We start from the raw sequence: 72,089 nt of genomic DNA on the forward strand, positions 1-72,089 counted from the left end.
TGACTTTTAAATCTCAACAATTGATTTAACAAATGCTACCGTAACAGCTTGCTTAAGTATAATTAACAGTCATGTATCTGAATAAATCAATAGCTGAAAATCAATGCAGAATACTTGTGAGGTTAAAACAAAGACAGATCCAAGAACAATAACATCATGGGCTAGATGACATACTTGATGGTGTACTGCTTAACAAAGTACCTATATAGATTACATAGTTAAGAGTGTACTGTCTATAACAAAGTACCTATGTTAACCTATGTTAATATTGCTGGTAATAGACAATAAGATGAATTCCACAGGTAGCTTAGTCTTAAATATTTGAAGATCTAACAATTTTAGAAGTGGAAAAAAACGCCCGTAATTTTTTTCAAATATTGTTGCAAAAGCTGGAAAAATTGAATACAAGCATATAACTATAAACAAACATAAATGTTTAGTTCTTGAATGCTTCAAGAACATGCTACATGGCCAAAAGAAAATGTTTAGAGCTTGAATACTAAAAGCACATACTACATAGCCAATGGACAATGCTGACAACATATAATAAATTCAGGATTTTTGTTGGTTTGGGTGGATAATTGATTTTTATTCACAAGGGAATGGAGAAATATATATTTTCAAGAGTGGCGCACCAATTTTTGAAACCTCAAACATGCTTTAAATAAATAGCAACGTTCAATTTCATTTCTTGCTTTGTCTCATTTCTACATTCAGATTTAGTATTTATTATAAAAATATTACATAATTTTATATGACCTAAAACACATTTTTTTACATAAAACACAATACTTATAAGATGTATTTAGTTAATTGATAATGTATGTATACATGTATTAGAAAACTTTAAAACCAGTAATTGTACTGGATTTCGTGGTTGGAAATAAAGAATTTATGTCCAAAGAATAATAGATCTGCTAACTTGTTTAACTTTTTTCAGCAGTGTTATCATTTGAAGTTTTTGTAGGGAGTATAACTATGCCAACACCAAGAACATGTACATGAAGAATTCATAAAAGCAAAAGTGAGTTATGTTACATAGTTAGACCAAATGTCCCACAGTTATGTCACATGCTGTGTTTTCCATAATAAACACCATGTTCAACAGATTTCTTTAAAAAAAGGTATTAAAAGATAATTACATGCCCACATTATCATTACTTTTTGGAAAACCATGACATTTCATTCCAACAAATAATGATAATGGTTTTAGAGTAAATACGTTTGTATACAAACAACAACAACAAAATTTATTCAGCAATACAGCTTACAATAAGCTTACAGCCTACAATAGTGAATATAAATATACTTCTGGTTCAGATGATTGTATTTAACTATTTATTTGATAAAAGAGGATGCAAACTATTAATTGTAATGAACTTGATTACAAGTCTGAAAAATAAAAATATTAGTGTTTATTAATTAATTGATTGAATGTAAAAACTTTATTGTGGATATGATTCTGACATATTAAAAAAGCTAATAGGTCTTAATCAACAATTTAAACAAAGTAAGAGCTCGTGTTATAAGGTACCCATAGAGCCATGCGTGAAACAAATAATATACATTCTTTCAAGTCTACACCCTTCCTTAAGATGACAGGAAGCACATGTTTATCACAGATCCATAAAGAATACATACAGTATACAGCTGTACATACTGATAACATATTTTGTCTGATAAATTTCATGTCACATCAAATTTGATTCAAGTGTAGACCAAGAAACTGTTGAATTTACCGTACATTTCTGTATCAAACACTGTGTATACCATAACAGTCTTCATGGTGCAATTTTTAATCAAATAACCTATATACATGTCCTTGCATAGAAACAGATATAGTATAAAAAAAAATCCAATAGCCTGACTATAAAAATATATATAACTTGAATAGTTCGTATGAAGACTACCATAATCAATGCCCGTGGGAGCCTTATATTTTCCTAATGGAAGATGTTCAATAAATTCAAAATACAGCCATAGGCATAATAATTAATACATACCACAACCAGGAAAAAAAATGATTCTGTAGCTGCACGTGCAAACATTTTAGCTAACTATTTATAAAGAGCATGTATTTTCATTGAATATTAAACTTAAACAAAAAATAAGCTATGATAATTTTTTTTAAATGAACAGGGGAAGCGTTCATTTGGGGATCCAGCAATGTTTTTGTGTGTCAATTTTGGGGCAAAAATTAGGCCGCATTCCCAAGCTCAATAGTATATATTTTTCCTTAATTGCTGCCAGAAATTCCTGATGGAAGGTTTAAAAACAACAATATTTATTAATCAGAATATAAGGTCCATCTCCCTATTCAGCTCAAGGAATTGCACTTAAGTGAATATAACATTTAAATCACTTTTGCCTTTTATTCTCCATTTTATAACAAACCACACCAAGTTTAGTCAAAACAACTCAATTTTCAAAACCAAAGGTTCCTGGCCAAATTCCCAAAATAGTAAAAAACACAAACAATATCAGGTAAAAAAGTATGCACATCCCTCAAAATATTTCTCCCAGAATACAAGAAAACCACCCTCCCTCTAATTGGTCTCCCACTCAAGCTTGGGGATTTGTGTATTACAGTTTCCGTGGTATATGTTGATGTGTCCCTCGCAGGTAAAATACTGATCAAACACGTCAGCGTAGCCATTATCTTTCCACCACGTGCAGAGCTGCCTGTTCCATGTGCATGGTAACACGTAGAACAACTCCATGTGCTCCACAGATATCAGTGTGTAGAAGTCTTGATCTCCCAGGTGACCTTTAAACATATATTTCTGTGACAGATTCTCTACAACCTGAGATGAAATGAGAGAGTTATAGAGCTGTGACGCTCTCATCTTGTCTAAATCAAGCAGAAGAACTCCGCTGTTAAAGCCTGTGGTTCCATTGGGTGGAGGTCCACCTACCATAGTGTCCTTGACCTTGTTTCTGTACATATGAAAGTTATGCCGATACACGGGCTGAGCATCGTTTGCTATGCCCATAATGTTGCTGCTTGAAAACTTATCAAAATGCGTGAACAATTCTGCAACATCAGCATTAAATTTCAGATCTGAATCCAGCAAGACCACTCGGTGCAGTTGTGGAAGGACTCTGTGTATAACTATGGAGAGGAAGAAGAGGGCGTCACTGTAGTATGCCCCAGGCTGATAGCTGAAGAACTTCTGCATGTCGGAAACTATTTCATGCACTTGTCTGGTGATTGAATCAATGTCTAGATGTTGAAGCTGCAAAACAAAAGCTGGACTAATAACCATTCAGAGATTTTTTTTACATGTGAGTCCTGCGTCCTGGACTCACAAAAACCTCTGGGGATGCAAAGTTTTGAATTATGTGAGTCCCAAAAATGAAATTTCTCAAAAAATGATATCGTTTAATATTTGAACTCATTCTTTCAATTCTGGGACTCATAGATTTGCAAGTAATCGAGTCCCAGGACTCAGATGAGAAAATTTGTAAAAATATCACTGAATATAGAATGGAAAACATTAAAGACCATGGAAAATTTGTAATTTCAGGGCTCTGACACTGTAGAAACTCGGAAAGGCTGAATTATGCTTGATTGGTCATTGTCGGCTCCGGTACTACTTTTGTTACGTATTATGTAACGCGTTCAATGACATCAGATTTAGTGTGGGAATAAAACTCGGGTAAAGTCTAATCTGGCCGGGTACATGTAAGTATATTTTCTGTACCCGGGTTATATTCAAATATACTTAAGAATGAGCAGGGTACATTTAAGTAGTTTCAAAGCCAACAATGACCAATCGAGCCTGAATCACAATTATGTTGATTGACATTAAATCAATTTATTATAAACATTGAATGAAACGAATAAAAAGGACAAAAATGAACCCAGCTAGTGTGTTTTTTGGATACTATTATTAATAATATCAAAACACAATATCAAGCCGCACATGGATTCAATCTTTCAATGGTCTGAAAATACTTTTTTAACAATTTAACAATCTATCTTCCATAATTATTTAAGGTCAGATCTTAATCATGGCTTACTGTTCAATGTCAAACAAACTTTGGTGGATTATTATGTTTAAGTCTTAAAGTATCTACCTGGTATTTGCTGGAATCTGCCGCCTCCAGAAGAATAGATCTGGCAATCTCCTTGCTTTTTTCATCTCCCAAAATATGAAGATTCACAGGTCGTCGCGCAAATCTGAACATTGATCGCACAGTTGTTTTAAATTTATCTTGAAGACCTGGGTTACTCTCAGCTTTGGTGAAAGTGATCATCACATCATGTCTCTTTTCAACGCCTGTGTCTTTCTCTGATTTAGTCTTAGATTCCGAAATTATTTTGTGATCATTTGTCTTAAAATTTTCATTTGGTTTCATAGATTCTTGCATATTTCTAAGGCCAGAAATTTTAGGAGAACTTGCATAGTTGTAGAAACAGTATACCCCAAATATAACTATTAGTAAACACAATACCTGGAGTATTTTTGAAGAATTTATCAGTTTAAAAGCCATCCTTAACAACCCCATTGTGAAAGTGAAAGCGGATATGCGAGCAACGCCTTTAATATGCGGATATTTGAATTATCCCATATCCATCCGGAGATCCTTAGTGGTATTTAGTATGACCGGAGATTATGTGGCATCAAACTTAATAAGCGGTGCATTTCGGTATTTAAAGTAAGTATGAAATTATGTTACTATGGCAGAAATATTTGTGTTTAAAACATAATGCTACCCTTAGCAGTATTTAAATGGCTGCGTTTTTTTTCCAAATTGCGAATGTGTTGATGAGAGAATATGGCTCCTCCGGTGAATAAACACCTGAATGTTTTTTTTTCAACAGCCAATCAGAAGTCGTTGTGATAGTAAACTGTAATGGCGGATAATTAAAACGGCTTGCTGTTGTAATTTCAAGTCAATGCATCCGCTAACAAGCCAAGAAAAAGGTATAGGAACATGCAATGTAAAATATATTTATGAAAGTCGAAACTTTTAATTAAACCATGAACGACTGACTTTTGGAAAGGTTTAGACGTTTTAAATGTCACATCGTTCAAGTTTGGACATGAAACTAGATTGTTTTGGCAGCTGTGTAAGTGGGTGGGGTGTGCATTAGTTGTTCTCCAGCGATTTTTTCCCTTCTTTATAAAGTACCCGAAAAAGGTTCTTTCCCCAAAAAGACTACAAAATTTCCAATTGCCGTCTGAAAAATATCCAAAGGGAAGCAGGGAATAATCCAGAATTTACTATTTTTGGGTCCATGAACTCGCAGATTTTAGACCAATGAGTCCCAGGCCAAAATTAATGAGTCTACCTTGAAAAAGAATGGGTCCCAAATTTTGAAAGATACCAAGTAGTGATGAAAAGATGTCTAAATCACACTATCTCAATAACTATACTTGCATTAAACTTTAAATAATCTCAAAAACTTGTTGAAACCAAAAAACCCAACAAATTCAGAGTTATCACTATCGTGTTTGCCTTCACATAGGCTATAACATTATCTGTTACATGAATGTAACCTGTTATAACATTTCAACTTGATTCAAATCGATGATAATGTTATTGTTAACATCCGAATTGCGAGCTTGATAATATTATTGTTTACGTCCCAATTGCGAGCTGTTGACCTACCATTATTAAAGTTTAGATTTGTTTGTTTTGGATTAAGCTTCAACACCTTATTTCGGAGGCATTTTTTCTGTATATTTATGACTAAGTTACACAAAGTTAAAATAGGTTTTCATTCGGGGACTCGAGAAAATATCATAACACATTCTATTTAAATGATCGATTCTAATTGGTTCGTACTATACATCAGCGGCTCGACTAGAGCCAATCAAAAGACTTGCTGGAGTCTTCAAGCCTCATTCGGTTAAACTCAGCGTTCATTGCTACACTTTTGACTTGTACACAAGATGGTTTGTGCTTATCGTGATTCGCGTATGCGTTAACGGATACAGTTCAGCAATGCGTCCGAGTGGACGCACATATTTCAAAACGATGCGTCTATTTCGATATTTGTGCGTCATAGTTGCGGGACTCATGTAGATTATTCCCTGGGGAAGGAAAATTTCGTGCCTTTTTTTCAAAAAAAATGAATTATCTGCAAGTTAACAAATAAAAGGAGCACTCACACTGAACATTTCAAGCCAAAATGAATGTAAATCAATATTTGAGTTGATATGTGCTATTGATACCAAGCAATTAAAAAAACACATAATTCCCACTTGGAAGATTTCACTGAGTTCACAGCGCGAATTTTCCAAATTTCAGGGTTTTTCGCACTATTTTGTCCCAATTGGTATGGTATTATGTACTTTTACCCAATTGGGGAAGAAAAATCACTGGTTCTCAAATGCTTTTAGCTTTTATGATTCATACATACCAGGGGTTTTTTCCTTCTTAGTGACCCGCCGAAAATCGGCCCTTTCCCCTCCGATTTTTTGTTCCCCTCAGCTGGTAAATTTTCCCCTAGATTTCATTTTCCCCTCCAAAAAAAAAAATATTTTATTTTTTTATTTTTTTATTTTTGTTAAACCTTTAAATATATAAGTTAACCTGATCCAGTGTAGAAAATAGACAAATATTGCATAATAAAATTTTCTGTTTCCTTGAATTTGTTTTAAAAACAGTAAAATATGCTGAATTGATTATTTAAGACTTTCCTTATTTTCCCCAAAAATCCGACGTTTTGTGTGTTTTTTTCCCCCAAAATCCTGCGTTTCGCGCGATAATTTTCCCCTCAAAAAAGGCCAGGCCCTTTCCCCAAAATCAGATAAAAACCCCTGCATACAGCTCAAAGTTGTTCCTTTCATTTCTTTTTTTCATGTTAAAAAATATATCTCGTGTATGTCTATAACATTGAGTTTAACTTATCTTGTGACACTTTGATCATCAGGTTTTACAAAAGGGATTAAGGCCATGAAACCTGGGTGAAGCATGCCAGAGGGCAATGGACCATAACTTTTGTGGAATTGGGTACTTAAATATGATCATGACAATCCAACACCATATTTACATTATAATGTACATGATCATGACAATCCAACACCATATTTACATTATAATGTACATGATCATGACAATCCAACACCATTTTTACATTATAATGTACATGATCATGACAATCCAACACCATTTTTACTTTATAATGTACATGATCATGACAATCCAACACCATATTTACATTATAATGTACATGATCATGACAATCCAACACCATTTTTACATTATAATGTACATGATCATGACAATCCAACACCATTTTTACATTATAATGTACATGATCATGACAATCCAACACCATTTTTACATTATAATGTACATGATCATGACAATCCAACACCATTTTTACATTATAATGTACATGGTCATGACAATCCAACACCATTTTTACATTATAATGTACATGATCATGACAATCCAACACCATTTTTACATTATAATGTACATGATCATGACAATCCAACACCATTTTTACATTATAATGTACATGATCATGACAATCCAACACCATTTTTACATTATAATGTACATGATCATGACAATCCAACACCATTTTTACATTATAATGTACATGATCATGACAATCCAACACCATTTTTATACGCCCGTATAAAATACGGGACGTATTATGTGAAACCCCTTGGCGGCGGGCGGCGGGCGGCGGGCGGCGGGCGGAAGGCATCACTTTGTCCGGACTCTAATTCAAATTGTATTCATCCGATCTTCACCAAACTTGGTCAGCAGTTGCATCTAGTTGATATCTAGGCCAAGTTCGAATATGGGTCATGCCGGGTCAAAAACTAGGTCATAGGGTCAATAAGTGCATTTTCAAAGGGGCCACTTTGTCCGGACTCTATTTCAAATTGTATTCATCCGATCTTCACCAAACTTGGTCAGCAGTTGCATCTAGTTGATATCTAGGCCAAGTTCGAATATGGGTCATGCCGGGTCAAAAACTAGGTCATAGGGTCAATAAGTGCATTTTCAAAGGGGCCACTTTGTCCGGACTCTATTTCAAATTGTATTCATCCGATCTTCACCAAACTTGGTCAGCAGTTGCATCTAGTTGATATATAGGCCAAGTTCGAATATGGGTCATGCCGGGTCAAAAACTAGGTCATAGGGTCAATTAGTGCATTTTCAACGGCGCCACTTTGTCCGGACTCTAATTCAAATTGTATTCATCCGATCTTCACCAAATTTGGTCAGAAGTTGTGTCTAGATGATATGTAGGTCAAGTTCAAATATGGGTCATGCCGGGTCAAAAACTAGGTCACGAGGTTACTTAGTGCATTTCAAGCATTTAGCATGGTGTCCCCTCTCTAATTGAAGTAGTTTTCATCTGATCTTCACCTAATTTGGTCAGAAGTTGTGTCTAGATGATATGTAGGTCAAGTTCGAACATGGGTCATGCCGGGTCAAAAACGAGGTCACATAGTGCATTTCAAGCATTAAGCATGTTGTCCGCTCTTTAATTGAAGTAGTTTTCATCTGATCTTCACCAAATTTAGTCAGATGTTACATCTAAGTGATATCTAGGTCAAGTTCAAATATGGGTCATGCCGGGTCAATAACTAGGTCTTAAGGACACTTTCAAGCATTGAGCATGGTGTCCAAAACCTTCGAACGGGCGTATCTTGTGACAGTTTGGCACTCTTGTTACATTATAATGTACATGATCATGACAATCCAAAACCATTTTTACATTATAATGTACATGATCATGACAATCCAACACCATTTTTACATTATAATGTACATGATCATGACAATCCAACACCATTTTTACATTATAATGTACATGATTATTACATGTTGTATAGCTTCCTGACTTTTCACTTGTCCACTTTTTTAGAGCCCTGTTAAAGTCAAACAAATCCGGTGTAATTAACTGTGATTTACCTTTTTTCAAGCTTCTTTTATCTAATTTGGTATTAGCAGTTTAATGTGCGACAAACACTTTAAATTTGGCTTCCTACATCACCGGGCGAAGTTCTGGCCCATGTTGCCCTCACGACTGATGTATTTTTTAAAAGTGAAATGTATCTTGTTCAAACCTTGATGTTTCCCTAGGTAACAAAGGACTAAGTGAAACATAAACATAATAAGAAAATTCCAAGACTTATCCTTATTTTAAAGCCTGAAAAAAAAGTTGTTTGGTTTACCCTCTTAACCGAGTCAAACAACTGTCTAGGATCTAAAAGAGAGCTTTCAAGTAAGCAAAAGACATAGACATAGAGCGGCATAAGAACCTACAAAAGTAGACAGGTACTTAATGTAGAAATGCTAACCATGGTATTGTCAGAGATATTCTATCCTACCGCAACTCAGCAAATCTTTTCTTATCTGTAAAGGAAAGAGTTGCATATGTGTCAAGTCTCACGGTTTTTGGCATGCAATGACGGTCTCATGCTGACTAAGTAATTTTTCACGCATTTCTTCACACACAAAAAAAATGAAAAAAGTTATGTTTGGATTTCATAAAATGTTGTATAATTACTAATTACCGAGACGGGCGGGCTGTTTAAGTGGTTTCTAATATAAATACCACATGTACTGGAATCTGTTTAACGGTGTTAATGTATCATTATCACCACGCCACCGGTGTCTATGTAAACAAAAAAATCAACTTCAAAATCTCAGCAAGTGGCTCACGGGCAAGAAAAAACTTCAAGCAAAAAAAGGTCTAATTTGAGAAAAAAAGTCTTAATTTTGCTCAGAAAATAGCCCCAAAACGCACCACAGACAATCTAGGATCAAACAAATTGTCCATGGGGACCCCCCTATATCTGGTTTCACTCTCAGCCACTTAAGACCCTTGACAGGTATGGGGTTGTGACAGCAGTAAGATCTAACCACTAAAATCTCTAGGCAGTTTTTTTTTCACTATTTTTGGAATGAGGCATTCTGCATTGGGAAAAATCGCGTTGTTACTAAAATTGCATCTTTTTTTTTTGTTTGGCTAATAGATCTAAATACTATAAAATTGAGAATGAAATTCTATTTTACATTAAACTTGCTTAGGTTCAAATTATAGAGCTGAATATGGAGATTTATTAGATGTTAAAATTAATTTAAAGCCAACTTTTATTTGTTAAACCTTCAATTTGTAATGTGAGGCAGTCATTTAGGAAAACTATATACTTTTGTAAGATAATTAGAATGGGGCCAAATTGTGGCCCAAATTTGACACACACAAAAACAATCCGCTGATATTATTGTCCTTCCAGGCTGTTAACATTCTACAATTGCTGTGACAACATCATCCCACGTCATGACGGCCACAGTGGACGACTCTCTCCGTGAGCAGAGCAAGCTGTTGCTACGGCGACTGAAGGACAAGCAGACTCAACTCCAGGACATCGTGAACCCGAGCGTGTCAGAGGAACCGACGGGGGCCAATGTGAAGTCACCTCCAAGTATTACCTACACCAGGCAGTCAGCTAAAAGGTGACACAAACAGTATATTTGAGCTTCGTTCTGGAAAAACTGGGCCTATTGCATTTAAGTGACGTCCCAGATTAGAATCTACAGCTGGCACAGTCCAGTATGGGACAAAACTCTCCGCTTGTATGGTGTTTTTGGTTTAAAGGATGTCTTGTCCGACGGGGGCCAGTGTGAAGTCTCCTCCAAGTATTACCTACACCAAGCAGTCAGCTAAAAGGTGGCAAAAACAGTATATTTTAGCTTCGTTCTGGACAAAACGGGGCCTATTGCATGTTGCATTAAAGTGACGTTCCAGATTAGAATCTGCAGCTGGCACAGTCCAGTATGGGACAAAACTCTCCACTTGTATGGTATTTTTGGATTAAAGGATGTCTTGTCTTTATGAAAATCCAGTTTAAAAGGAAAGTGTGGCCCACATGTGTCCTAAGTCTTCTCTGGGATACACTTTACGCACATTAATTAAGTGCTGTTTTCCCAGCAACCAGTTTTTCCTACCTTATGAAAATGTCTGGCTCCATTAAATCTTTTATTTCATGACAACATCTTGCACATTTTACATCATTAACCATCATTGTGGTTTATCCACAAACAAATTAATTATTTCATTAAATAAAACTGAATGCACAGTTTAGGACCCTGTTACTTCTGATTTGGTGTTTTAGGTGTATTTATTCTGTATCATCGAAGAGGTGAGTATTGGGACTTTGTTTTTTCTTTGGATGAGCCTTCGAAATATATTAAAATATCTCAAGCAATCATGTACAAGAACCTTGAATGTTTGTCTTATTATGCCCCCCTTTGAAGAAGAGGGGGTATATTGTTTTGCACATGTCGGTCCGTCCGTCGGTCCATCCACCAGATGGTTTCCGGATGATAACTCAAGAACGCTTAGGCATAGGATCATTTAACTTAATAGGTACATTGATCATGACTGGCAGATGACCCCAATTGATTTTCAGGTCACTTGGTCAAAGGTCAAGGTCACAGTGACTTGAAACAGTAAAATGGATTCCTGATGATAACTCAAAAATGCTTACACCTAGGATCATGAAACTTCATAGGAACATTGATCATGACTGGCAGATGACCCCTATTGATTTTCAGGACACTAGGTCAAAGGTCAAGGTCACAGTGACTTGAAACAGTAAAATGGTTTCAGGATGATAACTCAAGAATGCTTACCCCTAGGATCATGAAACTTCATAGGTACATTGATAATGACTGGCAGATGACCCCTATTGATTTTCAGGTCACTTGGTCAAAGGTCACAGTGAGAAATAGTAAAATGGTTTCGGGATGAGAACTCAAGAATGCTTACGCCTAGGATCATGAAACTTCATTGGTACATTGATCATAACTGGCAGATGACCCCTATTAATTTTAAGGTCACTAGGTCAGATGTCAAGATCACGGTGACAAAAAACGTATTCACAAAATGGCTGCCACTACAACTGACAGCCCAAATGGGGGGCATGCATGTTTTACAAACAGCCCTTGTTTATATTACGGTACCTTAACAATGCAATTAGTGTTATTATTTTTCAATTACTGTTTGTTACTTCACAAGGTGAACTAATAAAACAAAAGCCACATGATGTCTCATTGCAGGCCGCAGGTCAAGATCCCGGTTAGAAGGCTCGACTGTGATAGGACTAACCTCAAAGAGAAAGTTGACACATCGTTACAGAAGTCTGTGACAGAACGCTCAGCTGTGGAGGGAAAGGCCAGGTAAGGCTTACATATGGGTAGCTTTGAGAAAACTGCTCTTAATGCAGTCTGCACAGGCTAATCAGCTTTTCACTCAATCCAAAAAAAATCCCTTAGGTCTCACTCCTCAAGTGGAGACATGCAGGGTCCTTTCGGGGTGGGGTGGGGTTATAATGAAAACACAATGTTGATCAACTGTTAACAAAATATCTGCCCTAACTCGTTCACTTTACTGCAAAGCTTAACTTTACAAATGATTGTTTAATCCAGTTTTAAATTTCACAATGAGAGGTAATGTTGTTATGTTTTAATCTTAAATCATGAAATTCATATGCTGTTTTCACATCAGGTTGTGCAAACGTCAAACCCAATCAAAAGAAGACACGCACAAGAACTATCAAGACGACAATTGCACAGATCACAAAGAAAACTACATGGGAGCTCTGCCAGAGAAAAATGTCTGTTCTAAAATAATGGAAACACCATCGAACGAACCCCAGAGTCGAGACACAAACCCAGACCTGTCTGATCTCCGTAAAGACATTGAAGCAGAACATATGGATCAACTGAAAACCTTCGGAAAAATTTCTGATGATTCACTGTTTATAGAAAACAGGTCCAATGAAACTGGGTCAGGAGGGTCGGCTACACCTAACACGTTACGGAAGCGACGCATTATTGATCGGAACGTGCGGGTGAACGGGGTTCGAGACCTGAACGCGAGTGAGTTGATGAGAGAGGTGGAGGATGACTATACAAGGTTGAACTATAGTTACTCCAACGTGGATGATACTGACCTGAAGTTTCTGCAGGAGAGACTTGCACAGGCTGAACTTGCAGATACACAGGTAGTCTAGCGGAATTTTGTACGGGGAAGGGAAACAGGCTGAACTTGCAGATACACAGGTAGTCTAGCGGAATTTTGTACGGGGAAGGGAAACAGGCTGAACTTGCAGATACACAGGTAGTCTAGTGGAATTTTGTACGGGGAAGGGAAACAGGCTGAACTTGCAGATACACAGGTAGTCTAGCGGAATTTTCTATGGGGAAGGAATAGAAGAGAGCCTTTGCTGTTGAAAACCGTCTAAATGCATGTGCAAAGTGTTGTCCCAGATTACCCTGTGCAATCAGCAAAGGCTCATCAGGAATGACACTTTTCACTTGTGTTATATTTTTCATTCATTGTCTGCAACAATAACTTATGCACATGCATTAGACTTGGTTTTTTCAGAGCAAGGATCAAATAGTTGTTATTAAAAGGAACCAAAATGTGTTAAGCCATACTTGCCAGAAATTTTCAGGTCCGAATCGGGACATTCCATTAAAAATGTCGGGACATTTAACCAAAAGCTTGACACCTAAAACGATCAATCATGCCACCTTTACTGTACTCAGTAATCAGTATATTACTTACAAAACCTCATTTCTTGCAAAAAAATGATGATAAATGTGTTTTGGAATTTACCTGAAATAAACACACATGTGCACTATGCGAATGAATCCATGATGTGAAATTCCAGGGCATGCCTTTATGTCACATCCATTTAGGACAGAGGCATTTGTAATCATTCAACCCGATGTGCGCGCATCAAGCACTGTTTTTATTCAACCAATCATCAATTAACTCTAAATTTAGATTGATGCAATATGTGCAAATTATTTTCTGAAAATCAGTCAAAAACTAAAGTAAATATATGCAAAACATCAATGTGTATCGGTCAGAGCTCAATTTGTTTGATATACCAGATTGGTGTTTTGACAGAATATGTGGGGACAGTGGTCTAGTGATAGGATGCTGGTCTAGGGATCGGAAGGTTCCAGGTTTGAAACTCGCTCGAGGCACTGGATTTTCCGGAGTAAAGAATTAATCCCACACTTGCTCCTCTCCACCCAGGTGTATAAATGGGTACTTGTGAGGGAAATAAGTCAATGTGCCGTGGCTGCCTTCTGCGCCATATGTAAACGGACAAGCTAAATTCCAGTGATCGGGGGTTAATGTCGAAGTGGGCTGAAGATGCATACGTTATCAAAGCAGACTATAAACCGCACCTTTAACTTTTAACAGATTACCGCGTAATAATATCTTTGGACTTGATTTGGGCCATGAAATACAAAAGCAGTCTGCTTTTAATTCACAATGATGCATCTATCGCTAGCAATTAGCTACCCCTATCATAAACACACCATGGTGTGAAAGCCCGATAAAATCAATAATTTGCCAATAGATCGGTGATAAGGTGTCAAAAACAACACTGGATCACTCGACTTGTAGATATGGTTTGTTAATAGGGGGCAATAACGGGATTAGCAATGGTAGTTTAAGCCAGACAGAGCTTGATTATCGAATTTTATTGTGAACTTATAGAATGTAGGTCGTTTTTTACGAATGTAGGGACAAAGTGTGTCACATCTGGATACCCGGACAAACACCCCAAAAGCAGGACTGTCCTGCCAAGATTGGGATGTCTGGCATGTATGGTTAAGCACATTTTATGAAGTTTATCTTTACCAAAGAACCTTAAAGGGGCCTTTTCACAGATTTTGGCATTTTTTAACTTATTCATTAAATGCTTTATATTGATAAATGTAAACATTGGATCGTAAAAGCTCCAGTAAAAAATCAAGAATAAAATTAAAAAAGGTGGAGGATGACTATACAAGGTTGAACTATAGTTACTCCAACGTGGATGATACTGATCTGAAGTTTCTGCAGAAGAGACTTGCACAGGCTGAACTTGCAGATACACAGGTAGTCTAGTGGAATTTTGTATTGGGAAGGGAAAGAAGAGAGCCTTGCTCTGGGAAAATGGGGCTTAATGCATGCATGCAAAGTGTTGTCCCAGATTAGCCTGTGCATTCGGTACATGCTCATCATGGACGACGCTTTTCGCTTGTGTTATATTTTCATTTTTTGTCTGCAACAATAATTTCTGCACATGCATTAGGTGGTGTGCAGTACGCATCGTCAACTTATAGCTGGTTACCATCATAGCAGCCAGAAAACTTGATACCATTTTTAGCTTGACTATTATATATGAAATATATATAGTGGAGCTATCCTACTCACGTCGGCGTGAGCGTCTGCGTTAGCGTGCAAATGTAAAAGTTTTCGTACTACCCCATATATTTTCTTTGTCCCTTGACATATTGCTTTCATATTTTGCATATTTGTTTACCAACATGACCCCAACCTATAAACAATAGCAGACAACTCTATCAATTATTTTGTCATAATAATGGCCCCTTTTCCACTTAGAATATGCAGCAAATGTTAAAGTTTGCGTACTACCCCAACTATTTTCAATGTCCCTTGACATAATGCTTTGATATTTTGCATACTTGTTAACCATCATGACCCCAACCTATAAACAAGAGAAGACAACTGTATCAAGCATTATGACAGAATTATTGCCCCTTTTATACTTAGAATATGCATATAATTGATAAATCTATGTTAAAGTTTGCGTACTACCCCAAATATTTCCTATATCCTTTGACATATTGCTTTAATATTTTGCATACTTATTTACCAACATGACCCCAACCTATAAACAAGAGCACACCAATGTATCAAGCATTCTGACATAATTATGGCCCCTTTTACACTTAGATAATTGAACATTTTGCTTTAATTGCCACAACTTCTTTATTTATGATCACATTTTATTATTACTTTGACAAAACAAGACTTACCTGAATACCACAATTGATTCCACCCAAACAATAACCCACGCCCCTACCCAGAATCCCCCCCCAACCTCCCCCAGCCCCCAATTTTTTTTATTTTTTTTTAAACATCATCAAGTAAATAACCACACCCAACTGTTTGCTATTCTGATAGTATTCTTTGAAAAAAAATCGAATAAAATGCTAATTTTAGAAATTCAGCAGACGACATTTTAGCAGACAACAAATTTCCCAGCATGCAAAGGGTTAAAGGCTACTGTTGTACTGAATATCCAGGGGCAATGTGTGTCTATTTGTTTCCAGGACTGCAATGAAGTCCCTGTGCGGGATACAGACTCTGACCCGGAAACTCCCGGATATGCTCAGAACCTCGATGACCCGGCAAACTCCAGAAAGATCGCAAAATTCATTAGAGATACGAAGAAACCAAAGTCAATACTTCTCTCTAATAATACCAGCAGATTGAATAAGGTACCTTTATTGACTATTGTTTCGTTAGATAATTGATCATCCCCCTTCCCTAGTGTTTCTAAAATCACTCTGCTGCTTGTTAGCTCTCTGAAATAAAACAAGCAATTATTATCCTTATCTTTTAGGGTTTTTAGTATGACTCTGAAATAAATGCAGTTTAAAAGTGCTGATGAAACAACATTTTTTCTCAATGTTTAATTTTATACTGATTAATCTGACAAGATTACAATATCTGGAGAAAAAAATTGCTATGTTAGATAAAATGTGGGACAACAAATAGACAGGTCTGCAGGTACAAAACATGCACGTCAGAGAAAATTCCAACTTTACATGTCAAAATGAGGTTTTCCAGAGTCTTGTTTTAAGCCAAACACTGTAGCCTCACTCTGAGTAAACCTGGTTTGATACCTGTGTGTAAAGTGTCATCCCAGTATTAAAATGGGTAATCCACATAGTCTTAATCAGGAACAACATTTTCAGCTTTTATGGAATTTTCCATTTAAACAAAGTCTCTTCTAAGCATAAATCCAGGTCCAGCTGGAAGTGTGGTCAGCCTGGCGGATTGCACAGGCTCTGGGATGATAATTCATAAGATTGATCTGATTTAAGTCCATTTCACATGAGGCTCGGCTGAGACAACTATTTATGCACAAAGCCGTGTTTTTCCAAACTGATGCTCATGTTATCTATGATTTTTTCTGACAACCTGGACCTTGCTTCTTTTCCACAGTCCAGCACGGCCAATGCCAGCAGGGTGAGCTTCCGAAGTCCGTCACGCGATGCGTCCGGTAACCTCACATACGAGATGGACTCGTTCTCCAGACAGCAGCAGAGGATGCTGGGATACGATTGGATAGCGGCGCTCATTGAGAACGATCCCAACGCTGTGAACCAATCAGAAACGTTCTTCGATGAGTTAAGGGAGTTCCGTAAACTGAACATGCAGGAGTGCTCCAATCAGATGTACATGGAGTAAGTCAGTGAATGGGAGATTAAGTGTTTAACCCTTTCCCAATAAGAAGCAAAGTGAAAATGGCTATATGCAGTAAGCATAAAACCAGAACAGCCTGGGAGTAACTTGCAGTGTTTTCAAGTTTCATGCTGTTTTCTGCTTATGGGTATTTTAGGGTTAGAAATTAGGCCTTCAAAACTTGAATCTGTTAAGAAAGTTTTTTAATTTAATGTGATTTTCTCAGGGACTGTGCACAGGTCAAAATGGGCATCAGAGCAAGAAAGGGTTAAGTGATAAGTTGTTGAATATTATCACTGTAAGCTTTCGTTTAAAAGCTATCAGTGTCTTGATGCAGAATGGTATATAGTGAGTCTCAATGTGGGAAAACTGGGATGAATACATGTGTGTAAAGTGTTGTCCCCGATTAATCTGTGCAGTCTGCACAGGCTCATCAGGGATGACACTTTCTGCCCAAACTGGATTTTGTTAAGAAGAGATGTCCTACAAAATGAAGGACAGTAAAGTCTGTTTTTTTATCAAAATCATGTGAACAAATAAAATCAGTTAGCTGTGTGTAACCACAAGCACATTGCTAGTTCAAATCTAATCTAATCTTTAATTATAAACAATCAGTTCAGTTTGAGTTGTCTCCCTTTATCAGACTTGTTTTTCACATAGAAAACCGGTTTTGTGACAATTTTGTCCCTTGTTATTTGTTAAGATCTCAAATTCGCCCACTGACAAAAAAGGAAATTTAATGCCTGACAAACAATCCTGGTTTTACAGTAATACCTTGCAGGAATCTTTAATTAAATCAGTCATGCTCAGGGAAAATGGGACTTAATGCATGTGCGTGAAGTGTCGTCAAAGTTTAGCCTTTGCAGTCTGCACAGGCTAATCAGGAATGACACTTTCAGCTTAAACTGGATTTTTGCTAAGAAAGAATTTCCTTTAAACAAAAAAATCCATAACAGCAGAAAGTTTTGTTTCTGATTAGCCTGTATGGACTGCACAAGCTAATCTGGGTCATTATCCCAGACCGAGGCTCAATTTCCTGTTACATGTTACAAACCCTATGTCATGTATCATGTTCCAATTCAGTGGACCCCAGGAATTGTGGGAGCACCCTGAGAGGGAGCCAGAGCCTGTGCAGCGAGCTCTAGAGGAAACAAGTAGGTTACACATCACTTATTTATAGTTAAATGTTTCTTCATGTGCAGTGCGTTTCTTCGAAGAAGTTTGCATACAACAGTTGCAATTTGTCGCCCGTCTGGCAACGGTCAAGGCCACACTATGGACCAAAGTTTAAACATGTGCATTAATCATCTTGTTAAATGATTTAAGGCATAATGGACAATTATGACTGGGCTTTTGGTTACCCTGTCTAGGGGTCAAGTTTCTAGCTATATTTTAACACATTCTCTAGACGTTGAAGTTTATTTAATTCGTAACTGTAATACATGGCTATGTCTTTTTGTGGACCAAATATTGTTCAATAAAACTGCTTTTACCACTTTAACCAACCTATTTCTGTTGTACTTATTGTTCTTCACATAAACAAAAACACTTATGGTTATTGTTTGTGAAATCTCGTTCACTGTATTGTTGTTTATGATGTTGTGCAGGAAATAAAGATGGACCCATCCCAGGTAGTTTAGCATGGAATTAACAGTTTACAATCTTTGTACATTTTTGTTTAACCGTTTAAGCCATGCTCTGGGAATAAGGGGTTTAATGCATGTTCATAAGTGTCGTCCCAGACTGCACAGGCTTAAAAGGTATCACACTTTCTGCATAGGGAGGCTTTTTTTTTGTACAGAAAACGAAAAATTCTATAAAACTGGAAAGTGTCGTCCCTGATTAGCCAGTGAAGACTGGGATAAAACTTTACCCACATGCATTTACCAACAAGTCCCATTTTTCCCAGAGCGCATCTCATTTATATGTGCATTTTTAAGTTATTTGGTTACCATGGTTATCAATATTTTAGATTCTGTTTATAAAGTGGTTATTGTTAACTTATTCCTTTTCTTCAGATTTATGGGTAAAAGTTAAATGTCAAGGTCATGATTATGATGGGAGTCGCATTCTGGGTGGGCTTAATGCATGTGCGTTAAGTGTCATCCCAGATTAGCCTGTGCTATCTGCATTGGCTAATCAGGGACCCCACTTTCCGCCTAGCCTAGATTTGTATGCCCCCCTTCGAAGAAGAGGGGATATATTGTAGTTTATGAGAGAATTCTTTAAAACGAAAATTATATAAAAGCGGAAAAGTGTTGTTCCTGATAAGCCTGTGCAGAGTCTACAGGCTTATCTGGAAAGACACTGTATGCATATGAATTAAGCCAAGTATTCCTGGAACACAGACAGACTTATCTGGGAAGACACTGTACGCACATGAATTAAGCCAAGTATTCCTGGAACACAGACAGACTTATCTGGGAAGACACTGTATGCACATGAATTAAGCCAAGTATTCCTGGAACACAGACAGACTTATCTGGGAAGACACTGTATGCATATGAATTAAGCCAAGTATTCCTGGAACACAGACAGACTTATCTGGGAAGACACTGTACGCACATGAATTAAGCCAAGTATTCCTGGAACACAGACAGACTTATCTGGGAAGACACCGTACGCACATAAATTAAGCCAAGTATTCTTGGAACACGGCTCATGGGTAGGGTAGGGTTGGCAGTTGGTTGCTCAAGAAAAATGTTGTCGGATGTTACTTAGATTCAGTTATTAAAGGATCAGGCTATTATTATTACTATAACTAATTATGGTTTACTGTATTTCTTGAAGTGTGCTTTATTTTTTGTAACAAATCATTACCTATAGATTTAGTATTATTGCTGATTTTGATTATGCATGTATTAATATATGTAGAAATAATAATAAGCATGATTTATTGATGATAAATAATTTAATGCACAATTTAACAAAGTTTTTCATGGAATGTAAACTATTGTATAAGAAAATCTTTGTAATTGCCAGTCATTCTCACTTGTCTTATTTATAGATGTCTTATTAATTTGTTTAGTTAAACATTCACCATTCAAGGGGGAATAAGACAAATTAGATATTTTCCTTTAAAAAAACAGTTAAGTTTGGCAGTTTAACATATTTTATCTGTCTGATTGATAAATTTTCATTATAAACACCTAGCATGTTACATCAGTATTAAATATCTCCCATTTACCAGAATCCCCTATTGACTGGCATTTTTGCATGTTCCCTGTAGCTTCCGATTTAGAGGTTTTCACTATGTTTCTTTTGCAGAGGTGAAGCTTTAATGCATGTGCAGAAAGTTTTGTCCCAGATTAGCCTGTGCAGTTTGCACCGGCTAATCAGGGATGACACTTTCTGCCTAATATAAATATTCAAAAAGAAGAAACTTCCTTTAAACAAAAAATAACAGCGGAAAGTGTCGTCCCTGATTAGCCTGTGCAGTGCAGACTGTACAGGCTAATCTGGGACGGCCACCTTACGCACATGCATTAAGCCCTGTTTTCTCAGACTGTACAGGCTAATCTGGGACGGCCACTTTACCCACATGGATTAAGCCCTGTTTTCTCAGACTGTACTGACAGGCTAATCTGGGATGGCCACTTTACCCACATGCATTAAGCCCTGTTTTCTCAGACTGTACAGGCTAATCTGGGACGGCCACTTTACCCACATGGATTAAGCCCTGTTTTCTCAGACTGTACAGGCTAATCTGGGACGGCCACTTTACCCACATGGATTAAGCCCTGTTTTCTCAGACTGTACTGTACAGGCTAATCTGGGACGGCCACTTTACCCACATGGATTAAGCCCTGTTTTCTAAGACTGTACAGGCAAATCTGGGACGGCCACTTTACGCACATGCATTAAGTCCTGTTTTCTCAGACTGTACAGGCTAATCTGGGACGGCCACTTTACGCACATGCTTTAAGCCCTGTTTTCTAAGACTGTACAGGCTAATCTGGGATGGCCACTTTACGCACATGCTTTAAGCCCTGTTTTCTCAGACTGTACAGGCTAATCTGGGATGGCCACTTTACGCACATGGATTAAGCCCTGTTTTCTCAGACTGTACTGTACGGGCTAATCTGGGACGGCCACTTTACCCACATGGATTAAGCCCTGTTTTCTCAGACTGTACAGGCTAATCTGGGACAGCCACTTTACCCACATGGATTAAGCCCTGTTTTCTCAGACTGTACAGGCTAATCTGGGACGGCCACTTTACCCACTTGCATTAAGCCCTGTTTTCTCAGACTGTACAGGCTAATCTGGGACGGCAACTTTACCCACATGCATAAAGCCCTGTTTTCTCAGACTGTACAGGCTAATCTGGGACGCCACTTTACGGACATGCATTAAGTCCTCTTTTCTCAGACTGTACTGTACAGGCTAATCTGGGACGCCACTTTACGGACATGCATTAAGCCCTGTTTTCTCAGACTCTACAGGCTAATCTGGGACGGCCACTTTACCCACATGGATTAAGCCCTGTTTTCTCAGACTGTACAGTCTAATCTGGGATGGCCACTTTACGCACATGCATCAAGCCCTGTTTTCTCAGACTGTACAGGCTAATCTGGGACGGCCACTTTACACACATGCATTAAGCCCTGTTTTCTCAGACTGTACAGGCTTATCTGGGACGGCACTTTACGGACATGCATTAAGCCCTGTTTTCTCAGACTGTACAGGCTAATCTGGGACGGCCACTTTACGGACATGCATTAAGCCCTGTTTTCTCAGACTGTACAGGCTAATCTGGGACGGCCACTTTACGGACATGCATTAAGCCCTGTTTTCTCAGACTGTACTGTACAGGCTAATCTGGGACGCCACTTTACCCACATGGATTAAGACCTGTTTTCTCAGACTGTACAGGCTAATCTGGGATGCCACTTAACTAACATACATTAAGCCCTGTTTTCTCAGACTGTACTGTACAGGCTAATCTGGGATGGCCACTTTACCCACATGGATTAAGCCCTGTTTTCTCAGACTTTACAGGCTAATCTGGGACGGCCACTTTACCCACATGCATTAAGCCCTGTTTTCTCAGACTTTACAGGCTCATCTGGGACGGCCACTTTACACACATGCATTAAGCCCTGTTTTCTCAGACTGTACAGGCTAATCTGGGACGGCCACTTTACGGACATGCATAAAGCCCTGTTTGCTCAGACTGTACAGGCTCATCTGGGACGGCCACTTTACGCACATGCTTAAAGCCCTGTTTTCTCAGACTGTGCAGGCTAATCTGGGACGGCCACTTTACGGACATGCATTAAGTCCTGTTTTCTCAGACTGTACAGGCTAATCTGGAACGGCCACTTTACGGACATGCATTTAGCCCTGTTTTCTCAGACTGTACAGGCTAATCTGGGACGCCACTTTACGGACATGCATTAAGTCCTGTTTTCTCAGACTGTACAGACTCATCTGGGACGGCCACTTTACGCACATGCTATAAGCCCTGTTTTCTCAGACTGTACAGGCTAATCTGGGACGGCCACTTTACCCACATGCATTAAGCCCTGTTTTCTCAGACTGTACAGGCTAATCTGGGACGGCCACTTTACCCACATTGATTAAGCCCTGTTTTCTCAGACTGTACAGGCTAATCTGGGACGGCCACTTTACCCACATTGATTAAGCCCTGTTTTCTCAGACTGTACAGGCTAATCTGGGACGGCCACTTTACACACATGCATTAAGCCCTGTTTTCTTAGAGCAATACTCATTTGTTTTGCAGAGGTGAAGCCATACATTGTGAATGAGAGGCTGTTTGCTGAGCCAATACAGAGAAGTCTGTTTGCTGGCTACGACTATCAGGAGACTGAGCCGAGGAAGGACAACGAGAAACCTACATATGAGGAGCCACGATTTGTCAGGTACAAAATGTATTGGCACAAGCAAGTGCATTTTTTAATATGCTTAAACCACCTCATGTCATTTTGCCCGGTTGATTAAAAAAGGTACCATGTGCCTTCTAATTTCAATGTCGCATGGAACCTTTTGGTATCAAGATCAAGGGGGCATTTTAATGTTTACGCATTGTTGAATTATGTTGTGCTTGCTATTGAAATATGATGCCCTACTGTCCCATATTAAACAAAGAGGAAAAATGCAAAGCATTATAGGGTAAAGTCATCTAATGGTTTGGTTGGAAATCTAGTGATACTGTGATAAGGTAAAATATAATGTGGTTTGATAGCGAAGCTATTGGAATGGTTTGAAATCTACTGGCATGGTAGCAAATGTATTGGTGAAGTTTGAAATCTAGTGTTGCGTAGGTAAGGTAAACAAATCTAGTGGTATGGTAGTAAGGCTATTGGATAGGTTCAAAATCAAGTGGTATGGTAGCAAAGCTATTGGATAGGTTGGAATTCTAGTGGTATGGTAGCAAAGGTATTGGATAGGAAGGAAATCTAGTGGTATGGTAGAAAATCTAGTGGTTATCTTTTAAATCTTATGGTTAGGTTGGAAACCCAGTGATTGTGTTGGAATCTATTTTTTAAGAAAGGGTGTTAATTTTGGTTTGTTACAATTATGTTTGAACTATTGACTATATTTATTGCTTATACAGGGTGAGTATCCCCCGTTCCACTCTGGCAGCACCAAGTCGAGTGAAGCCTCACCGTAGAAACAGTTTTGATGCTGCCGACTCCATGGCTCTCTCAAAGGTACAGTGGCTCAATAAATATGAACAGCGCTATGGGAAATCAAGGCTTAATGCACATGTGTAAAGTGCCTGTGCAGTCTGTCTAGACTGGATTTTTGTTTAGAAGAGACTTCATTTAATGGAAACAATCTATAAAAGCAGAAAGTGTCCTCCCTGATTTGCCTGTGCAGACTGCAAAGGCTGTTCCTGGATGACACTTTGCGCACATGCATTCAGCCCATTATCTCAGAGTGAAACTCATATTTATTGAGCAACTCACTGGCAAGGGATTCAAGTTTTCTTGTGAGAACATTAACTTACACAAGTATTTTATTCATACCCACCTCATTCTATTTGTCCAATCATTATTTGCATTTTTTCTCTATTTAGTTTGAAAATAGCTAGAAATGGATTATTATGAGTTTTGACTTGACTGGTATGCCATTACCATGTTACAGCACTGTATGAAGGGGTGGAACAGCACACAGCCGTCCATGATGCCCGCCTCCCGGACCATTGGTCTCCGTGACGACACAACAGCACTAAAATCAGCTGTTAGAACGGTGAGAGAGTCTGTTCTGTCTGTAGTAAAAGAAAGTATTTTCTCTCTTTACATGAATGCATAGTGTATATTGTTTAAAACATGTATTGATGTAAAATCATTCAAAGTTAATACTGTAAAATATAACTGATATAGTGTGTATGGATCTTTTAATCAGACCTAGGTTGGGATGGCATGTTTAATTAAATTGAAGGTAAAGTAAATTAATTGTAGGATGTTGCAAACTTTGTTTTGTAATTTGGCTACTTTTAAATAATCAACAAAAGCTGAGTGTGATGGCAACCAACAAAGTCATCTTTGTGATATTGCATGGTGATCTTTGTGATATTGCAAGGTTGTTATTGTGGAATTAGGAAGTCATCTTTGAGATATTAAGGTTATCACTTTGATATTGCAAGGTCATCTTTGTGATATTGCATGGTGATCTTTGTGATATTGCAAGGTCGTTATGGTATTTTTATGCCCCCAAAGGATGGCATATAGTTGTTGAACTGTCCGTCAGTCCGTCCGTCTGAAAACTTTAAAATTACTCATAACTTTTGCAATATTGAAGATAGCAACTTTATATTTGGCATGCATGTGTATCTCATGGAGCTGCACTTTTTGAGTGGTGAAAGGTCAAATATAGCTTTAAAGCGGTGCAGAAGGGGGCATTGTGTTTCTGACAAACACATCTCTTGTTTGTTTTAAGAAAGTATTTTCTTATCAAAAATCAAGTTTAGAAAAGTTTTGTCCCATATTAGCTTGTGGGCATTGCACAGACTAGTGTAGTTGAACACTTTATGCATTAAGGCCAGTTTTCCCAGAATGAGACAAATGTGTTTCCCATCATTACAGACACTAGATGATGCCGAGACTCTAGCCGCCAACTTCCCGTACGAATGGAACGCCAAGGAGCAGTCAATCAGCCGCCCCCTTCCTCGCCCCACCTACCGACCTGAAGCCAAGTATGCAGACAGCACCTGGCCCAGCGCTCTGAAAGGGAACGTTAAGGGTAGCTACTCTGGCGCTTACAAAGGGGACATAAGTGCGTACAGAAGTGACACTACTGGGTTGAAGGGGAACATAAGCAGTAGCTACACGGGGGCATACCCAGGAGAAAGTAGTGGAAGTTACCTGCAGGCTTCAGATGGGTTGCAGAGAGCTACGGATGAACTCTTAAACTCTACCTACTCGCTAATGTACGAGATGAAGAGATTGAAACACGAGCGCAGTGACAACCCCATACTATTGTAGATTTACCTGCGTCTATTTGTACTATGCCCATATGTGATAGATATTTAAAATATGATTAATTTATTTTTATCCGATATTTTTGTTTCTTGGACAAGATGATACTTTTGAAGGCATAAGTTTTGTGATATTAAGGAGATGAAGTGTCATGCAAAAATGGGTCTTATGCTATATGCAGGCAGCGTCGGTCCATACCAGGCTGCCAATCGCTCAGTCTGGTCAGGGTCTTACCTGCCCCCTAAAGATAACGTGAAACCTTTTGTGACTTTCCAGCAGAAAGAAAAGCTCCTGAACAGACCGTGAGAATATATCATCATAAGACCCATATTTGCATTACGCTGATCAAGTTATGCTTACAGTAATTCTAATGGAATCTATTTGCAAATATTCTTATAGTAGAAAGATTAAGTAGTTAGTTAGCCATTATATTTCTTTTTGCATTTAGTCCACTCTTATTGTTCAATGGTAAACCAATTAGTATTATATGCCTTTCATTTTGTAAAGAGATTACCTGATAATTTACTTGTGTGCCAAGAAATCTAGGTAAAATTCCATTTTGTCCTGCTCCTGACATATCAGTGTGTAAGCTTCTCATATACGTGTATGCTGGTGTTGAGACATTTACGAAGGTTCCTTTGTCAACCCATTTATGCCAAGTGGACTCTCCCATCCTTCTTAATTGGATCAATTTATTTCCAAAATTAGGGATGTCTAGTATATTTATTTCTATATTTAGAATACTTCTTACAGAAATTTCTTTAAGCAAACAGCGCAGGCCCAGATGAGACGCCGCATGATCGCCGAATCATGCGGCGTCTCATCTGGGATCAATATATTTCCAAAATTAGGGATGTCTAGTATATTTATTTCTATATTTATAATACTTCTTACAGAAATTCCTTTAAGCAAACAGCGCAGGCCCAGACGAGACGCAGCATGATCGCCACATCATGCGGCGTCTCATCTGGGTCTATGCTGTTTGCCAATGCCTTTTTTCAGGACTCTAGGCATACATGAGTTAACATCAGTTGCACAAGACCTGTAAAAAGTGAATGAAGTGTGTTAAATAATAATTAATTGTTATGTTAAGTGTTTACTTTGAGTAACACTTTTTCTTATATTTTTATAACTTGCAAAATCAGACAAACAGTTATGTCTTAATACTAAGATCTCATGCTTTTATAAGAATTTATTTCTGGTCAAATTAAATGCTTCCATAATTCTAATTCTCCAGTACTTTTGAACGAAATTTACTTATTTAAAATGTGTATACAGATTACCAGCTGATCATTGAAAATGATGTGTTAGTTAATTAATATTCATTTACATACTAGTGTGTCTAGTTCTGGGAAACTGGGGTTTAATGTGTCTTGCCAGATAAGCCTGCGCAGCTAGCACAAGAGAATCAGGGTAACTTTCCATCTAAACTGTAATTTTGCTAAGAAGAGACTTTCTTTCAAAGAAAAGAAAATGTGCATAAAGTTTTGTCCCAGATGCGGGCTGCACAGACTAATCTTGGTCGACACTTAACACATGAATTAAGCCTTGTTTTCCCACGCTTAGGCTCAAATACATTAAGATTGTATGGGCATTGTCTGCAGTTTCAGGTTTTAGATGCTTTTTATCAAAATCTTCAGAATTGAAGTATCAGTTGTGTAGAAGAACATAACAATTTGTTTTGCTATATTGTATACACCAAGTAATCATTAATGATGTTTTGTGATGTACGTATGGATATATAGGTTGTAAAGTCACAAAATATTTTTTATATTTAGTATGGTTTTAAATAAATAAATGAATAATATTCTTGTTTCTCTTTATGTTCAGAGTTACTTACCAATTTTCTTATGGGTAAAATAACTTTGGGGAACAGAAATACATACAAGCAAACAATGTTACTTTTCGTTGATTTATTTTATTTACAAGAGAATAAATATTCTATTAAAATGTTGATCAAGAAATGTAGACTCAACACCCTTAAATGTGTCGCGCTTTGTGAAAAGAGGGTTTGATGCATGTACATAAAGTTTATTCCCAGTTTAGCCTGTGCAGTCCGCACAGGCTAATCAGGGCCACGCTTTCCATCTAAACTTGATTTTTGCAAAGAAGAGACTTCTTTGAAACAAAAAATATCAACAGCGGAAAGTGTCAACCCTGATTAGCCTGTGTGGACTGGACAGGCTAATCTGGGACGACACTTTATGCACAAGAATTAAACACCCTTTTCATATAGCACCCTCAAATATGAAGAGTCAACGGATACATATAACAGATATAACATGTACAGAACAACAATATACCAGAATCATTATATGTGTCGTGTTCTGAGAAAACTGGGCATAATGTATGTGCATAAAGTGTCATCCCAGATTAGCCTGTCTAGTCCGCATCAGGGATGACACTTTCTGCTTTTATGGTATTTATCGTTAAAAGGAAGTCTCTTCTACACAAAAATCCAGTTAATGCGGAAAGTGTCGTCACTGATTAGCCTGTGCGGACTGCACAGGCTGATCTGGGACGACACTTTACGCACATGCATTATGCCCAGTTTTCTCAGAACGCGACTCATATATAAAATGTTTAACAAACTTGGTACAATGACTTGGAATTTCTTTGGCCCATGACACTTTTTTCATGGTACATAGCAAAATCACAATGGACATACTGGAAAGCTTATTAAAGTAATCTTTATATTATAACATGACTGTTTTTAATCGAATAAGCCGCGTTCTGGGGTAAATGGGCTGTATGCATATTCATATAACAAATGTCTGAGCTTTTCCCATGCATTCTTTAACCTAAAGCCAATACAATTGTAACAAAACACTTGGTGGTGTAAATAAACTAAAAGTGACTAAAAGAATCAAACATGTCATGAAACAAGTACAAACTATCGGTATACAGGTAAATACAGGATTACTTTTCTACATAATGATACGTAACAACAAGCAGTACAATTCTTACACGGTACTACCATGAGCTGAGTAATAACTTCAATCAATATGAGTCCAGCTCTGGGAAAATGGTGTTTAACCCTTTGCATGCTGGGAAATTTGTAGTCTGCTAAAATGTAGTCTGCTGAATTTTTTTAATTAGCATTTTCTTTGATTTTTTTCAAAGAATACTATCAGAATAGCAAACAGTTTGGATCCTGATGAGACGCCACATTTTGGGGCGTCTCATCTGGATCCAAACTGTTTGCAAAGGCCTTCAAAATTCGGTTCCAGCACTGAAAGGGTTAATGCATTTGCTTGCAGTTTTGCCTCAGTCTTCACAGTCTAATAATTGACAACACTAAAAATAAATTTACTCTAGACAGAAAGTGTCGTCCTTGATTGGCTTGCGTAAAAAAAAATCCGGAAAACGGTTATCATAGAAACAAAAATAAGTCCAAGGCCCATAACCTCCCCAAATATCAATGGATCAAAACAAATATCCCACCACGAAGCGTATATTGACAGGAGTTGAAACGAGTATTTGACCCTTACTGTAGTCAATTCAAATTTATGCAAAAACTTATCATCCGATTTTATAGGTTTATACGTTATCTTGTTGCTTATTAATTCCTCTTTCAACAAAAATATAACTTTTAGTATATATCCGTTGTTATTAATGGATGTATAGCGAGTTAAACACGAGAAATACACATTTTATGTTTTACCCACGTGCGTTTAACCTTGTCGATACTTAGTTACGTAACCAGTAGCTATCGATTAGCGTACATCGAAGCGACGAGGTTATACATTTTGATGTACCCACTAACGTCTTTTTTCTAATTTTACTTTTATTTCTCTGCTTATTTTGACAAATTATATATCATTAGAAGGCCTACATTTCCTAGTTTTCAGATATATAAATATATATGAAGTTTTACTTCTAATTTGGGCAGCCCGGCGAGTTATAACTTTAACTTTTGCAAATATCATACCGTTTTAGAATCTATATTAACGGTAAACATGGTCGTACTTTATACAGATTTGTAACGTTTATATTAGGAGTTCAGTTTATAAAACTACATCTTGTTTAGGAGAAAAGAATTTTGTAAACGATAGAAAAAATGGGTTTAAAAATGAAAGTAAATAAGGAATGACTTTGTACGAAAGTAGCTCGCGGTCATTACGCTCCGAACTGATGCTACAGTCTTAGCGATTATGCTTTTGTTTAAATTTCCGTTGCCAGGATTATTATATTTTTTTATCGAATGTATTGTTCACGAAACATATCAATACATCTTACTATTGATGAAGCTTAATAAATTAACGATTTCAGCTATGGTTTATAACACTGAAAGGGTGATAATTTTATATGAGACCTCGTATATAGCCGACCCTCTTGATATCTTCGGCTTTGCACACTTCAAATAAAATGGGTGTGAAAAAACATTCGTTTGTTTTTTATTATCAAAGAGGTTATTATGTATAATGAATATGATATGAAAGGTGATGTACCTTAAATTATCAATTAGTTAAACTTATTTAGAGATTCTTGAAAATCACGGTCGGTGTTACGCAGATCATTTCGTATTTTGACATCAGTGCATCATGTCCAACTATTCAAAATCGGATTTTTTTCACTGGGATGATGACGACTTAGATTTAGACGAATTGTTAGGTGATTACACATGTAGCAGTGATGATTCTGAGAATGTAAAAGCCGTGTAAGAAAGTAAAAGTGACAAAAGCAATCGGATCAGTGAGTGTCTACCAGTGTACAGAGTGCCTAAAAACTTACTTTTAGTGCCCAAAAAATGCCTCGTTTTCGGGGTCATATGATTTCCAAGCACGGATACGAAAGAGTGAATGGTAAATATTTCATTTGTTTCATTTTCATTTGTTTCATTATGCTTATTTCATCGATTGCATCTGAATCGGAGGGCATTATTGTTAGTGGTAAAGAGTAACAGATCTTGTTCAGTTTGACAGAGGTAGATTGTTTTTACTCCATTACATGTGTTATAATCATTCTTGATTTTAGTTGTCTTTCACTTGGAATTAAAACAAAAATAGAGAGGTCATTGTTTGAAGCTTTGATACCTTGACTAAGCCTCATCAGGGGTGTGAGTGCCCTCTTGATATTTTTCGGCTTTGCATACTTCAAATAAAATGAGTGTCAAAAAATTCATCGTTTGTTGTTTATTTTCAAAGAGGTTATTATGTAAAATTATATGAAAGGTTATTTACCATAAATTATCAATTAATTAAAGTTATTTAAAGATTCTTGAAAATCCCGGCCGAAAAATATCAAGAGGGTCCGCTAAATACGCTGTCTCGTAATAAAATTAACACATTGTCTGTGTTAGAAACAAGAGCTGAAATCGTTAATTTATTAAGCTAGATTAATTATTAGCTTTATTGATATGTTTCGTGAACAAAATATTTCAATATATTCCATAAAAAATATAATAATCATGACAAAGGCAATTAAATGGCCGGTATCTAAACAAAAGCATTATCGCCAAGACCGTAGCATCAGTTCTCTGCGTTAGGACCGCGCGATACTTTCGTACAGCCATTCCTTACTTAATTTCATTTTTAAAACCATTTTTTTTTCTATCGTATACAGAATTCTATTCTTCTAAGCAAGATGTAATTTTTTAAACTGAACTCCAAATATCAACGCTAGAAATCGGTATAAAGTTCGAACATGTCAACCGTGAATCTAGACTCTAAAACGGTGTGATATTTGCAAAAGTTAAAGTTATAACTCGCCGGGCTGCCCAAACCAGAAGAAAAACATAATATATATAAACTACGTAACGTAGGCTTTCTAATGATATATAAGTTGTCAAAATCGGCCGAGAAATGAAAGTATAATAAAAAAAAAGACGTGAGTGGGTACATCAAAATGTATAACCTCGGCGCTTCGATGTACGCTAATCTTTGCATAAAAACCATCCATAAAATGGTTATTAGAGTGAAAATTTATATACCCAATATTGTCTTAAATCTCCATGCCTTTTACTGTCTATTAATAAAAGCTCCTACCTTGGATTATATTCCTTTAAAAATTACTTCCCTTGTCAAAAATGATCTTGTACCTGCCAAATTAAAAATAAAAATTATCTCCCTTTAAAGCTTATTACTTTCCTTGGCAACAATTTAAATAATTAAAAGGGTTGCATTTTCGTCAAAAATCAACTGAACGGAATACATTTTACACTTCATCTGTAAGTCATGTAGGTAGACTCTTATACAAAAAAAGCTCAATATCTTAAAGCAGTGCGACTCCTATATGCCACCCTACCTAAAAATTGCCTCGTAAATATCAGTGGTGTAGAAGAACATTACAATTTGTTTTGCTAGATTGTATACACCAAGTCATCAATAATGATGTTTTGTGATGTACGTATGGATGTATAGGTTGTAAAGTCAGAATTTTTTTTTATATTTAGTATGGTTTTAAATAAATAAATGAATAATATTCTTGTTTCTCTTTATGTTCAGAGTTACTTACCAATTTTCTTATGGGTAAAATAACTTTTGGGAACAGAAATATCTACTGAATTTCTTCTAAATATAAACCTGTAATACACGAATGCATACTTCATCTTTCAAGAACTTATTTGTATAGTAACAATTATATATTGATGAAAAAGTTTATAAACAAGGATATTAGTGAAACTTATGAGTGCTGCCGTGTGATTCGAGTTGTCCATGTGTTTGTATTTTGTATTCTGGTTGACAACGTGTTATAAAGACTGACAGCGCCTTATACTGGTTGACAACGTGTTATAGCGACTGACAACGCCTCATACTGGTTGACAACGTGTTATAGCGACTGACAGCGCCTTATACTGGTTGACAACGGGTTATAAAGACTGACAGCGCCTTTTACTGGTTGACAACGTGTTATAGCGACTGACTGCGCCTTATACTGGTTGACAACGTGTTATAAAGACTGACAGCGCCTTATACTGGTTGACAACGTGTTATAAAGACTGACAGCGCCTTATACTGGTTGACAATGTGTTATAGCGACTGACTGCGCCTTACACTGGTTGACAACGTGTTATAGCGACTTACAGCGCCTTATACTGTTTGACAACGTGTTATAGCGACTGACAACGCCTTATACTGGTTGACAACGTGTTATAAAGACTGACAGCGCCTTATACTGGTTGACAACGTGTTATAGCGACTGACAGCGCCTTATTCTGGTTGACAACGTGTTATAGCGACTGACTGCGCCTTACACTGATTGACAAGGTGTTATAGCGACTTACAGCGCCTTATACTGGTTGACAACGTGTTATAGCGACTGACAATGCCTTATACTGGTTGACAATGTGTTATAGCGACTGACAGCGCCTTATAATGGTTGACAACGTGTTATAGCGACTGACAGCGCCTTATACTGGTTGACAACGTGTTATAGCGACTGACAGCGCCTTATTCTGGTTGACAACGTGTTATAAAGACTGACAGCGCCTTATACTGGTTGACAACGTGTTATAGCGACTGACAGCGCCTGATACTGGTTGACAACGTGTAATAGCGACTGACTGCGCCTTATACTGGTTGACAACGTGTTATAGCGACTTACAGCGCCTTATACTGGTTGACAACGTGTTATAGCGACAGACGGCCCCTTATACTGGTTGACAACGTGTTATAGGGACTGACAACGCCTTATACTGGTTGACAACGTGTTATAAAGACTGAAAACGCCTTAAACTGGTTGACAACGTGTTTTAGTGACTGACAGCGCCTTATACTGGTTGACAATGTGTTATAGCGACTGACTGCGCCTTACACTGGTTGACAACGTGTTATAGCGACTTACAGCGCCTTATACTGTTTGACAACGTGTTATAGCGACTGACAACGCCTTATACTGGTTGACAACGTGTTATAAAGACTGACAGCGCCTTATACTGGTTGACAACGTGTTATAGCGACTGACAGCGCCTTATTCTGGTTGACAACGTGTTATAGTGACTGACAGCGCCTTATACTAATTGACAACGTGTTATAGCGACTGACAACGCCTTATACTGGTTGACAACGTGTTATAGCGACTGACAGCACCTTATAATGGTTGACAACGTGTTATAGCGACTGACAGCGCCTTATACTGGTTGACAACGTGTTATAGCCACTGACAGCGCCTTATACTGGTTGACAACGTGTTATAAAGACAGACGGCGCCTTATACTGGTTGACAACGTGTATTAGCGACTGACAGCGCCTCATACTGGTTGACAACGTGTAATAGCGACTGACTGCGCCTTATACTGGTTGACAACGTGTTATAGCGACTGACAGCGCCTTATACTGGGTGACAACGTGTTATAGCGACTGACTGCGCCTTACACTGGTTGACAAGGTGTTATAGCGACTTACAGCGCCTTATACTGGTTGCCATCGTGTTATAGCGACTGACAACGCCTTATACTGGTTGACAACGTGTTATAGCGACTGACAACGCCTTATACTGGTTGACAACGTGTTATAGCGACTGACAGCGCCTTATACTGGTTGACAACGTGTTATCAAGACTGACAACGCCTTATACTGGGTGACAACGTGTTATAGCGACTGACAGCGCCTTATACTGGTTGAAAACGTGTTATAGCGACTGACAGCGCCTTATAGTGGTTGACAACGTGTTATAGCGACTGACAGCGCCTTATACTGGTTGACAACGTGTTATAGCGACTGACAGCGCCTTATACTGGTTGACAATGTGTTATAGCGACTGACAACGCCTTATACTGGTTGACAACGTGTTATAGCGACTGACAACGCCTTATACTGGTTGACAACGTGTTATAGCGACTGACAGGGCCTTATACTGGTTGACAACGTGTTATAAAGACTGACAGCGCCTTATACTGGTTGATAACGTGCTATAGCGACTGACAGCGCCTTATACTGGTTGACAACGTGTTATAGCGACTGACAGCGCCGAATAATGACTGACAGCATTTTATAGCTACTGACAATGTCTAATAACGGCTGACCACGTTTTTTAGCGACTGACAACGCATAATAATGGCAACCTTTTTCCCACAGCTCCATTATTATAAAAAGGCAAGCTGTTTATGGTTACATTTAACTTTTATTTTAACTTCAAGTGTGACCCTTACATTTGAGGTTTGGAGACGGACGATACACGCGAAGCGCCGTTTTCTGATGGTGGTCATTTAAAGGGACCGTCAACCGCGATTGACGAAAAAAGAAAAGTTCGAAAATACCGTATTTTTTACAATTAAAACCGTATTTTTTTACAATTATTAGTTTATATAGATTAAAATATCACGACTGGTATGTAACGAGAATCCTCTGCGAATGCCTTATTAAATAACTAAGGACAGAATAATTGAATTGTTTTAAAGAAAGATTAGCGCATTATTTCGACACTCGACATGGTTATACTGAAAATATGAAAATTAATACACACATCAGTGTATTAATATTACAGACACTCACTTGTTGTTATTAATATTGCCTTGAGCTAAGCGAAAAGACTTTTCAAACACAAAAGTGCGAACGAACTTACACTATTATTTAAGGGCTAACTGTATCCGATAATTAATACCAAAATCTTGATCCGAGAAACTAAATGACTGATGGACTGAGTGAGTGACTGTGTGATTGAGTGAATGACTGAGTGAGTGACTGACTGACTGTAAGTGAGGAAATGAGTGATTGAGTGAGTGACTGACTGAGTGAGTAAATGAGTGATTAGTATGCATCTATTTAAAATGTATTCTTTTCTTTTAAGGCATTATTCCCGCGAATATATCTATTCATACGACACACGAACACCATGTTAGTGTTCATGTGTCGTATGAATAGATATCGTTGCGGGAAATTAAAATGGAATTAAATATGCAAAACAATAATAAAAACAAGCATTTTGGTATCTACAGACATCTATTTTACCATATTTGGCGCTCAAATTTCGGCAATTGCCACAAGGAACACTGATTTTTAATTGATTAAGTTTATTTTACGAAATAGTGTACTAAATTTTCGTTGATTTTGAGTAGTTTAAAAGGTTGCTGCATTCTTATCGAACGGCACCATTTAACATCAATAATTCTTTAACGGTTCAATATATCGGAAAAGTAGCACCGGAATCGGGTTCAGGTAGACAAAATCACATCGATTGGACTATCTGATTGTTTTATTTCACTGGATTTTAAGGTATACTGGATTTTGAGCTTCTGTTAAAAGTGTGCTGCATTCTTATCGAATTTTACCATTTAAACTCAATAATTCTTTTTCGGATCAAGATATCGGAAAATAAACAACGGATTCGGATTCAGCGAGTCAAATCCATATAGATTTTACTATCTTGATGTTTGATTTCGATGGAGCGAACGAGAGAGCGAGCGAGCGTATTTCAATTGTGCACGTAAATGGTACGATCTATGATAAGGGTGCTTAATGCAAAATATGTTTTGATTATAACTTTTTTCTTTTTTCTTTTTTTTCATTTATTTTTTCAAACTTTTAAACAACACTATAAACTGTTTATGTTTAATTAAAAAACAAACAAAAAATTTTTTTTTGTATTATATGATACATATGTATTTTTTTATTTATTTTTTAAAAATTGATAACTTTTGAACGGCTGTAGATATCTTAAAAATTCCAACGAATTCGTGATCAGCGTGGTCATAGGCATATAGAAGTAAACATCTGTTTATTTTATTTCAAAGTTATTTTATTTTTTAGTAAATAAATTATTTATTTATGTTTTAAATGTTAAGGACAGAACATTCCGCATCTATCGCTTCAATATCATGTTCTTAATTCTATCCAACAGTTCTGCATTATAAAACAAACGTTTACAATATAGTTAAGAAACTAAATCACTCGCATCATGCCAACAACTGAGTCTGGGATTGAAGCCGGATCGCCTTGGTGAGAAGCGTGTATACCAACCACTTCGCTGAAAGGACATGCACATGTGTTTTCCCAGAGCGAGGCTCATTTTGTATTTCAAATGAATTGTGCTGATGCAGTACTTACTGATAAGGATTTCTTGACAGCTGATATATAGATATACGAGGGTCGCATGATAGGAAACATGGCTTAATGCACACGCTAATCTGGGACGACGCTTTACGCACATTATGCGACTCATATCTAATGCAGGTGTTTCGAGTTTTAACTCGAAAAGCAAAATAGGTTTGCCGAATGGTTTCCATGGGTGAGTCTTGGCCCGATGTTCTACAACGCGGTCGTTAGTTTCGAATCTCTGACGACGACATTATCAGTGTGTTCTTGAAAGTGATATTATGGGCATTTTTCACTGATGAATTGAGCTGAAAAGAATTAACTGGTCAAAAGAGTTAGTTAAAATGTGGTAACAGACCAAGTATCTGCAACTCATATTGCTACCAGTTGTTTATAAAAAAATATATAAATTATATTCGATTTTTTACATGACTCACCCAGTCCTCTAAGCCGAAATGATCCGTAAAACAAAAGAGTGTCTTTGTGTCGTATGAACTAATCTGCACTAAAACTTAATTGAGATTCACAAAGTACGGTTGATATTCAAATGCATTATTTTTCACTTTCCGGGTTGTTGTTTTAGTATGTTGATGCTGCATTAACAAATATAGATGTGTATGAAGTGAAAACATCAAAAATAAACAACGGTTGCGATAGACACCTATACACTGTTAGATGCCCATACTATCACTTTAAAAGAGCAACCGACATCATTGATTGCTAATAAAATCGTTGATTATACACTGATTGATACCCAGGACAAAATGTTCAGTACACTCTGGGTAAATGAGAAAACCTAATAGTCACCAGCCAGGCAGCCTCAAACTGTATGCGGCTTCGGTCAGTATACGATTTGGGGTTGCCTGACTGGTCAAGAGTATATTACTTAGTTGACACTGCATCTAATTCCCAAATATGGAACGGCCGACGTTTTTTTGGTCCTGCCCTTTCTTTGCATCCGAATGTGCAAGGCTAGTATCACTTTTAAAGATCAATCGATCTTATTCCGAAAGATGCAATCAAAAACGTATATCACGCAGCTTCTAAGAAAATCCCATTCGCCCAAATGCAAGCGAGCGAACTTGGGGATTCGGCAGTGAGATTTCGACAAAATCCCTTCACTTCAATAAATGCATCACAAACTCTCGTCTGTCAACGTCGCTGCCGATGAAATACATGTTGCAGACACACTTAGGAAACAGTTGATAACCACTAAAGGAATGGGCGCGATCGCGAAATGGCTTTTCATCCAGAAGAGAAAGAGAACTCGCTACAAATAGGCACTTCTTTCGACAATCACCACGTGAAGCAAATATCTTAGTGTGTTTTCACCGCAAAATGTGAAAATTACCATAACTATTTCCGGAATCCCCCGCAAAATGTGAAAATTACCATAATTAACCAGACATACGCGCATGCCCACAACATAGTCCGCATACGCAACTCTGAGTCTCTTCGCAAGTGCAGCGACGCTACATTACAGTGCACACAACATTCATTCATTTATCTATTGCGCTAATCATCACCGCTCAATAACAAATCACTCAAAACACAATACGAAATCCGCTTCGAACTTCTTTCCACATCCACTTCTACTTTCCTTTTGCTCTCACGAGCCTGATGCTTTCAGTTTCACTTTACTGGCGCAATCCGCAATTACATGACGCACGCTCACATACGCACGCAAATCAACAAAGCAACATATCACATACATAGAATAAATACAGAAATAACAACGTACTAAATCACTTGGCTTATATCTTTGCTCTTCTCAAAAATCAGTGCCATCAAATGCCCCTCATACGCGCTATTCGCTATGTCGACAACAGCCCTTTCAACATAGTAGTACAACAACAACAACAAGCGCGCGCCAAATATGGCCGATCGAGGAAAGACACAATGAATTTCTCGCAAGTTAGCAGTCAGAATAGCTTTGTATCAATGTATAATGCACACCAACTTGTTAAATGACCATTTACCAGGTGAATACAACTGCACGGAGTATTTGGTACGTAGACACAAACATGTGAAACGTTCAAAAAGTCGAGCCCACGATGTTCCAACGACTTTTTTTCAAAAATTCAAATCTTAACGAAAGCCCAGTAAATTCTCTCATCCGCCGGCCTGATCAAGTGTGAGTGAATGGATCAAGCCAAATAGAAAGCCATTAATTTACATAAGCTGTATACTTTGCTAAATTATCTTCATTGCTTACAAGACCTAAGGATTACTGAGAGTCCTTCCAGTCCTTCGGGTTGAACCAGTTCACGGTGTCTTGCGTTGACAAGTTGCTTGTGGGCAAGCTTGTGAAGCGACACAAACAGCATATCCACTTACCTTGATGGCTCGTTTATGCAAGGACATTGACCGCTCAGGCTAATCTGTGACAATAATTTACGCACATGCATTCAACCTGGTCTTCTCAAGGCAAGTGCATGGGTAAATGAAATGGGATCAACTCCAGCCTGAATTCTATCCTGTCTAGGTGAGACATGCTCTGAGAGAGTGGACATGTGTGCCTGTAGTCCGTGCCTGCATGGTGGGACCTGTGTGCCACGTGACGACCATTACATCTGTAACTGCAGGGGTTTGCTGGACCAAACTGTGAGGTTGGTTTCTTTCTTATATATATATATATTAGAATATTGATTGATTTATTTATTGAGCCGCCCTTGCGGATAGTGGGGTTTGTATATATGCAGGGCTTTTTTTCCTGACTTTGTGAAGCGGCCCTGGCCCCCTTACTTTGTGAAAAAATGAGTCGCGAACTTTTCAAAATTGTGAAAAAATGAGTTGCAATCTTTTCAAAATTGTGACAAATTGAGTCGCGAACTTTTCAAAATTGTAAAAAATTGAGTCGCGAACTTCTTAAAATTGTGAAAAACCGAGTCGTGAAATTATTAAAATTGTGAAAAACGGCCCATTTTGTAAAAATTCACGGCCATGTTAGGTTTGTGAATTGTCCTTTTCAAAATTGTGAAATGTCCTTCCACGGCCACTCATAAAGAAGGAAAAAAAGCCCTGATATGTGTCATTCGAGATTAGCCTAAGCAGTTTGCACAAGTTAACCAGAGGCTACACTTTCCGCTTTATGGTGTGTTTTTTAAAACAACGCTTCCTTGCACACTGAACAGGCTTATATGGGACAACACTTTATGCACATGCTTTAAGCCCTATTTTCCAGATAAAGCTTAATTTTAATTGGAGCCTTTGCAAACAGTTTGGATCCAGATGAGACGCCACAGAACGTGGCGTCTCATCAGGATCCAAACTGTTTGCTATTTTGATAGTATTCTTTGAAAAAAAAGAAGAAAATGCTGATTTTAGAAATTCAGCAGACGACATTTTAGCAGACGACAAATTTCCTAGCATGCAAAGGGTTAAAGGCAACTATTGTACTAAATAACCAGGGGCAATGTGTGTCTATTTGTTTCCAGGACTGCAATGAGGTCCCTGTGCGGGATACAGACTCTGACCCGGAGACACCCGGATATGCTCAGAACCTCGATGTTGCTACGGCGACTGAAGGACATGCAGACTCAACTCCAGGACATAGTCAACCCCAGCGTGTCCGAGGAACCGACGGGGGCCTGTGTGAAGTCTCCTCCAAGTATTACCTACACCAAGCAGTCGGCTAAAAGGTGGCAAAAACACTATATTTTAGCTTCGTTCTGGACAAAACGGCGCCTATTGCATGTTGCATTAAAGTGACGTTCCAGATTAGAATCTGCAGCTGGCACAGTCCAGTATGGGACAAAACTCTCCACTTGTATGGTATTTTTGGTTTAAAGGATGTCTTGTTTTTATGAAAATCCAGTTTAAAAGGAAAGTGTGGCCCACATGTGTCCTAAGTCTTCTCTGGGATACACTTTACGCACATTAATTAAGTGCTGTTTTCCCAGCAACCAGTTTTTCCTACCTTATGAAAATGTCTGGCTCCATTAAATCTTTTATTTCATGACAAGATCTTGCACATTTTACATCATAAACAAACGTGATGTAATTAATTTCTTACTTTTATTTGTGGTTTATCCACAAACAAATTAATTATTTCATTAAATAAAACTGAATGCACAGTTTAGGACCCTGTTACTTCTGATTTGGTGTTTTAGGTGTATTTATTCTGTATCATCGAAGAGGTGAGTATTGGGACTTTGTTTTTTCTTTGGATGAGCCTTCGAAATATATTAAAATATCTCAAGCAATCATGTACAAGAACCTTGAATGTTTGTCTTATTATGCCCCCCTTTGAAGAAGAGGGGGTATATTGTTTTGCACATGTCGGTCCGTCCGTCGGTCCGTCCACCAGATGGTTTCCGGATGATAACTCAAGAACGCTTAGGCATAGGATCATGTAACTTAATAGGTACATTGATCATGACTGGCAGATGACCCCAATTGATTTTCAGGTCACTTGGTCAAAGGTCAAGGTCACAGTGACTTGAAACAGTAAAATGGATTCCTGATGATAACTCAAAAATGCTTACACCTAGGATCATGAAACTTCATAGGAACATTGATCATGACTGGCAGATGACCCCTATTGATTTTCAGGTCACTAGGTCAAAGGTCAAGGTCACAGTAACTTGAAACAGTAAAATGGTGTCAGGATGATAACTCAAGAATGCTTACCCCTAGGATCATGAAACTTCATAGGTACATTGATAATGACTGGCAGATGACCCCTATTGATTTTCAGGTCACTTGGTCAAAGGTCAAGGTCACAGTGACTCGAAATAGTAAAATGGTTTCGGGATGAGAACTCAAGAATGCTTACGCCTAGGATCATGAAACTTCATTGGTACATTGATCATAACTGGCAGATGACCCCTATTAATTTTAAGGTCACTAGGTCAAATGTCAAGATCACGGTGACAAAAAACGTATTCACAAAATGGCTGCCACTACAACTGACAGCCCAAATGGGGGGCATGCATGTTTTACAAACAGCCCTTGTTTATATTACGGTACCTTAACAATGCAATTAGTGTAATTATTTTTCAATTACTGTTTGTTACTTCACAAGGTGAACTAATAAAACAAAAGCCACATGATGTCTCATTGCAGGCAAAGGGCAAGACCCCGGTTAGAAGGCTCGAGGGTGATAGGACTAACCTCAAAGAGAAAGTTGACACATCGTTACAGAAGTCTGTGACAGAACGCTCAGCTGTGGAGGGAAAGGCCAGGTAAGGCTTACATATGGGTAGCTTTGAGAAAACTGCTCTTAATGCAGTCTGCACAGGCTAATCAGCTTTTCACTCAATCCAAAAAAAATCCCTTAGGTCTCACTCCTCAAGTGGAGACATGCAGGGTCCTTTCGGGGTGGGGTGGGGTTATAATGAAAACACAATGTTGATCAACTGTTAACAAAATATCTGCCCTAACTCGTTCACTTTACTGCAAAGCTTAAATTTACAAATGATTGTTTACTCCAGTTTTAAATTTCACAATGAGAGGTAATGTAGTTATGTTTTAATCTTAAATCATGAAATTCATATTCTGTTTTCACATCAGGTTGTGCAAACGTCAAACCCAATCAAAAGAAGACATGCACAAGAACTATCAAGACGACAATTGCACAGATCACAAAGAAAACTACATGGGAGCTCTGCCAGAGAAAAATGTCTGTTCTAAAATAATGGAAACACCATCGAACGAACCCCAGAGTCGAGACACAAACCCAGACCTGTCTGATCTCCGTAAAGACATTGAAGCAGAACATATGGATCAACTGAAAACCTTCGGAAAAATGTCTGATGATTCACTGTTTATAGAAAACAGGTCAAATGAAACTGGGTCAGGAGGGTCGGCTACACCTAACACGTTACGGAAGCGACGCATTATTGATCGGAACGTGCGGGTGAACGGGGTTCGAGACCTGAACGCGAGTGAGTTGATGAGAGAGGTGGAGGATGACTATACAAGGTTGAACTATAGTTACTCCAACGTGGATGATACAGACCTGAAGTTTCTGCAGAAGAGACTTGCACAGGCTGAACTTGCAGATACACAGGTAGTCTAGCGGAATTTTGTACGGGGAAGGGAAAGAATAGAGCCTTGCTCTCGGAAAATGGGGCTTAATGCATGCATGCAAAGTGTTGTCCCAGATTAGCCTGTGCATTCGGCACATGCTCATCAGGGACGACGCTTTTCGCTTGTGTTATATTTTCATTTTTTGTCTGCAATAATAATTTCTGCACATGCATTAGGTGGTGTGCAGTACGCATCGTCAACTTATAGCTGGTTACCATCATAGCAGCCAGAAAACTTGATACCATTTTTAGCTTGACTATTATATATATTATATATGCGTGCAATTGTAAAAGTTTTCGTACTACCCCAAATATTTTCTTTGTCCCTTGACATATTGCTTTCATATTTTGCATACTTGTTTACCAACATGACCCCAACCTATAAACAATAGCAGACAACTCTATCAATTATTTTGCCATAATTATGGCCCCTTTTCCACTTATATGCAGCAAATGTTAAAGTTTGCGTACTACCCCAACTATTTTCAATGTCCCTTGACATAATGCTTTGATATTTTGCATACTTGTTAACCATCATGACCCCAACCTATAAACAAGAGCAGACAACTGTATCAAGCATTTTGACAGAATTATTGCCCCTTTTATACTTAGAATATGCATATTATTGATAAATCTATGTTAAAGTTTGCGTACTACCCCAAATATTTCCTATATCCTTTGACATATTGCTTTAATATTTTGCATACTTATTTACCAACATGACCCCAACCTATAAACAAGAGCACACCAATGTATCAAGCATTCTGACATAATTATGGCCCCTTTTACACTTAGATAATTGAACATTTTGCTTTAATTGCCACAACTTCTTTATTTATGATCACATTTTATTATTACTTTGACAAAACAACACTTACCTGAATACCACAATTGATTCCACCCAAACAATAACCCACGCCCCTACCCAGAATCCCCCCCCCCCAACCTCCCCCAGCCCCCAATTTTTTTTATTTTTTTTTAAACATCATCAAGTAAATTACCACACCCAACTGTTTGCTATTTTGATAGTATTCTTTGAAAAAAAATCGAATAAAATGCTAATTTTAGAAATTCAGCAGACGACATTTTAGCAGACAACAAATTTCCCAGCATGCAAAGGGTTAAAGGCTACTGTTGTACTGAATATCCAGGGGCAATGTGTGTCTATTTGTTTCCAGGACTGCAATGAGGTCCCTGTGCGGGATACAGACTCTGACCCGGAAACTCCCGGATATGCTCAGAACCTTGATGACCCGGCAAACTCCAGAAAGATTGCAAAATTCATTAGAGATACGAAGAAACCAAAGTCAATACTTCTCTCTGATAATACTAGCAGATTGAATAAGGTACCTTTATTGACTATTGTTTCGTTAGATAATTGATCATCCCCCTTCCCTAGTGTTTCTAAAATCACTCTGCTGCTTGTTAGCTCTCTGAAATAAAACAAGCAATTATTATCTTTATCTTTTGGGGTTTTTAGCATGACTCTGAAATAAATGCAGTTTAAAAGTGCTGATGAAACAACATTTTTTCTCAATGTTTAATTTTATACTGATTAATCTGACAAGATTACAATATCTGGAAAAAAAATTGCTATGTTAGATAAAATGTGGGACAACAAATAGACAGGTTTGCAGGTACAAAACATGCACGTCAGAGAGATTCCAACTTTACATGTCAAAATGAGGTTTTCCAGAGTCTTGTTTTAAGCCAAACATTGTAGCCTCACTCTGGGTAAACCTGGTTTGATACCTGTGTGTAAAGTGTCATCCCAGTATTAAAATGGGTAATCCATATAGTCTTAATCAGGAACAACATTTTCAGCTTTTATGGAATTTTCCATTTAAACAAAGTCTCTTCTAAGCATAAATCCAGGTCCAGCTGGAAGTGTGGTCAGCCTGGCGGATTGCACAGGCTCTGGGATGATAATTCATAAGATTGATCTGATTTAAGTCCATTTCACATGAGGCTCGGCTGAGACAACTATTTATGCACAAAGCCGTGTTTTTCCAAACTGATGCTCATGTTATCTATGATTTTTTCTGACAACCTGGACCTTGCTTCTTTTCCACAGTCCAGCACGGCCAATGGCAGCAGGGTGAGCTTCCGAAGTCCGTCACGCGATGTGTCTGGTAACCTTACATACGAGATGGACTCGTTCTCCAGACAGCAGCAGAGGATGCTGGGATACGATTGGATAGCGGCGCTCATTGAGAACGATCCCAACGCTGTGAACCAATCAGAAACGTTCTTTGATGAGTTAAGGGAGTTCCGTAAACTGAACATGCAGGAGTGCTCCAATCAGATGTACATGGAGTAAGTCAGTGAATGGGAGATTAAGTGTTTAACCCTTTCCCAATAAGAAGCAAAGTGAAAATGGCTATATGCAGTAAGCATAAAACCATAACAGCCTGCGAGTAACTTGCAGTGTTTTCAAGTTTCATGCTGTTTTCTGCTTTTGGGCATTTAAGGGTTAGAAATTAGGCCTTCAAAACTTGACTCTGTTAAGAGAGTTTTTTAATTTAATGTGATTTTCTCATGGACTGTGAACAGGTCAAAATGGGCATCTGAGCAAGAAAGTGTTAAGTGATAAGTTGTTAAATATTATCACTGTAAGCTTTCATTTAAAAGCTCTCAGCGTCTCGATGCAGAATGGTATATAGTGAGTCTCAATGTGGGAAAACTGGGATTAATACATGTGTGTAAAGTGTTGTCCCCGATTAATCTGTGCAGTCTGCATAGGCTCATCAGGGATGACACTTTCTGCCCAAACTTGATTTTGTTAAGAAGAGATGTCCTTCAAAATGAAGGACAGTAAAGTCTGTTTTTTATCAAAATCATGTGAACAAATAAAATCAGTTAGCTGTGTGTAACCACAAGCACAATGCTAGTTCAAATCAGGTTTAATTAAGTCAGGTTCAAAAGCAGGTTTGATCAATCCGTCAATTTGGCTTGTACTTTTCCATTTATTTTGTAATTAAAGGCAATTCTTTCTGTAAATAAAACAATCAGTTCAGTTTGAGTTGTCTCCCTTTATCAGACTTTTTTTCTCAAAGAAAACCGGTTTTGTGACAATTTTGTCCCTTGTTATTTGTTAAGATCTCAAATTCGCCCACTGACAAAAAATAGGAAATTTAATGCCTGACAAATAATCCTGGTTTAACAGTAATGCCTTGCAGGAATCTAATTAAATCAGTCATGCACTGGGAAAATGGGACTTAATGCATGTGCGTGAAGTGTCGTAAAAGTTTAGCCTTTGCAGTCTGCACAGGCTAATCAGGAATGACACTTTCAGCCTAAACTGGATTTTTGCTAAGAAAGAATTTCCTTTTAACAAAAAAATCCATAACAGCAGAAAGTTTTGTTTCTGATTAGCCTGTATGGACTGCACAAGCTAATCTGGGTCATTATCCCAGACCGAGGCTCAATTGCCTGTTCAATGTTACAAACCCTATGTCATGTATCATGTTCCAATTCAGTGGCCCCCAGGAATTGTGGGAGCACCCTGAGAGGAGAACAGTCAAATTTGATCCCAGGGGCTTAATTTGAACAAACTTGGTAGAGGACTATAAGATGTCATTACATACCAAATTTGGTAGCCCTATGCCATACTGTTATGAACTAGAAGATTTTTACAGTTTGCACAAAATAGGCCTTATATAAGCAAATTTTCGATTTTTTGAGCCCCCCCAAGGCGGGGTCAAATTTGACCCCAGGGGCATAATTTGAACAAACTTGGTAGAAGACTATAAGATGTCACTGCATACCAAATTTAATAGCCCTAGGCCCAATGATTATGGAAAAGAAGATTTTTAAGGTTTTCACAAAATAGGCCTTATTTAAGCAAATTTTCAATTTTTCGATACCCCGGGGAAGTGTCAAATTTGACCCCAGGGGCTTAATTTGAACAAACTTGGTAGAGGACAATTAGATGTCACTGCATACCAAATTTGGTAGCCCTTGGCCCAATGGTTATGGACAAGAAGATTTTTAAATTTTTCACAAAAAAGGACTTATATAAGCAATTTTTTTATTTTTGACCCCCCGGGGCAGGGTCAAATGTGACCCCAGGGGCATAATTTGAACAAACTTGGTAGAAGACTATATGATGTCACTACATAGCAAATTTAGTAGCCCTAGTCCCAATGGTTATGGATAAAAAGAATTTTAAAGTTTGCACAAAGTAGGCCTTATATAAGCAAATTTGATATTTTTTACCCCCCCCCCCCGGGGCAGGGTCAAATTTGACCCCAGAGGCATAATTTGAACAAACTTGGTAGAGGACTATAAGATGTCGCTACATAGAAAATTTGGTAGCCCTAGGCCCAATGGTTATGGACAAGAAGATTTTTAAAGTTTGCACAAAATAGGCCTTATAAAAGCAAATTTTCAATTTTTTAACCCCCCGGGGCAGGTTCAAATTTAACCCCAGGGGCATAGTTTGAACAAACTTGGTAGAAAACTATAAGATGTCACTACAAAGCAAATTTGGTAGCCCTAGGCCCAATTGTTATGGACAAGAAGATTTTTAAAGATTGCACAAAATAGGCCTTATATAGCGAATTTTCAATTTTTTAACCCCCCAGGGGCAGGGTCAAATTTGACCCCAGGGGCATAATTTGAACAAACTTGGTAGAGGACTATAAGATGTCACTACATACCAAATTTGGTAGCCCTACGCCATACGGTTATGGACAAGAAGATTTTTAAAGTTTGCACAAAATAGGCCTTATACAAGAAATTTGTCCACAGGACACGGATGCCCCCAACTGTAACTTTGTCACTACATAAAAGTATAACTTTGTAAACGCTTGGTAGAAGTCATTAGGTTTTTTCAAATCCTAAACGCGGACCCTAAGTTCAAGTTCAAGGTCACAGGGGTCAAAATTTGTGTGCGTATGGAAAGGCCTTGACCATATACACATGCATGCCAAATATGAAATTGCTACCTGAAGCGACATAGAAGTTATGAGCATTTTTCGAAATCTAAACGCAAAGTGTGACGGACAGACGGTCGGACAGACGAACTGACAGTCCGATCACTATATGCTTTCCTTCGGGGGCATAAAAATGTCTTAGAATATCAAAATAAATCAGAAAGCCACATAAACTAGAGAGCGGACAACATGCTTAATCCTTGGAATGCACTAAGTGACCCCGTGACCTAGTTTTTGACCAGGCATGACCCATATTCGAACTTGACCTAGATAATGTCTTAATACAACTTCTTACCAAGTTTAGTAAAGATCAGATGAAAACTACTTCAATTAGAGAGCGAAAACCATGCTAAATCCTTGAAATGCACTAAGTGACTCAGTGACCTAGTTTTTGACCCGGTATGACCCATATTCGAACTTGACCTAGATATTGTCTGAATACAACTTCAGACCAAGTTTGGTACAGATCGGATGAAAACTATTTGAATTAGAGAGCGGACACGAAGTGTGACCGACCGACTGACCGACGGACAGTGCGAAAACTATATACCCCCCTTTTCTACGAAATGGGGGAATAATAAGCAAATTGTCAATTTTTTGACCCCCCCGGGGCAGGGTAAAATTTGATCCCAGGGGCATAATTTGAACAAACTTGGTAGAGGACTATTAGATGTCACTACATACCAAGTTTGGTAGCCCTAGGCCCAATGGTTCTTGACAAGAAGATTTATAAAGTTTGCACAAAATAGGCCTTATATAAGCAAATTTTCAATTTTTTGACCCCCAGGGGCAAAGTCAAATTTGACCCCAGGGGCATAATTTGAACAAATTTGAATAAGGTTCACCACAAGAACATTCCTGAGAAATTTCATCAGAATTGGACCAGTACTTTAGGAGAAGATGTTTAAAGAAAAAGTTGACGCACGCACGGACGCACACACGACGGACACAGGACCATGACATAAGCCCCACTGGCCTTTGGCCAGTGGAGCTAAAAACTATTAATTAAATTCCATTTCAACAAGTCATTGGCTATTGTGTGTTAATGATTTTAAAAAGACTTAAGCATCTTACATCCAACTGAACTATTTTACCCACAATGTGTAATGAATGACCATGTCAAATAATTCATAATCTATAAATGCGCAATGAAGTTTCTTATAATTTGCCAAAACGTTTTGAATTATAGAGTGTAGTATGAAAATGCAACTGTACTATGGATTTCTCTGAATCCAAATTGAGCTTCTTTAAATATATTTTCATTTTAACACAAATTATAAATGCGATTACGAAGGATTAATAACAATATTTTAGACATTATATTTACCAAAGGAATGCCTCTATAGTTAGAGGGATTAGTATTTTAACCATTTCATTAGACTGGAACAATAACGGCTTCTGTCCAAGACTCTTGGTAAAGTCCGGAGTTTCAAATATAATTGAAAATATGTACAAGATAGGGTGCAATAAAATGCTTGCAGTCAATTTAACCCTTTTATCGCTGGAACCGAATTTTAAAGGCCTTTGCAAACAATTTGGATCCTGATCAGACGCCACAAAACGTGGCCTCTGATCAGGATCCAAACTGTTTGCTATTCTGATAGTGGTCTTTGAAAAAAAATGAAGAAAATGATGATTTTAGAAATTCAGCAGACACCAATTTAGCAGACGACAAATATCCCAGCATGCAATAGGTTAAACATCTGCACCATTTCCTGTAAGATAACCTCTTTTGTTTTGACATAGAAAAAAAATACTTTAATTACTTCTACAATCGACAAAGGGCAAAACAATAAATATATACCCTATTGGCTAATTTCTGAAAAATATTATCACGAAAACAACTAGGCGTTGCTGACATGTTAGTAAAATGGGGTCACTAAGAAAGTTTGCAGGGTCAGCAGTTCTCTCCCTTACCAACACAGAACAGGTTGAGTACACAACATAGCCCCCAGTCTTTGACTTTGCATTACAGCAGTCTATCGCTGCCAGTAGAAGTTCCTTCTGCAGTTGGGAACATCGCAAGATATCCGCCTCGTCCTTGGTGACCTTGACCTCTGGGTCCTTGGAGATTACCCCTGACCCACTGCAGGGAGCGTCCAGCAACACACGATCAAACCCCTTCATGATCTGATTATAGATACATGATTCATAGAACAGCGGTTTTAATAGACACTTAATTCATAGAACAGCGGTTTAAATGGACACATAATTCATAGAAAATGGGTTAAATGGACACATAATTATAGAACAGTGGTTTTAATGGACACAATTCATAGAACAGTGGTTTTAATGGACACATAATTCATAGAACAGCATGGCCAGGGGTTTTATTTAACATATAATTCATAGAACAGCATGTCCAGGGGTTTTAACTGACAAATAATTCAAAGAAAAGCATGGCCAGGGGTTTTAATTGACATTCGATTCAAAGAGCAGCATGGCCAGGCGTTTTAATGGACATTTAATTCATACAACAGCATGGCCACGGGTTTTAATGGATAAATAATGCATCTTTCAAATGCTAGAAAAATGCTCATTTTGGACTCAGGCAGACAAACTGCTTTGCATCTTGATTTGTTAAATATACAGCTTAAGCAGTACATGTATGATGTTTTTTTATTTAGATCTTTTACCCTTTTGTACAGTATTTCAGTTACATCAAAATGGTCAATTAACATACTCACACGTTTCTTTGTAAGCTGGTTTACCAATACTAAAGGCCCAGTAACTAAATTAAGTTCATGACCATTGCTCACTAATATTATGTAACCAGATTGGTAATCGAACCCCCAATCATAGGATTGTAGCCCAGTGCTGGGCTTAATGCATGTGCATTAAGTAAAGTCTGTGATTAGCCTGTGCTATTGGCACAGACTAATCGGGGACAACACGTTCAGCCTAGACTGGATTGTCCTTAAGAGACTTCCTTTAAAGGAAAAATACCATTTAAGCGGTTAGTGTCTTCCTGATTAGCCCGTGCAGACTGCCGACACTTCACGCACATGCATTAAGCCCAGTTTTCTCAGAATGAGGCCCATACCTCAGGCAGCCTCCTGCCTAATCTTGGACGACACTTTACGCACATGCATCAAGCCCAGTTTTCACAGAATGAGGCTCATGTGATGCGAGACCAGGCCCTGGTCCATACCTCAGGCAGCCTCCTGCCGTCCACGTCAGAGATGACTGTGTTGGTGATCCCCATACGATGCACATTTCCTACCACCGCCTGTACACGTTCCTTGTTGGCATCGTTAGCAAACAGCATGCCCGTGTTACGCATCAGAGCAGCTGGAAAACAAAAACAAGAGACCATCATCATTTAGTGGACCAATTGTTAGCAATTAGCATGCCCGTGTTACGCAACAGAGCGGCTGGCAAACGGACACATGTAACACATCAGAGCAGCTGGTGACCAGAAATTTGGACCATGAAATAAGATAATTGCACTAATCCCACTAAAGTCATTAACTGTTCTGATGAAAATTTTCAATCAAAACCGAGGAAATCACCAGACAAGAGGAAGATTTTCATACCCTACCTGAGACGTGTTGGAAACCGTCTCCAAGCATGATGGCCAGATCGCCTATATCCTTGTGGGTGACGTTGCTTAGTGGATATGGTGTTCACCTAGCACCAGGAGGACACGGGCTTGATCCCCACTGTGAGAACATTCTATAAATCTCGACCCAAAGACAACAAGACTGGTTCTACCCAGTAAATGGACTTGAGAGCTTTTTAATAAGCCTTAGGCTTTCAAAGCAATTGAGCTAAAATAAATAGATTCAAACTGACCTATATACGTGGTCTTGCCCCCGGGGGCAGAGCACATGTCGAGGACTCTCTCACTCTCTTGTGGGGCCAGGGCCATCACAGGCAGGAAGCTGGAGCCCCCCTGTAGCACGTAGTGACCGGCCAGGTACTCTGAGGTGGCGCCTTGAATGTGGGTTACACTACACTGAGCATGTATCTTATGGGTTACATTACACTGATAACGAAGCTTTAATTGAAATGAAGACGTAGAATACATGTTAGATCAAGTGATAGTTATAATGTTCAGCATTACAAAAAAGATCTATAAATTATAAAATTGTGCATTTTTCTTTTTCTTGTCGAACTTAAGCATGTCACTTCCTTAACTGCATGTCGCCGTGGAATAGTGGATATGGCGTCCACTTATAGACCAGGAGGTCAATGATTCGATCCCCACTGTGGGAGCATTCTTTCGATCTTCCCAAAAGACACAAAGTACTGATTTAACCCAGGAAACAGATTCAAGAGCCTTTCAATAAGCCACAGGATTTTGATGCAATCTAGCTAAAACAAGATGTGTTTGTGATGCTGACCTTGTAGGATGACCTTGACCTTGACCATTCACCACTCAAAATGTGCAGCTCCTTGAGATACACACGCATTTCAAATATAAAATTGCTAGCTTCAATATTGCAGAAGTGACATTACATGCACAATTTTGACCCATATATTTGACCTTGAAGGATGACCTTGACCTTTCACCACTCAAAATGTGCAGCTCCATGAGATACACATGCATGCCAAATATCAAGTTGCTATCTTCAATATTGCAAAAGAATTCATAAAATAAGCGATTTGGGCCACATATATTTGACCTCTGACCTTGAAAGATGACCTTGACCTTTCACCACTTAAAATGTGCAGCGCCATGAGATGCACATGCATGCCAAATATCAAGTTGCTATCTTCAATATTGCAAAAGTATTTATAAAATAAGCGATTTGGGCCACATATATTTGACCTCTGACCTTGCAGAATGACCTTGACCTTTCACCACTCAAAATGTGCAGCTCCATGAGATACACATGCATGCCAAATATCAAGTTGCTATCTTCAATATTGCAAAAGTATTCATAAAATGAGCGATTTTGGCCACATATATTTGACCTCTGACCTTGAAGGATGACCTTGACCTTGACCTTTCACCACTCAAAATGTGCAGCTTCATGAGATACATATGCATGCCAAATATGAAGTTGCTATCTTCAATATAGCAAAAGTTATTGCAAAATGTTAAAGTTGGCGCAAACAGACCAACAGACCAACGGACCAACAGACAGGGCAAAAACAATATGTCCCCCACTACTATAGTGGGGGACATAAAAAATATTCGTTTTCGGTTGGGTGGGGGGGGAGTTGAGAGGGGGGTATAATGTGGGGTGTGGTCATTTATTAGACAATCTTTCAAAAAAAAAAGGGAAAAAACATTATTTTTTTTTAATTTTTTTTTTTGGGGGGGGGGCAAAGAAGTTATGGCAATGTAACTAAAGTAATATGCATATTACAAGAGGGCCATGATGGCCCTGAATCGCTCACCTGACTCATTAAGATCAGATGAAAACTATGACCTCTATTGTCTACACAATGTTTTTCTATGATTTGACCTAGTGACCTAGTTCCTGACTCTAGATGACCCAAATACAATCCCAATCCAGATTTCATCAAGATAAACATTCTGACCACAGTTCATAAATATTGGATGAAAACTGTGACCTCTATTGTCAACACAAGGTTTTTCTATTTATTTGACCTGGATTTTTACCCCAGATGACCCAAATACAATCCCGACCAGATTTCATCAAGAATTCTGACCAAATTTCATAAAGGTTGGATGAAAACTGTGATCTCTGATGTCTACACAAGGTTTTTCTATTATTTGACCTAGTGACCTAGTTTTTGACCCCAGATGACCCAAATAAAATCCCAACCCAGATTTCATCAAGATAAAACATTCTGACCAAATTTCATAAAGATTGGACGAAAACTGTGACCTCTATTGTCTACAGAATGTTGTTCTATTATTTGACCTAGTGACCTTGTTTTTGACCCCAGATGACCCAAATACAATCCCAAACCGGATTTCATCAAGATAAACATTTTGACCAAATTTCATCAAGATTGGATGCAAACTGTGACCTCTACTGTCTACACAAACAAATTGTTGACGGACGGACGCACGGACACACGCAGGCACGCACAACGGACGCCGGACATCACACGATCACATAAGCTCACCGTGTCACTTCATGACAGGTGACCTAAAAATATGTGTCGGAGATAAACATGAACAGTTGTGGTTAAAATCCCATAGAAACAAGGGCTGTTTGTAAAACATGCATGCCCCCCCTATATGGGCTATAAGTTGTAGTAGCAGCCATTGTGTGAATACGTTTTTTGTCACTGTGAATGGTGGTGGTGGTGGTGTAGTAGTAGTAGTAGTAGTATTAGTAGTAGTAGTAGTAGTAGTAGTAGTAGTAGTAGTAGTAGCAGTAGCAGTAGCAGTAGCAGAAGCAGTAGCAGCATTACAAGACCAATACTTAAGAATGATCAAATGGGAAAAGGTAACCTAGCACTGGCAGTAAATATGGGGCTCATTTACAGGTCAGATTTGGAATCTCTGCTGTAAAATGAGATTTTGAATGAATTAAAGGGAGGCAAATCTGTAATAAAAAGAACATGCATAAACCGTAGTTGTTTCCCTTGTTTGAACCATGCTAAATCCTTACAAGTTTGGAAAGAATTGGATGAAAAATTTGGACTTTATTGCATAAACACCATTTTCTCAATTCAAGGGGAGGTAATTCTGTACTTCATGGACCAATAATGCTCATTTTTTGTAGGGTTCGTGTCCTCATTGATATAAAGACACTGTGCAAATTTGGAAAGGATCGGACAAAAAATGTGGAAGATTTTTGAAAGTTTTCACAAAATAGGCAAAAACGAATAAACATGCAAAGTTCAACGAGCTCCTGCGGCCATGTTTTTTGACGAATCAAATTTCTTTGAACAACTTTTTCAGGGGAGCCTTCAAAGGTCATCCCTGTGAAATTTTTTGAAAATCTGACAAGAAGATTTTTTAAGGTTTTTACCATATATGGTCATGGCGGCCATCTTGGTTATGTGATCAAATTTTTTTTAACAATTCTTTTGTCCCATGACTTAGGGATCTCCACATGAAATTTAGTTGAAATTGGCTCAATGGTTTAGTAGAAGAAGATGTTTACAAATTGTTTACAGACAGACAGACGGACGGCCGGACGCCAGACGGTGAGTGATCACAATAGCTCACCCCGAGCTATCGCTCAGGTGAGCTAATAAGTGAAAAAGGGCCATAATTCTTACAAAATGCTTGATACAGTTGTCTGCTCTTGTTTATAGATTGGGGTCATGTTGGTAAAGAAGTTTGCAAAATATAAAAGCAATATGTCAAGGGACAATGAAAATATTTGGGGTGGTACGCAAACTTTAACATTTGCACGCTAACGCTAACAGAACGGTAACGCCCGGGTGAGTAATATAGCTCCACTATATATATTTCATATATAATAGTCAAGCTAAAAATGTCATGTGTATCTTTAACATAATGGGAGGTAATTCTTTTTTAAATTCAACAATTAATTACTAGGTTGAGGAAAATTAACTGTTTTTTGTCAAGAGGAATTTGGACAATATATAGTTTGTCGCTGACGGCATAAAATGGAATAACTAAGGATACCGGCTAAGAACTGGAACATTATGTAGCTTCCATGACATACAACCATGTGGTGCCTACCTCTGATGGGAACAAGCTGATGAGTTTCTCCATGAGGTACTCATTGTAGCTGTAGTAGAGACACAGGTCCTTCAGAAGAGTGCTCATGTACTCAGAGCGGCTCCTGAAAGTGAGGCAAACAAGGAGGACAATCAAACAAAGTACCCTCTTCAGACATCGGATTGTAATAACTGTTATTAAGTAAGAGACAGTTGTTCTGAATTAACTAAGGGCATTGAACAATTTTTTTTTTGATTCGATGTATATAAGTTAAACAGATACAAATATTTCTCACTCATCTCTTGATATCTGTGTCTAATTAAACAGTGTAAAATTCACTTTTGGCCTCAATCATGGGCATGACTGAACATTTTCCCCTCAAAGTTCCATGCTAGATTTCCAACCTTCCTGGTTCCCTGCGTGCTGTGAAGTCCCCCAGAACATGCATCACATCCTTGATACACTGCTGTACCATGGCCAGGTCAGGAGATGTCGCAGGTGACACGTTGTCAAGGAAACCAACATACACTGTAGTGTTGTTTTTTTATTGTTTTTTTTGGGGGGGAGAGGGTGAAGGGGGGTAAATTTGGGACTGATTTCCTTTTTCAAAGTTAATTCCCACAGGCCACAGAGATGTCAGTGGATATTGCAACAAAAAACAATAAGGCTTTTTTGTGTGAATCCCAGCACAAGAACGTACCATAATTTTCAAAATTACTGCCCGAAATTCCTTATTGCATGTTTCCAAAACATTTTATATAAAATAAATGTATCATTCAATTTGTTTAATAAAACATAATATTCACTTTGCTCGCTTTTCTATGAGTTGAACATTCACAAATAAAATGTATAAAAGCACATTTTTATATCAAATTGTATAGTTTTTTTTGCATTTGTAGGCAAAAAACCACAAACAAGGGCTGTTTGTAAAACATGCATGCCCCCCATATGGGCACTACGTTGTAGTGACAGCCATTGTGTGAATATGTTTTTTGTCACTGTGAACTTGACCTTTGACCTAGTGTCCTGAAAATCAATAGGGGTCATCTGCGAGTCCTGATCAATCTACCTATCAAGTTTCATGATCCTAGGCATAAGCGTTCTTCAGACCTGTTTACCCTACCGATTGCTTCTCAGTAGTATAGAGGGCATCTCTCGGTAGTTTTGGGCTGTTGTCAGTAGTTTTAACCTTTTCAATCATTTTGAGCATTAAAACAATGACTGGGTCACATATCAGTTTAACGGTGCATAAAGTATTAGATGAATTTACTTGCTAATAATTAAATCTGTTAAGTGATTTTATTTGCTTATATTTGTTACAGCCTTTGCCTTTTGGATTGGGAAAAACGGCGCGATAAACCATTAAATTGGAAAAAATAGCGCGATAAACCATGACATTGGGAAACATTAAGCATTATAACTATGATTATAAGTAACAGAATTAAAATTGTTTTTAAGTGCATGTTTGACAGCATTTTTATATTATAAAGTGCTGCTTTAATGATTTCTTACAATGAAGACAATTATTAATTAATATCCATCCACATGCATATTAAATTTACAATAATCTATAGATTCTCAAATACACCATTTGATCAGAAGCTCTTTGAGAGTAGCTAATAATTCAATTCAGTATTTTTTAAAATTAAATATCATAAGCGGAAAACATAAACAAATATTGTCAAACACCCTTTAGTGTTCTTGTTGTGTTAATAATGTATTAAATGGAGTTAAAATAATATATTTTATTTGTTTACCTTTCAATATCTTGCACTTGACAACCTCAGTTCAATGCTATTTCATTAAACTGTACAGCTGAACAAACATAATAAAGCAGAATATGCATATGAATCTGAGTATACACAGATCCACTAACATATAAATCAAATCATGTTTCTCTCTTTCCTTTTGCGAACGATACTCATTATAATAAATGCTTTAACTTTGTGAGTAGACTGAACTACAATTTTCCAACACTTGTTTCCTCGACGCACATTCACGGTGCATATTTCTGATAAATATTTTATTTTTATCTCAAACGTAGTATTTTGCGTGAATTGACACACGCATTACATTATTCCCTAATGACCATATGCTATCCGTTGTTAATTTGAATGGTATTTATTCGCCGTTAATCGCAATTTTTCGTCTGCTTGCCGCCATCTTGGACGTGTGTAAAAGCAGGCGTGCTCAATCCCGATACATCGACTATCGTCGGCATTCTCCGCAATAGAGAGAGAGATGTGTATACTGGATAGCAACGTAAAATCGTATATATTCGGCTAAATTTGCGAACCAATACGCAAGTCAGTTGTTGTTCGGTGACGACTCGACAAGCTCGATCAGCACTCGTTCCCCGGGAGGCTTGAATTTTAACATTTCTTACTACGCAAGCGCAAAAATTATTATGATTGATAAATTACCCGCAAAGACCGAAAATAAGCAAAAGTACGATTAAAAACTGAAATTTGACCATTTTGATTGATGGATCCATAGTTTTTCAGTACAAATCCGTAGTGCGTAGTTTAGCCAAATAATCCGTAGTAACTACGGCGAATCCGTAGAAGTAAACAGGTCTGGTTCTTTAGTTATATAAAGATTATACAATCTGCAACAACTACTGGTAGCAATCTAAAGCAAAACATGTTTGTATCAAACTTAATAATAACATTAAAACAAATACAAAATGCATCTTTCAGAAAAAATACTTAATATTGCCCCCTCCCCCAAGTGTGATTTGTCAACCACTGCCTTCAGCCTTGGTCTGCATCACTCTACATAGAGCAATATTTACTATACTCCTCAAGTGATATTTATGTATTATTCAATACTTTTTCTCTAGATACAACCCCCCACTTATTGCTATCACATCTGTTTTTTTGGTCAAATAAGTCAAAAAGAATTACGTTTTCCCAAATTACCGCCTAAAATTCGCAATTGAAGGTTTCCAAAAAAAAGAGTGAAAAATATATATTGGAAAGTTAAGTTAATTTCCCTATCCAGCTTTATAAATTAAACTTTAGTAAACATAATAACGAAAAACACTTTTATTTTTAACTTTGAAGTATTTGTTAGCAAAAGAACAACACCAATTTCCCAATTTTAGTCATAACAATTTTACCCAATCCAAAGAGACCTAGCCCCTTCTCCCAAAATGGTAAACACAACGCTTCATCTGCAACTCAAGGATATCTTCCTTCTCTATTTCCTGTCCACTGGGCAGGGTGTAGGTCACAGTCTGAGCAATGTTGGTCTGTAACTCCGCCTCTGCCAGCTGCCTGAAACATTCCACATACATGTGTGAGCAATATTGGTCTGTAACTCCGCCTCCGCCAGCTGCCTGAAACATTCCACATACATGTGTGAGCAATGTTGGTCTGTAACCCCGCCTCCGCTAATTGCCTGAAACATTCCACATACATGTGTGAGCAATGTTGGTCTGTAACTCCGCCTCCGCTAACTGCCTAAAACATTCTACATACATGTGTGAGCAATGCTGGTCTGTAACTCCGCCTCTGCCAGCTGCCTGAAACATTCCACATACATGTGTGAGCAAAATTGGTCTGTAACTCCGCCTCTGCCAGCTGCCTGAAACATTCCACATACATGTGTGAGCAATATTGGTCTCAGGCTGTCAAGTGACCTTTTTCAAAAAGTAGGAAAAAATAGGAACTACTTTTGCAAGAAAAGTAGGAAAAAAGTAGGAAAAAGTAGGAACTTTTCCCTCAAAAGTAGGAATACATAATACTAATTTTTTAGACACAGGTCCAGGAAACATAGCTTGAAACAGAGCAGGAGTGCCATCACATGTTCTGTATGGATACCCACTTGAAGCTACCTTGAGGGCCCAGAAGATTTCAGCCTTTTGTATCTGTTCCTTGTGTGATGTTTGTACTTGCATACAGATAGATTTATCCCCACCACCCTAAGAGCTGCTTGGCTTTTGAGCACTTCCACGCTTTTGTGAATTATCATGCATGTATTTCATGTTTTCCTTGTGTTTTTATCCATCTGCATGACTTATCATTTGATTAGCACCAGAATTACAAGATGGGCTTCCTTCAGACAGTACAATATCTTGCAAACTCATTGCCGGTATCTCTCTTGCACCATGATCCAAGTGTTTTTCCACTGTTGTCCAACTTCTCCATCCATGAAGGGTTAAACTTTGTTTTCCCACTAGGCATTTTAGCACTTTTAGTGTATCTATGGAATGAGTGATGTATTGGACGTCATCATTGATGACGTTCATTCGAACGAATGATAAAGGGGGCTAACTTTCGTTAAGCTGGCGAGAATCACTGCGATTTGGGTTTCTTGAAAACTGGCCCAGCACGTTTGCTGAAATTTGACATGTATATGGACAAAAATGCGATCTACCTGTTGGCGTAGGCGTTATACCTGGGAAAAATGTAGTTTTTGATGAAATCACGAAAAAATTTCGCAAGTTTTACATAACCGGAATTACAAATTGCGTTATGTGGATATACCGATACCCTACCGAAATATCCGAAATTAAACTTTCATAAAAACAATGTTTCATTAGTTATTTCAGTGTATTTCGCAACAATCTATATTAAAATACGCAGTTTTTCGATAAATAATCAATATTAATGGGGATTTCGTGGGATCTCGGGGATTCCTGGGGATTTTGGTAATTGCGGGAACGTCGGTATTTTTTCACACACGTCAAAATGGCCGACTTCGACAGAAAGAACGCTTAAAAGTATTTACAAAATAACATCATCACAAACGATGTAAAGTGAACGCTACTTATCCGTTGTGTAGATAAGTATACGATCCATTGGAAAACACTAACATTTGACATACAAAAACGCCAGAGGATATGGAAATCTTCAGCATCCAAATAGCAGACGGCGTCGACCAAATGCTGTCAATACAGGTTCGAAAAGAACGCGAGAAAGTATTAACAAAATAACATAGATGATGTAAAGTGAACGCTAATTCGCTGTTTTGTAGATAAGTATACGATCTATTGAAAAACCATAACATTTGACACAAAAACACCCGTGGATATGGAAATCTTCAGCGTAACGAAATAGCAGACATCGCACGGCGTCTCATCTGGGTCTACGCTGTTTGCCAAGGCCGATAATATAATGAATGGAAATGCACAAACTCAGTAACTGGCAAGCACATATGCATTAGTAGGTTGTTTCGTGATTATTCAGAAACGACTACATAATTCTTTTGGTTCAGCCAGTGCAACTTAACAGAAATAATTCAGTTTCGAATAGTGGTTAACAAAACTTCAAATACGCAGACCAAAATCACAGTAAAATGTTTTAATGCATGCCTGGGTTCAATGAAATATTGTATTGTTCTGTTCTCATTTGTATCGCGAGTTGATTAACCGTGTCATTTACCGTTTAAAGACCCTACTCTTACCAGATCACAAATCACATTGTTACCGCGAGAAGATTAAGACGATACTGCCAATGAACAAAACTTAACTTTTGTTCGTAACAACTGAGTAACTAGTTTACTTTGATTATTGGCATATTATTGATTCCCGTTGGCGCGTGGCATGTTGTTCAAAGTAGAAAATAGTGTTGAATGTCATGAAGTTGAGAAATGAAATTTGTATAATTAACTCCATGACAACTGCATAAAATTAATTTTAACAAAATTTCATGGCAATCTTTACAATAAAAATGTGACCGCTAAACAGAGTACAAAGTAGGTTAACCAGTGACACGTCAACTAGGCATAAATAAAGTGACGCTTTGACTGTCCACACGAGTGAGGTTTCAGCTACGCTTGCAAAAACCGACGATTCAACGAGCGTTACACCCTCGTCTGTCGCTACAATAGAACATAATTTGTTGGAATTCGGTCACCAAATTACATGTTGTTAACGTCAATTGATGCATTCACGAAATAACAGGAAAGTCGTAATACCATCCAGTCGCTCCCAAGTTAATGTAATATTCAAATAAATTCGTATGGGCACCCAGCCTGCAACATACGCTTGCGCACAAATTATCAAAGAAATACGGAGTGTATTGCAGGGGGTGGCCACGCTTAGTTTGAATCGCGCAAACGCAGTCTTTTAAAACAAAACATCGGTTCTGTTTATTCGCCATTATTGTTAAACTTGCTTTCAAATTGCAATAAAATCAATAAATCAACGCTGCGCATTGTCTATTGAAATCGTGTCTTGTTAAAGGGGCTTTTTCACAGATTTAAGCATGTATTGAAGTTTGTCATTAAATGCTTTAAATTGATAAATGTAAAAATTTGATATACAAAGCTCCAGTAAAAAAACAAGAAAAAATTTAAAGAAAGAAAAAAGTAACCCTCAACTGGGCTCGAACCACTGACCCCTAGAGTAAATGTCTACCGCTTACACCACTTGGGCATCCACGCTCACACAATGGGTGATGCATTTTATTTTGTATATAAGCAATGTTCGGAGTATCACAAAATATAAAAACAACAACAACAAAACTCTCCAAATGATTCAATCGTTTCGCGTTGCAACGCTTTATAATTTTCAGGTTTTTTAATCGTCAAAAGATGCATATGATGGATATTAGATATTTTTGAGCATGGTAGATGTTAAGTATGAGTGTTTCATCACAAATATCATAACTGCAACGAAAATTTGCGAATCTGAAACATTTGTTTTAATTTTGTCATTTTACCGAAACGTGAAAAGCACCCTTTAAACCACACATGTAACTAAGATGTGCACAGTGCTCATAGTATATTACCTATAATTATCCATTGTATGACTGATATAACTATAAGCAATTTAGCAGCAATTCGGATGTAAATGAATCATTATAAATGTTACAGCAATGATATGCAGTTAGTTTTGGCTGACATTATTACGAGTATTGCATTAAAATATTCGAAGCATAAACTGTTAAACTGTTGTCTTTAAAAAAATTAAGTGTAACACACTGAATTAAACTTTAGCATCATTGTAAAATTAATTACATTACTATTTTATATATATTTAATTTACCTTTTTTTAAAAATGTATTGTATTGTTATTTGTACATCCATAGTCTCATGTTTGGAAGTTCTTCAAGGGATCGGTTTAAAATAAACGTTCTTCGTGACATCTATACTCTTCCGCCATTCCACTTCATGGCGTTACGTCGAGTCAGCTACATATTTATTTGAACTGATATGGATACACGTAAGCATAAATGTGCTAACAGATTAAGCGGTGAACATATATGAGCCGTGCTCTCTGAAAAGGGGTTTTATGCATGAGCGTAAATTGTCGTCCCAGATTAGCTTTTGCAGTCCGCACAGGCTAATCAGGGACGACACTTTCCGCTTTTATGTTTAAAGAAAATCTCTTCTTAGCAAAAATCCAGTTTATGCGGAAAGTTTAGTTGCTTTCTAAAACAAGCCCAGTACATAAAATTACTCAAAATGTTTTCGTCCGATAACAATGATTGTTGTTGTTGTTCATATGATCAGATATTTTTTTATTTGTATAATATTGATTGATACTTATCATAAGAAAGGTAAAAGAAAACGAACTATTCCTTTTCGTCCTTTATTTAAACTTTAATTTATTTAGCTACATGTGTAATTGATATTAAATTATCATAATAAGGAACCATACACTAATTGTGTAAAAAAAAAAGGGTTGACGTGGTTTCACTGTTTTAACTCGTCTCTTTTCACGTCGATCTGAAAGAGTAAAACACATAGTTTTTACATAATGTTGATTTCGAGCGTTATAAAATTAAAACGGAATGAACAAAGAATCGCAAATATTATAAGCATTGTTGTAAGCGATACGACATGAACATAAGCGGCGACACCAAACATAAATTAATGGGCATTGTAAATCTGTTTATTTCTCATTCATATTGCTTTTACGCAGGTTCATTAAATAAAACAATCAACCATACATTTGCAAAAATCTTAAATTAAATGAAATATTCATAGTACATTGATATGGCCGCGTATGTTACAAACGTGAGCGTCCATAAATTATTTCGTTTTTTAAAGAGACTACATGTACAAACACTATGATATTTTGAAAGTATTTGTTTAACATTTTGAAGTTTTTCAATTGTTTTACCAATTACAATCATAGGTTAACTGGTTATTTCTTGAATATTATATATTTAACTTTGCTTCTTTTTATGTATATCGATTTTCAATGAAAGTATCCGAGATGACTTAATAAAACCATAAACACCTAAAATTGGCCTGGACGTTATTGACTTATTGACTGCGATTCGCCAGAGCCAGTTACACAAATCTTAATACATTTAATCCTTCCAAATGTATTTTAAAGCTTTATCACATCAACAATTTGGTTATTTTTACTGTTTCTTAACACATGTTTGTATTATAAATGACTTATTACATGTTTTACTTGGTCTAAATGACCACCGGCAGATGAAACGCCGAGTTTTGTTATGCCGAGTCACCGGCGATGCGGCGCGTTGTGATTGGTTAGGTGCTCGGGAATTCAAGTGCAATTGTCTAGTCTAAATCACCTTGTCTCTTGACCAATGTTATATAAGGAATGTGGGAATCCGAAGTACCCGGAGGAAACCACACCTGCCCGGTATGGGGACCACCAACCAAATTCACGTGCTTCCCTTGTTCTATCCCCGCTCCCGGAAGCACGTTAGTTTCGCTGGTGGTCCACATACTGGACAAGTGGTGTTTTCTCCGGGTACTCCAGCTTTCCCCCGTCAACTCAATGCCATGCCAAAATTGACAATCGTGCCGTAAGAATTGCAGCTGTAATTTATAACTTTCCTGCTTAGTTTGAGTCTAGTAAATAAATAAATTTAGTAGGACTGCTGGGACACAAACCGGGTCCACACATAATAAAATCAGCCTCATGGGTTTCTCAAGAAGCCTTAAACCGTTTCTTTGGTTCACAAGACAATCTTGCAGAACACGAAGTAAGTTAAACCTCTAACTAGAAGTCCCTTCAATCGCAACTCGTTTGTCAAGTGTTAGCAAGTGCCTTTGCCAGTTTAAGGCATAAGCACAAACAAAAGGTACACGTGTACCGGACAACGCACGTCGGTTATGTAAGCAGGTCGCTATTCAACCGGGAATGGAGACTGATTGTGTTGTTGTTGACATTTGCATCAGTTAACGTCATGTTTGATCATCAGAATAAATACTAAAGTGTAAATAAATATCGTCATCAACGATGCCACCAAAACCGTCTGGGGCAGGTTTTAATAAAGAAACAGAATTATGCAGCATTTATTGAAATATGTATACACTCTTCGGTACGTTTAAATTATAAGTTATAAGCAGTTTTTGACAAAAAAATGGAATACGTATTCACTATTAAATATATAAAACATTGTACATTTCCTTCGAATCTGATTTGATTGTAATTTGTATTAGTTCATGTTTTGATGGTTTTCAAGCGATTGGCTTAAGCAAAAATCTTCCTAATACTCATGCTTTTCAACCATCCAACTAGATGGAGGAACATCGAATAAGCAGGCAGTGTGCTCTTTTTGTAGTGTTATGAATAACATATTTAATATATTTAACATATTTATGAACAAGATTCAGTGCTGAACATATATTTTCAAATGTGCTTGTGTATGCATACTCAAGAAGTACTCAAAATGTTTTCATCTGATACCTGTGTTTGTTGTTGTTGTATTTGTTTATAGATCTTTCTTGATTCGTATGATATTTATCAATGTTTATAATAAGAAATGTGAAAACAAAATTAACTGTGCCTTTTAGACCTTTATTCAAACTCTAATTCTTCGGGCTAAATGTATAATCAACATTTAATGATCATATTTAGGTTACATACACTATCCTTCTAATAAATCAATAAAGAATTATTAAATGCGGACTGGTGTGTATTCACTTTCTAAACTCGAATTTTTTCACGACCATCCGAAACATTAAAACACATAATTCTTACATAAAGTTAATTTAAAAAATTAGAAAAATAAAACGGAATGAACAATGAATCACGACACTTACAAGTTTTGTTGTAAGCGAAATTACTTTAACAAAAGCGGTGCCGACAAAAATATACAATTTAACATTTTTTAAAAAGAGCAGCGTTATCCACACTTAACCCATTATAAATAAAAACAAGCATATACAATACTGTACAAATAAATAAATACAGAGATAATAGAATTGTAATTTAAATTTAAAAGAAATTAAAGGAAAGTAAATTCATTTTGTTTATGTCTTACAAATGATCTACTACATGCTCTTCATAGTTGTAAGCAGTTTATGATAGCTGCATGAAGAAACGACATGTTTCCTAAGTTTATGCAACATCTCATATTCTTAACTGCAGCATTGTTATGAAATATTCATTTGTGCAAATGTGGGCAGCCTTGAAAGCAAAGCTGGAACATAAAGGAAAAGTGCTGTGATACTTAAATATGTTTCTATTTCTTATCAGCGATACATCATAATTAATTTATTTGCCAAAAGTTTGTGATTTATTCTCCAAGTTTTCCGAAGGAAAAAACTGGTTATTAGATTGATAAATGTCGGCGGGCGGGCGGGCGGAGCAATTCTTCCGAGCGCAACTTTTCCTTCATTTCTCAACGGATTTTAATGAAACTTTCACAAAATGATTTTCACCAAGTGCCCTGGCGCATATAGTCGGAGTTTATGATCCGGTCGAAATCAATGTAGCCACGACTAAAAATCGATTTAATTTGACACAAGGGGGGTAACTAGGAACAATCAGTAATAATGCACATTTTGATTGTCTCCCTTTATCAGACTTTTTTTCAAATGGAAAACCTGGTTTTGTGACAATGTCGTCCCTTGTTTCTGACTAATAGTAAACTTTATTATTAAATAAATTATGACGAGGGACTATTATTTTGGGGTTATCTGAGATGAGAAAACAACACGCATGTGCTTTTATTTTCTTTATCCTACTTGCTAAATGCCATTTACTATCATTAGCTCATATTAAACGATTTATGGATAAATATTTACCAAATACGTCTTGCTTTATTAATATTTAGGAACATAAAAATGAGTTTTGTAATTAATGGTTATGAAAAAATGTGAAAAACGTTTGAGGCAATTCAGAAAGTCGGAGAATAATTGTTTGGTACATTTTTTCTTATACTTTTATTTTGGATTCAGAATACCATGGCAATCGGAAATGACCGAAGAAATAACAAAAATACATGCCGTTTTACAGTTCTAAAACCTTTGAGTACTGCTCGCATCAATAAAAATGTGTCTGATATTTTATGAAACTGCAATGTCGGTATAATGAAACCTTTTTAAAAGTTGACGAATCTATACATATACTAATTGGAACCTTTTTTTTAAACAGAGAGTCTCGACCAGCTTGACCAGTTATATCATATGGCTAAGACCCTTAGGCCTGATATATCTTTTAAAAATTCACAATAAATCATCTAACAGGTAAGTACTGTGCAGAAAAATATAAATAAATATTCATAAAAATATCGTAAACAGGTTCTACGTAATTAAAAAGTATTAACTCTTCCGACAACAATTTCTGTATATTGAAAAGCGACAAACCATGATGGTAGATATGAACAGGAATATGTTCAACTGAATCCACGCTGCAATCTTGAGTCAAACTGAAAAATGACAATAAATAGACATCACAAAAAGAAAAAATTTCATTAACATTCAACAATCTCTTCAACAATTTATTTTTAAGGCGATTAAGAAATATTTCAGCACAATACAGGACAGAACATACAACACCAAAGCGCGAAAAATAAAATGATAACAACGACGATGGGCCATTCTTGTATATATTATATTAAAATTTTCTCCCGTTGCCATGCATATTTGCACCCTGAGTAGCAGAATGTCACCAGGATAACATTCTACGCCCATAAATAAGCCCTCCAATCATTCTAAACATGTGCCAGTTAGCGGCGTTTTTCTGCGGTCGAAGTTTCACTGAGTCCTTATAGGCACGCCAAGCTCCTGACAAATAGCCTTCCAGCTCACAAAAATTTGATTTAATGAGGTTTCGATATGAGTTGCTGCGTCTCTAAAAATCTTAAGCTTGAGATTCTTAAAAGCACTGTCTTTTTCGCTGATTAATCCAGTAGCTCGATATGTTAAATACTGTAGGTAATACATATATAGCAATGAATCAACCACTGCAAGGTCCATCCAGTAATTTGATGGAAGACGGCAACCTGCATCCTCCACCGTTACCGTTCTGTAGAACTCAGCGACAAGTTGCCTAGGAACACAATTGATTTCGTGTCTGCTAAAAATCGTACACAAAGCAACCACTTTTTGCAACATAAGTAAGAACTCTTTTCGGCGTCCCAGCAGCTCTGAATCAAACTTATGGTTTTTGAAAGTAAAGAAAGGGCTAAAAGGTATTACTTTGTTACAAATGAGAGCACCTACTTGCTTTAGAACAGCAGCAGTCTCTTTAAAACGCCATACTGAGAAATATATCGACGCTAACTTAAGGCGACTCGATGTCACGTCGGACATCAGAGACTTTTCACACAAAATGAAAATCTCCTGCGGTAATGTTTGATTTTCACCGATACAGAGCGATGCTTTCATTGAAGCCTGAATGGAATAATGGAATGGTAACACAATAGAAACTGCTGAACGAATGTGTCCCGTGCTGGTTTTATTAATGGTCTCAAACTTTTTTAAGTACCGAGAATGGTCGTTTATTACTTTTGATGTTTCTACTGCTGCAAGCAAATCAGCAAAGTAAAAAGATCCGCATGAGAAACAGAACAAATAATTAAACATCTCACTGGAAACAACAATATCAAGTTCTTCGAAAGGAAGCCCATTTGTACTATCTGCGGAAATCGATGATATACGGTTACCAAGGTCGTCCATTTTAACATTATGCAAACAAGACAAATCGTCACGGATCATATCCGTGAACAATTCTATCAAAACCGGAAACTCGTTCAATCGAAGTTTACCGTCAAACAAATTCACTTTATCCGTCGTGTAGTGGGGGCAATATCGCACCTTTAACCACCGCCTTAACGTTGTAAAACAAAATTTTAAACACTGGATAAGATTTTCATCTTTCCAGATATGTGGAGGTGACATTTCCACGCTATACATCAACGTAGTTTTTAAGTGAAACGTGCTTAAACGTTCGCCTACGAGCGGCTTGCAAAACTCTTTTCTGATTATTTTCATGATGACGTATACTTTCATTTGAGTCATTGAGAGGTCAAACATCAAAAGCCGCTCTATCAAATTGGTAGATAACCTCCAATAAAGCTCATGTGAGTTATCGAACGTTCGTACTGTTAATGTTCCTAAGCGTTGGCGAGGGTCCCAGTTTGTTGTGTTCTCAACATGCGCAGTCGAAACAAGGAATACCCCGCTATCCTTAAGCTGTTTCAACAATACTGGGGTAGGCCAATGCCCGGGCTTTGGCCTTCTGAAAATATATTGTATCTTCAGGCAGTTTTGCACAGTGATATGCATAGACATGATCTACATCTTCGCCGCTGATGAGTAGCGCAGGACCGTGTTGGATATAGTCACGACCCCGTCTTTTGCAGATCGATGTGATAAACATTTTCAACACATTGTTTTTCAAGAAAATCCGCCCTTGAGCATCAATATGACGATACGGAAACGTTCTATACGTCGAAAATTAAGAATAATCAGGCATGAGACATTGCAGACAGCAACACTGAGGCGGGGGTGACATGTCCGTAACCACTAATAGCTGCCTTTGCTCAAACTGTCTGTCCGCGATATTCTGAATCACCGGCCATTCTCTAAGGCTATTAAGACAATCAATGTCTGAGTTCATACCTTCTGTCGTGGAACCTTCGCTTTAACTTCCAAAATGATATACATCGGAATCCTCCTCCAATGCCTGTTGAATGATGGTGCGCAAAGCCTCAATATAAAGCCACGTTGACCTTCTCAAGTGAATTGTTTCCTCATTGACGCCAATGTCACTCAGAGCCTTGGCAAGAGCCGCTGATGTCACAATGCGCTTGTTTTCATTATTCTGAAGGAGAAATAACAATTATGACATATTATATATATATTTATTTTATAATATCTAACTCTTCCATATGCGAACAGTAGTTGTATGAGAGCTTTTCTCGACAACAGTAAAACATCCACGCATATGTTATTATTTTAAGTGATGCACTGAAAACCAATAACTTAATGGGAAAATGTTTAGGCCGTTTCCCGCTTTGTAGTTCTGTGTCTTTATATGAGATACTGTGAAAACATTCAGAGTGGTGATAAAACATGTGACTTCACAGTTCCGAGGAAAATACCTCTCAAACATTAATCTGATTATTATGATCACAATTTTTATAAAGTTACCGAATGCAGAGTAGTTAAATCATTTAACGTCTATTTTACTACAGAGTTACGAAACATAATAAATCGATGAACTGAGAAATGAGAACTCATATTACATAGGCGGTTCCAGGGGGTGGCGGACGCGGCGTACGCCCCCCCCCCTTAAATCGCCAAAGTAAAGTCAATTCACTTGATGTTTCACACTTACCTAGATCTAAATCACCTTTTTAAACTTGTCAAAGTCTTCAAAAGCACTAAAATCGTGGAACTTCCGGGGGGCATTGGACCCCAAAAACTATAAACTATGCACTTTTTTGGCATTAATAGAAGGTACTTTGATGAGAGTATATAAGGCGTGACATGCTCGAGAAGTGGCCTTCAAAATCATTAAAATCGTGGAGCTTCCGGGGGGCTTCGCTCCCCAGGACCCCCTAAACGATAAACTATGCACTTTTTTGGCATTATAAGAAGGTACTTTGATAAAAGTATATAAGGCGTGACATACTCGAGAAGTGGTTGTCAAAGCCTTCAAGATCACTAAAATCGTGGAGCTTACGGGGGGCTTCGCCTCCCTGGACTCCCTAGCAGGGCTTTGCCCTGCACCCATCAGGGGCCCTAGCGGCCCCCCTGGACCCCCACTAATATTTCAATATCCCGCCCCCCCCCCCTAACCAGAAGTCCTGGACCGCCCCTGTATTAATACATATTAAATGTGAAAGCAGTTCTGTTTATATATACAGTCGAAACTGACCTAACGGCCTCCTGAGAATAACGGTCACCTGCAGACAACGATCAGTCTGGATTCCCCCCCGACGAAAATCACTCTATATTACACTTGAGAATAACGGTCACCTGTCCATAAAGGCCAACGGCCACTATATTCCACTCCGAAATTCATGTTTGAACTGAAAACAATGGTCACATCATTTGTTCGTCTATTTTGCGGGTAAAGCGTCTGAAAGCGGTAATTTGCTTTGATATTATAAAAGCGACCCGCTGCGAGTAAACAAATAATATGGTGTTGAGAAACGGTCAAAACAAAGGATCACGATCGCCGTTTGTGCACCCATGACTGGTCAGTAAACTTTTCTCACCATAATTATTGAATTTGCATTTTGATTGCATGAAACTGGTGAAATTAACAATAACAGTGTGTATTAATAGCACTTATCGTCTGCAGGCATAACGCATGAGCAGAGGACAAAGTCAATTGATCTTTGTCACTGATTGAGTGTTAGAAACAATATTAAGCTGGTAAGTGTTTTTATAAGAAGGCGATAATAGGATTAGTGATCGGCTTTAAAGGCAAAACATACACTGATTAGCAACATTTATTACAAACTTTAGGCATTTATAAAAGAGGATTTTTTTAGCGTGGAGTGAATTGTTTTGATTGTTGCTAGTGATAATGGTTGATGATTGAAAAACAAAAATATTTAGTATGGCCATGAATAAAATATGTTTTTATGATACACATCCTTTGGCCCTACCACATTTACCTAAATTTAATAAACAAAATCTCTGTAAATTGCTTGAAGACTTAAAATCTAAATTCGTCTTAGTTCCTGCTGATAAGGCTGCTAATAATGTTATCATAATATGACGAGTGTTTTATGTTCAAACTATTTCACAAGAACTTTCACAAACTACATCATATTGTGAGTACAATTAGCAACCTAATGAAATTATTACCGACCATATTGCCCAATGCATAAAGTTAAATGTAATAGTCAATATTACTGACAAGAAATTGCCATCACTTTACTGGATACCTAAATTACATAAGACGCCATATAAAAGTCGTTTTATCGCTAATTCAGTGTCTTGTACCACCAAACAATTATCAGTTTATCTTACATCTGCATTGAGTGCTATTAGATATCATATAGCTAAATTTTGTAATAAAGTTTATGAAAATAGTAATATTAACCTATTTTGGTCAATAAAAAACACCTTAGAAGTTATTGATAAAATTGAAAATAAAAATATAAGGTGTTACAGGTAAGTACTTATGATTTTTCGACACTATATACAACGCTTCCTCACGCTTTAATAAAATCGAAACTTGTTTCTTTGATTGAAAAAACTTTTGCTATTGAGAAATGTTTGTATCTAGCTTTAAACACTAAAACAGCTTTTTTTACTAATCAGATATTAGATAATTACATCATTTGGACTGGTCTTGACTTTTGTGCAGCACTTACTTTTCTTTTGGATAACTTGTTTGTTGAATTTAATGGTAAAATATTTAAACAAATTATTGGCGTTCCTATGGGTACTAATTGTGCGCCACTTATAGCTGACCTTTTTTTATATTGTTATGAAAGCGAATTTATGTTAGAATTATCTAAAACTAAGCAAGTAGATTTGATTAATTGTTTTAACCTTACTAGTAGGTACATTGATGACATACTTAATTTAGATAATCCATTATTTGAACAATATATTCACAAAATCTACCCAAAAGAACTAGTCTTAAATAGATCGTGTATATCCAATACAGACACTGCGTATTTAGACTTACATTTAACTATTAATAATAATTTGATCAAAACTAGTTTATACG

At 37.5% G+C, this 72,089-nt stretch overlaps 4 protein-coding genes across 6 annotated transcripts; 2 read left to right on the forward strand and 2 right to left on the reverse strand.

Annotated features, from left to right (window-relative positions):
* Positions 1–1,343: 1,343 nt before the first annotated feature.
* Positions 1,344–4,525, reverse strand: LOC127841694 (xyloside xylosyltransferase 1-like). Its single transcript, XM_052370756.1, has 2 exons — positions 4,081–4,525; positions 1,344–3,236 (listed from the first exon to the last, which is right to left on the reverse strand). The coding sequence occupies exons 1-2, from the start codon at positions 4,510–4,512 to the stop codon at positions 2,547–2,549; spliced, it is 1,122 nt and encodes a 373-aa protein (XP_052226716.1). The 5' UTR covers positions 4,513–4,525; the 3' UTR covers positions 1,344–2,546.
* Positions 4,526–4,839: 314 nt separating this feature from the next.
* Positions 4,840–27,529, forward strand: LOC127841685 (uncharacterized). 3 transcript variants are annotated; one of them, XM_052370743.1, is made up of 12 exons: positions 4,840–4,931; positions 10,224–10,443; positions 12,049–12,168; positions 12,497–12,995; positions 16,138–16,305; positions 17,036–17,277; positions 18,359–18,429; positions 18,883–18,906; positions 23,022–23,160; positions 23,856–23,952; positions 24,389–24,493; positions 25,330–27,529. In XM_052370743.1, the coding sequence occupies exons 2-12, from the start codon at positions 10,268–10,270 to the stop codon at positions 25,726–25,728; spliced, it is 2,040 nt and encodes a 679-aa protein (XP_052226703.1). In that variant the 5' UTR covers positions 4,840–4,931; positions 10,224–10,267; the 3' UTR covers positions 25,729–27,529. The 3 variants fall into 3 exon arrangements, with proteins under 3 accessions (XP_052226703.1, XP_052226704.1, XP_052226705.1); XM_052370744.1 differs by lacking the exon at positions 18,883–18,906; XM_052370745.1 differs by lacking the exons at positions 4,840–4,931; positions 10,224–10,443 and adding an exon at positions 10,572–10,657.
* Positions 27,530–38,552: 11,023 nt separating this feature from the next.
* Positions 38,553–49,014, forward strand: LOC127840464 (uncharacterized). Its single transcript, XM_052368882.1, has 9 exons — positions 38,553–39,304; positions 40,133–40,402; positions 40,808–40,820; positions 41,763–41,881; positions 42,210–42,708; positions 43,906–44,073; positions 44,802–45,043; positions 46,207–46,246; positions 48,997–49,014. Exons 1-9 carry the CDS (start codon positions 39,207–39,209, stop codon positions 49,012–49,014), a joined length of 1,467 nt encoding a protein of 488 aa, XP_052224842.1. The 5' UTR covers positions 38,553–39,206.
* Positions 49,015–49,159: 145 nt separating this feature from the next.
* Positions 49,160–57,998, reverse strand: LOC127840465 (26S rRNA (cytosine-C(5))-methyltransferase nsun-1-like). Its single transcript, XM_052368883.1, has 7 exons — positions 57,974–57,998; positions 55,633–55,756; positions 55,250–55,352; positions 51,460–51,634; positions 50,816–50,955; positions 49,582–49,794; positions 49,160–49,165 (listed from the first exon to the last, which is right to left on the reverse strand). The coding sequence occupies exons 1-7, from the start codon at positions 57,996–57,998 to the stop codon at positions 49,160–49,162; spliced, it is 786 nt and encodes a 261-aa protein (XP_052224843.1).
* Between the last annotated feature and the right edge of the window lie 14,091 nt (positions 57,999–72,089).

The sequence above is a fragment of the Dreissena polymorpha genome, chromosome 8 (assembly GCF_020536995.1).
Source record: "Dreissena polymorpha isolate Duluth1 chromosome 8, UMN_Dpol_1.0, whole genome shotgun sequence".
Classification (NCBI taxonomy): domain Eukaryota; kingdom Metazoa; phylum Mollusca; class Bivalvia; order Myida; family Dreissenidae; genus Dreissena; species Dreissena polymorpha.

Excerpts from the sequence above, each read along its gene's own strand:
- LOC127841694 (XM_052370756.1), bottom strand. The coding sequence starts at position 4,512 with ATGGGGTTGTTAAGGATGGCTTTTAAACTGATAAATTCTTCAAAAATA. Across the intron at positions 3,237-4,080 it reads CAGATTCCAGCAAATACCAG|CTTCAACATCTAGACATTGA; the intron begins GTAGATACTTTA and ends TTTGTTTTGCAG.
- LOC127841685 (XM_052370743.1), top strand. The coding sequence starts at position 10,268 with ATGACGGCCACAGTGGACGACTCTCTCCGTGAGCAGAGCAAGCTGTTG. Across the intron at positions 10,444-12,048 it reads ACCAGGCAGTCAGCTAAAAG|GCCGCAGGTCAAGATCCCGG; the intron begins GTGACACAAACA and ends GTCTCATTGCAG. Across the intron at positions 18,430-18,882 it reads GCGAGCTCTAGAGGAAACAA|GAAATAAAGATGGACCCATC; the intron begins GTAGGTTACACA and ends GATGTTGTGCAG.
- LOC127840464 (XM_052368882.1), top strand. The coding sequence starts at position 39,207 with ATGTGTGCCTGTAGTCCGTGCCTGCATGGTGGGACCTGTGTGCCACGT. Across the intron at positions 39,305-40,132 it reads TTGCTGGACCAAACTGTGAG|GACTGCAATGAGGTCCCTGT; the intron begins GTTGGTTTCTTT and ends ATTTGTTTCCAG. Across the intron at positions 44,074-44,801 it reads ATACTAGCAGATTGAATAAG|TCCAGCACGGCCAATGGCAG; the intron begins GTACCTTTATTG and ends TCTTTTCCACAG.
- LOC127840465 (XM_052368883.1), bottom strand. The coding sequence starts at position 57,998 with ATGCAGACCAAGGCTGAAGGCAGTG. Across the intron at positions 55,353-55,632 it reads GCACGCAGGGAACCAGGAAG|GAGCCGCTCTGAGTACATGA; the intron begins GTTGGAAATCTA and ends CCTCACTTTCAG. Across the intron at positions 50,956-51,459 it reads GGGCAAGACCACGTATATAG|CTGCTCTGATGCGTAACACG; the intron begins GTCAGTTTGAAT and ends TTTGTTTTCCAG.